The 66,633-nt window shown below is 44.5% G+C and overlaps 1 protein-coding gene across 1 annotated transcript; it reads right to left on the bottom strand.

The window, feature by feature from the left end:
* Window positions 1-37,911: 37,911 nt before the first annotated feature.
* On the bottom strand, window positions 37,912-51,837 carry NEK2 (NIMA related kinase 2). Its single transcript, XM_053607698.1, has 8 exons — window positions 51,463-51,837; window positions 50,222-50,439; window positions 49,706-49,946; window positions 47,620-47,702; window positions 46,433-46,559; window positions 45,001-45,220; window positions 41,891-42,016; window positions 37,912-38,797 (listed from the first exon to the last, which is right to left on the bottom strand). Exons 1-8 carry the CDS (start codon window positions 51,556-51,558, stop codon window positions 38,571-38,573), a joined length of 1,338 nt encoding a protein of 445 aa, XP_053463673.1. The 5' UTR covers window positions 51,559-51,837; the 3' UTR covers window positions 37,912-38,570.
* Window positions 51,838-66,633: the final 14,796 nt, after the last annotated feature.

Genomic DNA, 66,633 nt, shown 5'->3' with positions numbered 1-66,633 from the left:
CAAAGGCCTGGCTTATGGACCCACCTAGGCCCATGAAGACTCTGGTGTGCTTAAGTGATTAAGTGACTCTTGGTGTGCAGAGTCTTCTGGCTGGAAAACTGAAAAGATAGCTGGCTGTGGCTCTGTGGACCAGCCCTCCTCAATCCCAGAGCCCAAACATCCCCCATGAGGGGCTAAAAGAAGCAGAGGTCGGGCGGCGCTTCTAGCTCAAAGGGGTAGGGTGTTGGCCCCATATGCCAGAGGTGGCAGGTTCAAACCCAGCCCCGGCCAAAAACTGCAAAAAAGAAAAAAAAAAAAAAAAGAAGCAGAGGGCTCAGTGACCTGAGAGGACCACACTCTGCCCGTATGCCGATGTTTCTGCTGCCTGGAGGGTCGCAAGGTCCCAACAAAGGCTCAAAGGCGCTGCCCAGCATCCTCCTGGTGGATAAAAAGGTCTCCTCATCTGCAGAGGGAGAAACTTCTGTAACGGCCTATAACCGCCATGCCCACAACAGTGACACACAAACCATCCAGACTGAAAGTTTGGGGCCTGGGTCAGCTCCTCAGAATCCCGCAGAGTCTCACAGGCAGTGACCACACAGTGTGCTCGCGGGTACTTGCAGCCGCACATACACTCATAGGCTGGAGTCAGAAGGGGCGCGACAAAGGCTGGAAAGCATCTGTCCTTTTAGCCAAAAAGGATTCACTCTCTAGGAACTGGAGAAATCTCCAGAAACATAATCTCCACATCCCACCAGCCGTTGCTCTAGGAGAGCACCAGGATCAACTGGAAGGGTATTTTATGGGAAATACAGAGCACAGTAGGCTAGAGAGCCTCCTTACACACTCATGCCCACGTATACCACCCATTCACACCCACGGCACACACAAACAGGCTGACCTCCCACTCCCTCACACACTGTCATGCACGCACTACAGACACTGACACACGTGTACACACACACATCATGCCGACACATGTACATTCATTGACACACTCAGTTACACACTCACATACTTGCATCCACATGCCCATACACATTCACACACACTCACGCTCTCTCTCACATGACACTCACATATACAACACAAACACCACTCACGGCCACAGCGCACGACCTTGTCTGTTTGCTGAGTCCAGGAGCAGGCAGGACGTAGGGTTCTGCCCTCTCCTGACCTTGGAGATAATAGTCAGAGACAAAGGGAGGCAGAGAAACGTCCAGGAAGGTTTCCCCGCACTGGGCAGTGGGGCACCTGAGACCCTCAGAGGTCTCAGGAAGGACCCCTCCTTCCCCTTTGATGCTTGGACCCCTGCTGGACATCACCATGGTCCCATCTGGTCAGGGTGGGGTGGATTGCTAGAGAGGGCAAGAAGGCATGAGGGCGCTAGGGAAGGGGAAGAGCTGATTTCTCAGGGGATTCTGAAGAGCACACGGATGAGAAGACCTCCTCGACCTGCTGCTCTTTTCCTGGAGACAATTCTCAATTCACCACAGATCTCTGGGGGAGCAATATCCCTGTGCCCCCAGTATGGTCACACTGCCCCACCCCAAACATGAGTCAGCATCAGGTTTTCCAGCCTGATCAGCCTGAGCCCCCCGTAGATACAGCTTTGTAAGCTTCAGATGAGGTTGGGGTCTCCAGCACCTGGAGCAGCAGGTGCTCCTGGGCTGTGTGTGAGGCACCTGGACCTCCAGGTCCCGTCATTTACCCTCTAGACCCCTTTCCTCAAACCCCTTCCTTTGCATGCCACTCATCCACGGAGGATCTGCATGCTCTGAGGCATGGGGGCACAGGCCCGGCTGCCATCTCCCCACAAGCAGGACCCTTGTATCCTAAAGGGCCGAGCTTGGCCCGGGGATGCTCGTACAGCCTGAGTCCTAGCCAGACTCCGCCACATTTGGGCCTGCACATTCTCCCATCCTTCCGTGTTCCTGGCTGACTTTGTGCTTGCCATAACCACCCTGGCGAGTGGAAAGGAAGGACTCTGTTCAGCAGGCTCACCGGCCCTCAGAATCTGCCCTCCACTCCTACAGCCCCACCGAAGTTCAGTTTCCTGCAGCTTCTTTATAAATCCTAGTTGAAGAAGGTCCCTCTTCTGGGTTCCTGACCATTTGGCAGACAGAATCTCCAGCCCAACTCTACTGCATACGAGCTTGCGTAGGAGAGGACCAATGACTTCTCAGAGCAAAGGCAGCTCCGGCTCCTTGGAAGCAGTAGGAAGAACCCGCACTCTGACAGGGGAGGGCAGGCCACTTGCTTCTGACAGGAGAAATGGGGAATTCCAAGGTCACCTATCATTGGCCAGTGACTCCACAGCTCAGTCGGCTCTGTGACCACACCCGGCAGAATGCCCTGAGGACAGTCTGGACCTCCTCCCCCAGGCTTTTCACAGCCCCAGCATCAGAACAGGTGTCGCAGAGCCCAGGTCCTAGCCCGAACATTAATGTGTGTTTTTCTTTCTCTAACCCTGAAACATACTAGCAGCAATTCCTTCACCCACACACCATCCCCTCATTCCCTTGGCCTGGATGGCTAGGCCCTTTGTTAAGGAGACTCTGCATTTCTCCTGCTCTCTTTAATCCAGATTTTAATGAGCTCACTCCTCCATAGCAGGGTGTCTGGGTCAGGAACCAGCTCCTCCCCTTACTGCTGCTAAGGAAGTAGGAGGGTTGCAGAGAATTTTTGTCCCTCCTTGCATATCATGAGTCTCAAACTGTGATAGGGATCCCATAATGGTTTGGGAGTTGGCAATGTATCCCCTTTATGAAGAAGGTGTGAGGGAACTGAGCACAGTAGGGACTCCAGGAGTGGAGAACAGATTCTGAGGGCTTGGGAGCCTCCTTCCCTTCCTTTCCCCAGGATGGTTACTGGCACTCACACAGTCAGCCAGGAACATGGGGTGCAGAAGCTGGGAATTCCCCACCACATTAGACAATGCTACTCATTCATTCAACCAACACGTATCTATAAAGTATCTACTTAAGGAGGCAGTAGTCCAGTGTGGAGACAAGTCCATAAAGACAGATCAAATTCAATGGAAACACAGGGTTGAGGCAGGCAAGGAAGATGAAGTCATACTTCTCACTCCTGGAAAAATGTCAAATACTTTATTGATAACCTCCTAGACTATGAGCTCTCAGGAGGTAGGGACCAATTTAATTTTTTAAAAAGATTCCAGAGCCTGCCACTAAATCTAACACACAAGGTTTCCTTAGAAAGGGATTGATTAGCTGGGCATGTGTGAGTAGTCCTAGCTCCTGGGTAGGCTAAGGTAGGAGGATCCCTGGAGGCCAGGAATTTGAGGCTGTAGTGTGCTGTGGTTACATCTGTGAACAACCACTGCACTCCAGTCTGGGCAATATTGCAAGACCCTGTCTCTAAAAAAATTTTTAAAGGAAAAAAAATGATAGCTGAATGAATGAAGACATGAACAAATGAATGAATTACAGTTCTGGATGTGTGGCCCATGCTTTCTGGAAGGAGGCCTCCAACTCTGAGAGAACAGGGAGAGGAAGGGAGGCACCAGGAAGTATTCCTGCCTATCTCCCTTTTAAAAAATTATTGTGATTATGGAATTGTGGGTTTTTAGGCTTTCTGCGACAGAGGGTTGAATGCAAAGGAAGTATAGGCAAAGCAAGAGAGAAGAGGTAATGGTGGCCTTGATGTTTACTTAGAAACTGAGTGGATGGTGAGCAGGAATGGCAGCGGGCTTGGGGTTACTCTCATTCTCACACTTTACAAAACCTTCCAGAAGAATGTCATTTGGTTCTAGTCTCTGCCATCCTTCCAGCAGCTCCTAATACACATCTGTAACTCTTGTGAGTATGTTTATAAATAAATCAACAATTGCAAAGCTCAGTTCAGTTCCATTCAACCAAGAGTTATCAAACGTTTACCAAGGGCCTCCTTGGGATTCAATATATAAGGAAGACGCAATCACTATTCTCAAGCCTCTCTCACAGTCCAGTGGGTCTGGCAGACAAGAAGTCAAAATGTTACGTACAGTGTAGAAAATTTAAAGACAGGTGGTCCAATGCCTAGAAAGTCTGATCCATCAGACAGAGTCAATTGTAAAACAGAAAGCTCCATGAGGACAAGGACTTTTCATGATCACATTCCCACCCGATGCACAGCGCCTCACAGAGACATAGAGTACAGGCTCAATGAAAGTAATTTGAACAAATGAATGCTGAATGCCAGCTGACTTCAAAGAACCAAAAAATCAGGAAGTAGGCAAATCAAGATAACAAGCCAGAACAACTGTCCCCAAAGGAAATGGAGCCAATTCAGGGAACAATAAGATAATTTTAATATGTAACTTCAGAGTGATCCAAGATGATAAGGACTGTGTCTGTAAACCAAAAACAGGTTGTTGTGGAAAAAGAATGATCAAAGAGGAAGAAAAGTTCTTTTTTTTTTTTTTGAGACAGTCTTATTATGTCACCCTTGGTAGAGTGCCGTGGCATCACAGCTCACAGCAACCTCAAACTCTTGGGCTTAAGCGATTTTCTTGTCTCAGCCTCCCAAGTAGCTGGGACTGCTGGTGCCTGCCACAACACCTGGCTATTTTTTATTGTTGTTATCATTGCTGTTTAGCATGCCCCAGGCTAGGTTTGAACCCACCAACCCTGGTGCATGTGGCTGGCACCCTAACCACTGAGCTACGAGCCAGAAGAAAAGTTCTTGGAAATTAAAACTATGATTGCTTAAATAAAATATTTAATACAGGGGCTGGAAGAAAAAGCTGAATCAATTTCCCAGAATACAAGCAAAAAACCAGAAATGGAGATAGAGAATCAATCTAAGGAGCCTGACATGCAATAAAGAAAATAAAGGGGAAGAAGTGACTAAAAAATACTGACACAAAGCTTCTCAAATCTGAGAAGACTCAAAACTTCCAGTTTGAAAGGGCCCACCTAGTACTTTGCAGGATGAATGGGTGGGAACAAAAACCTACAACATAGATATATCTTCATTAAGTTACCCGGGGCCTTCATTTACGAAAACAAATGATATTTTGACACAGATGATTAGCAACTCCCACCTGATGTATTTAAATGAATGGTGGATGGAGCCCTGAACCATTCTAGCCCAAAGATAAGTTTTGTGGGCATCTCTGTTTACCTGATAGAGCAGAAACGGGCTTGTATGGACATTATCCTTCTCTTGACTTGGTTTTTCTAATGGCAATAAAACCAAATAGGCTATAGCTGGCTGATTTATTTCTATTCCTAGTGACATTCTCCCTGCAACTGTGCCCTCATACTAAGTAAGTAATTTTCTAGAACCTTTCTCGAGAGATTGAAAACTCTGAAGACACACTATCTGGGTTTGAATCCTGTCTCTGCCTTTTACTGGCTTAGACACGTTGCTGAACTTCTCTGTGCCTCAGTTTTTTCATCTATAAACTGGGGATAAAAATCGTACCTACCTCAGAGGGCTGCTGTGAAGATTCAATCATTCATGCATCTCAAGTGCTTACAACAGCCCCAGTTCTAAGATGAGTGACTAGATGAGTGACTGCTATTATTTCTTAAAGACCTAAAAGTAACCAATAGAAGAATTGCGCCAAGTATCATCAAAATAACCAGATGGGTGGAAGAGTTTGGGGGTGAGTGGGTGGTGCTAGTCTAGAGTTTGGGGGTGAGTGGGTGGTGCTAGTCTAGTGTGCTATTTCATCAGCACACTACTAGAGAAGCCGGTTATCCCTGTGGTAACTTTTTACCCTTTTGACATTTCCTCCTTTAAACTCCAAAAAGATCAGAAGGATGGTGAGCCCCTCTTGTGATCTGTATTCATTGTATTGAGTGGCAATCAAATTTCATCTGTATTGAGTGGCAATCAAATTTCATCTGTATTGAGTGGCAATAAAATTTCACCCTTCTGATCTTCAGGTGGCTCCCTATTGGCCCGAATCCTTGAGGATTCTGGTATTGCAGCTGAACCAAGGTACAAATACTAGCAATGCTCCTCTCTTGACATAGTAAGAGATTCTGGACCTTGGGTGCCATTTATTGGTTTATCCAAAGTACACATATTAAGTATCTGTCACTTGCCAAGCACTAGACTGAGTAAGTTCTAGTCCCAGCCACAAACCCGTTAGGGCTGCCTCCTGCCTAATTTGGAGAGTAAAGACCCTAGGAACTGGAAAGTTCATAGTAGCTGGAAAATGATGCTGCCTCTACAACATCAGAATGACTTGATCTTGGTAATACAGATGGCTGAGACCTACCCTGCCCCACCTCAAGTTTCTGATTCAGTAGAAATCACAAGGGGGCCAGAAATGGTCCATTTCTAACAAGTTTCCAAGGTGATATTGATGCTGCTGGTCTGGGGACCACACTTTAAGAATTACTACTCTGGAAATATCATGCCAGAGCATGATTCTCCAGGGAAGGAGGAAATATGAGGGGAGGTTACATTTCCACTCTTTAGTAATTACTGCCCTTAGTCAGTGAATGGGTTGGCTGCAACCAGTTCCCTTGTGGAGACTACAAAGGCACGTGTGAAAATGCACACATGCTTGTATTTACTCAGACTTTGGTGGCACAGATAATCAGTCTCCCTAGGTCTTTAGCATTGTGGTTAAGTGTATGTGATCTGCAGTTTCAAAGCCCCAACTTCATCCTGGCTCTGCCACTTGCCTGCTGTCAGACTTGGGGCAAATGACCTACTCTCTCGGAGCTGCCATTTCTCCCACTGTCAAGTGGGGTTAATAATAGTATCAAACACACAGGTTTGTCCAGGGGCACGTGCTGAATGAGTCTACGCGTGTAGAGGTGTGTTGGGGGCCATCGTTAACTTCGTACTTCTAGCCGAGTGTCTATATTAGAGGTGGTTTTAGGTGGTGGGGAGGGGTGTGTGTTTGTAGTGTGTGTTCTGTGTCCCTCATCAGATAGCATTCGGGGTCTGGAGCTGGCACTTCCCCTGTGTCCTCCAACAGTGTTCTCTTCCCAGGGTGCTCTCAATCCAGTGCTTGAGACAGAATGATAGCAAGAACTTCAAGAACTCGATTGTTCCAGCTCCATGCTGGAAATGCAGCAGGAATTAAGAATTTCAGAGGAGGTCTCTGGCTCAGAAATGTCCTTTTTCTGAAATAGATATTTATATATATTTTAAAGAAGAGGATAAGAGAATTTAGTTTGTATTTGTGTTTGTGTGTGCATTTTTTTTTTTTACTCTCCATGCCCACCTATCACATCAACTGTCAAGAGAGGTTTTAAAAGGTATATGTTCTCAACTGTCTACATACAATAACTAAGAAAATGCCATGAAGGCTACGTTGAACAGTTTGATGAGAATATTTCAGATTGTATACGAAACCAGCATATTGTACCCCTTGATTGCACTAATGTACACAGCTCTGATTTAACAATTAAAAATAAATAAATAAACAATGATAATTGTTTGATAATTTGGTTGATAACTGCAACCAAAAAATAGCTGGGCATTGTGGTGGGTGCCATAGTCCCAGCTACTTGAGAGGCTGAGACTAGAGAATCACTTAAGCCCAAGAGTTAGAGGTTGCTGTGAGCTATGAAGCCACGGTACTCTACCAAGGGTGACATAGTGAGACTCTGTCTCAAAAAAAAAAAAAAAGCAGAGCGTTGTGGCAGGTACCTGTAGTCCCAGCTACTTGGGAGGCTGAGGCAAGAGAATCCCTGAAGCCCAGGAGTTTGGGGTTGCTGTGGGCTGTGATGTCACAACACTCTATCCAAGGAGACTGCTTGAGACTCTGTCTCAAAAAAAAAAAAAAAAGAAATATAATGTGCTCATAAAAAAATTATAAAGCCAAAAAAATAAAAAATAAAAAAAAAGGTATATGTTGTAAATTCCATGTGGTTAAGGGCTATCTCTGAACACATGCCACTGTATCCCCAGGCCAAGCATAGTGCCTGGCACATGGCTGGCTTTCAACAAACCAGTCAAGGGGTTGGACACAGAGGCTTGAGAAAGAAAAGAAGATATTGTGAACTGGGTTTCTGCAGCTGGTGGCAACATGGTCCTGGAAGAAAGAGCTGGAGTGGTAGTGAAGAGCAACGGCCTGGGTGTGGGCATTTGTGGGCAGGTGGTCTGCGACACTGAGCTAAGTCAGGACCAGCCAGTGACACCAATCACAACTGCTGACAGCTCGAGACTCTGTGGCTGTTCACCAGCCTCATCACTCCTCCTTCCCACAAATGCCCCATTTCTGTCTTGGCTCCTGCGGTTTCCTGGACTTAGGATTGCCAGATTTAGCAAATCAAAATGTCCGGTTAAATTTACATTTCAGATAAATAATGAACACCTTTTTAGGATAAGCATGTCTCATGCAACATTTGGGACATGTACTAAAATTGTTTTACTGTGTATCTGAAGTAAATTTAGCTTGGCAGTCTGTATTTTTTTCTGTCAAGTCTTTCTGGGCCCAGCGTGCCCACATCAGTTTGTCCACTGGGAGAACTTCTCATTCTTCAAGGCCAACTCCAAATGTCACTTCTAGGAGCTTCCGTTAGTACTCCACTTCACCCCAGGCAGAATTCACTGCTCTAGCCTGTGGGCCTTCCCATACTCAACCTCACATACCCTCACCTTCCTGTCCCCTCCATGTCCCTTGCCCATCGGTTAACCCAACATTTAACACCCCTAGCATCTGGGAGTGCCCAGAGCATTGAACTCTGAGTATTGAGAAGAGATACAAGAAAAAGTTACAAGTATAGAGGATAAAGAAAATAGAACATGTTTTAGATTTTGTAGACATATACTGCCCCTGTCTACTACATTAGAACTTTTCTCACCTAATCCTTTGTAGATCCTCTGAATGGTGAAAAAGAGAAGATGGCTTCTTAAACACCAACAGCAACTCGGGCCATCATTCAAGGTTGTGTCACCCTATACCTATAAGCAGTGAATCCCTACAGGTGATCTGAATCCCCCCAGAGATGTGATTAAACAGAAATACACTCAATGGAAAGAAAAAGGAGATTCAAGGATGTAGATATCAAATGCTCTTACCATTAACAGAATTTTGGAAATAGTGGAGCAGCTGACAGGGGACAGCAGGCTGGCCTCACCCTATACCATCGAATCCTGGTGGGAGTCATGTGGCCTCTGGACTGCGGGTGTCCAACCTTCCCACTAGGTCCCGCAGCCCTTTCCTAGGCTGCAGGCATTCCTGGGATGTGTTTGTGCAGGGAGATGGGCAGCAGGCACCCTCCCCACCCTGCTTCTCTCATGAGTCACCACCTCCGGAAGGATAAGAAGGTTACGGTATCTGCACTGTGGGGCCTGCCGGGGGGAGGCCACCACCTTATCTCCACATCTGCTCACAACATGCACAACAAATGGCCAACAGGCCAGTGAGTAACCAAGCCACCTTCCCTCCCCACTGGGCAGCTCCCAGAGGAGCCTACAGCTGGGTTTCCTAGTCAGAGGGTGGCCTGAGGCCCTCATTGTGCCTGGTCAGCAATGCTGAGATTGCCCTCTTTGTGTTCAGAGAACTGCAGAGCTGGAGGGAGTTTCTGGACGTGGGGCCGGCAGAGAATTGACTCCAAAGCCCTCTGCACTCCCAGGTTTTTGTACCTCCTCAGGCCTGCCCAGCCATGGACTCTGGTCCCTTGGCTGCTAGGGATCTAGGTACCCCCCAGCTGACAATCCAGAGCAAAGCCCTTCAAGACCAGTGAGTTCTACCATCAGGGCTCCAACCGGACGGGTGGCTGGTTTGGGCCTGGTGAAGGATGCAGCTAAAACAGGGAGCCCCCAGAGGTGGTGGGGGGTGAGGAGGGATTCAAAATGATCTTCCTGGCTGGGAGCCAGTACAGTCCCATAAATATCTGTTGGTGTGGAGCATGGCTGGGCTGAGCTGAGCTAAGGGGAGAGAACAGAGAATGCAGAGAGTGGGATGGGATGGCTCCATGATGTAATTACATACTGAACTTGCCCAGTAGAGCTGAGAGTGTGAGGGTTTGCTCTTGGAGCTGCTATAATTAGCTCAAATGGAAATAATAATTCCCTGATACATGTTGCCACTAGAGCCGGGATTTTGAAAGGGTGGAAAGAGAGAAAGACAAGCCTTTCTTCTTTCCAGACCTGCCTGTCATGCTCCCAGTTAGCTATTCCAGGGCCCAGTCAGGGCGGCAAACCTCACACTGCTTCCCTCAGTCTGACTAAGGGGTCTTTGCCGGGTCAGCAGTAAGAGAGGAAGTTATTGACTGTGAGTCTGTCTTCACTGTGGCCTAAGCTCTCACAGTGGGATCCAGAGGTGGGAAAGTAAATTCTCTGGCCCCGTTAGGAGAGGAAACTATAAGAGCCCACCACATGTTCTCCTGGTCTGCCTTGGGAGCCGAGGCTGGCTGGGCTCACAGCTACTGCCTGCAGCTCCAAATCTGAGGAGTGGTAATCCTGCTCTTGAGCCAGGACCTGGCCTCACCCTGGACAGCCTTGTGCCCCCCAACATCTGACAGAGGGCAGATGCCAAGAGAAGAGGAGGAAGGGGCAGGTACACCCTTGTCTCAACATCATAATGACTTTCCCTTCTCCTGGGCTGGGAGGCCATGGCAGAGGACTGGAGAGCTCAGCCACAAAGCCCTGAGGAGGAGACAGGAGTCTGCCTTGGTGCCACCTTTGAGGCAGGAGACGCACTTATAAAGTCAAATTTGGTGTCAAAGCCTGAACTTCTAATCCATCGCACATAGCTGGTCTCCTTGTAACTGAAAAGACACTACTGGGAGAGGCAGGATGCCTTGCCTCGGGTCTTGGGATGGCAACGCTAACAGTGACAGCTCCTATGCTGAGGCACATAAAACCTACACCCAACACGGAGCCTTTTCCTACACAGCCTCATTAATCTTTACAACACTACACCATATGTTCAATTATTAGACCCATTTTAATGATGAAGAGAGTGAGGCTCAGGTAGGAAAATAATTCACTTAGCCAGGCCGTGAACTCAAAGCTAACTAGTCCCACTCTACCCTCTTAGTATTTTTCTGCTAGCAGTGCTCAGCTGAAGGTATCTATTATCAGGGTTCAGGTTCATTTTCAAAGCATTTGGGTGACGGCCCAAGGGGAAGAGAGCAGGAAAGGGAGCAGGGTGTCACTCACCAGAGGTGGAACCACTTTTGCCCCCTTCACCCTGTGTAACTCTAGAGAATCACTTGCCCGTCTGAGCTTTTGTTTCCTCAATTACAAAACTAGCACATCCACAAGGAGACACGGGACTTAGAGATGTGTGTAAGAATCACAGGAGCTAGCATATGTGATCCCGCACTTGGTACAAGGCTTTGGCAAATCATCCTACTAGCTAGCCTCAGTTTCCCCATTTGGAAATGAGAATAAGGATTTCTCTTCCTTGTTTTTTCCTCATCCTTCCCCCAGGCTGGGCAGATGGGGAAGCGACAAAGTGCAGCCTGCTGAGGGCTCCCTGCTGAACTGCTGGGCTCCTCGGTAAGTTTTGACCATGGCCTTGGGAGGTGTGCCCACTGGGAGCAGCTGGCCTTCAGACACAGGAGGACAGGAGCCACAGCTTATAGCTTTGATTTATGGGAGGAAGCAGCATTGGGCCCAATTCCTGGAGACTGTCCAGTGAGCTAATGGCTGAGGAATGGACTCCAGGCACATTGTTGGCTCGAGGGGAAATGCATAATGAGGGTTTCCTTGAGGGCCTACCAGCAGGGACTACCGCAAAAACCAGCAGCCATGGTGCCCAAAATACAGCTCCGAGGCCACACTCTCTCCCAAGTCCCACACAGTCCCTGGGGCCTTGCTCAGGAGGACGGCTGACAAGCAATGCAGCCAAGCCTTGAATGCTTAGAAGTGGGGGAATTCTTAGGGGCAGGTCTATCATCTCCAGCCAGCCCTGGGGCTGTGGAGGCCTGGAAAGGCAGGGCCCCAGGCCATTGTGGGAAGCCTGCCAAGGCTGGTGAGCTGGATGCTGAGGTCAGAGGAGCTGCTCCAGGGCCCCAGGATCAAAGCTGCCACAGCCTGCCCTCCCTGGCCTGGCCAGGGGTTATCAGAGGCTAGAGCAGGTACCAGAAAATGGCTTCCTGTTCCTCTTCCTGTGAAATTCCCCTTGGCAAGGGCCACCAATAGCACAGCCACCTGTACGGGTGTTCTTACCTGACAAAAGAGCTACTGGCTGCAAGCAGAAGATGTTGCCAGTGGAGTCTTGTGCCAATATAGGTATCCTTGCACTGGCCATACCCGAAGCCGTGGGGATTGTGGGTTTTGCCATCTCTAGCTGTGAGTTTTCTGTGGTTTTCCCCCAAGAAACCACAGTCTCTGTTGAGCTGGGTTTTTTCCCTCTTGCTGCAAAGTCTTCGATCCAAGGGAGTCCCCTGAAAGCCTCCTCTCCCACCCACACCCATGTGGCCTGGTCCCTAAGGAAGACAATGAGGGGGCAGCCCCATGGGCTGGGCAGGTGGGAACTTCGCTGCTAGCAGCTCACTCAGCCCTGCAGTTCATCTCTTCCCACACGGGAATACAGCCAAGGCCACGGGTCTGTGGCTGGCTGGAGAGCACTCAGCACTGGCAGCACGCTTGCTGTTCTCCGGCTGTTTCCCTCACCTCCGTCTTGGGAAGCTTCCAGGAAAAGCTGTATCTGGGGTAAGGCCTTCCAGACTGTGTGGCTGGGCTCAGGAGGCACGGAGCTCAGCCCTTTGGAGATCCTATCTCAGCTCTACACTTCCTATGTGTGACCTTGGGCGGGCCACGCGGCCTTACCAGGTCTCAGCTTCATCATCTGTGAATTGGGGAATATCAGCTTGCAAGGAATTACTAAAAGATTGCTTATAAAGCAGCTTTTAGTGCCTCATATACAGCAGGCACTCACTAAATGTCATTCGATTATTGTCGTTGCTATCCTCTCCTCCTGCGTTTCTGGAAGCTTCTGTTGGGCTCGTTACAACATAGCCCAGGACATGTTTAAGACTTGCTTTATCAGAGGGGCAAAGCCTGGGGCCCAGAACCCCCGTCTCAGGGCCTCCAAGAGGGAGTGCTGTCAGCTGGCACAGGCTTTGCAGAAGGCCCTCCTGCTCCAGCCTCACAGTGCTCCCTGGAGGAACCACCATGTTCCAAGATCTACTCAGATGCAGGAGAGAGCTGGCCTGTACCCACCTTGCTTCTTCCAGTAAGAGCACCCCAGTTTTCTCGAGACCCAGAGATGCAAGCTGAGAACTCAAACTTCTGCCTTGGAATGATGAAGAGCTGGGTCTGCTCTTGTTTTTTTATTTTTTTCCAAGACAAGGATTCACAATGACATATTTCCTTTGATACAGTAACAGACTCAGTGGCTTGCAGCAATGCTGTGGAATAGAACTTTCTGTGGTAATGAGAATATTCTATATGCAAGCTGCCCTGAATGGGAACCACTAGCCACACCAGATTGTCGGGCCCTTGAGATGTGGAATCGAATGTTTCATTTTATTTAATTTTAATGAATTTAAATGTAAGTGGCCACATGGGGTCAGTGGCTATTGGACAGCCCGGTAGAACAAAGCTCTGAGCTGAGCGGATCTGCGTCAGGCAGGGCATGAGATTTCTCTTTCTTGAGCGTCTTTCTTCCCATCTGTGTAATGGAGATCACAATGGTACCTGCCTCATAAAATTGATGGGAGGATTAAATAAGTAAAGAAATATGAGGCACTTAGCACAGTAAGAACTCAATAAAGACCAGTTGTTGTCATTGCTGTTTACTGTCTCTAAGCTGCAGGGACCTTAGCCATTAGGTCACCAAAAATCTGAACACTTAGGTGGTGCCAGCATGATGATTCTAGGCACTGGGGATACAAAAATGAGTCTTCAAGATCTTTCCCTCTCTGGGAATCTCAGTGTGACTGAGAGAAACTGGTAAATGATGAAGGATTGCCACGCAGTAATGATGGCAGCTCTGGTATCATAGGATCCCAGAGAAGACCCCCTGGCGGAGGCAATGTTGTTTTCCCTGAGTTTACTGCCTGGCTCCAAAACCTATTACCACCTGACCTTGTCTCTGTTACTCTTTGCACTTGTTTCCTTTGCTTCTGTAACAAATTGCCACATATTCAGCATCTTACAGCTCTAGAGGTCAGATGTCTGAAATGGCTCTCAGTGGGCTAAAACCAAGGTGTCAGAGGGGCCGAGTTCCCCCTGGGTGCTCCTGTCAGAGGAGAGTTTGTCTCCTTGTCTTTTCCAGCTTCTGGAAACTGCCTGCAATTCCTGGCTCAAGGCCACTTCTTTCATCTTCAGAGCTGATTTGTGTCCTGAAAATCTCTCTCCCCACCCGCTTCTTCCCACGTTTGCCTTTACATCTTCTCTGTCTCTGAGCCTCCTGCCTCCCTCTTATAAGAACCCTCAGGATTACATTGGCCCTACCCCTAAAATCTTCTCATCTCCAAATCCTTAATTTAATCCCATCTTCAAAATTTCTTTTGTCATGTAAAATAACCTAGTCACAGGTTCCAGAAATTAGGACCTGGACATATTTTTTATTTTTTTCAATAGTTTTATTGAAAACATATTTTTTATTTTTTCAACAGTTTTATTGAAATACGGTTTACAATCTACACAATTCGCCCACATAAGGTGTACAATTCAATGGTTTTTAGTATATTAACAGATACGTGCAACCATCACCACAATTTTAGAACATTTCATCACTTCAAGAAAAAACTTAAACCCTTTAGCTCTCACCCACCCCTCATTCCCTGCCCTAAGCAACTGCTCAGCTATTTCTGTCTCTACAGATTTCCCTATTTTAGACTTTCATATGAACAGAATCATATGTACCTGATTTCCACTTAGAATGTGTTTAAGGTTTGTCCAAATTGTAGCATTTATCAGTCCTGTACTTATCTCCATCTTTTGGCTATTATGAACAATGCTGCACTAAATATTTATATAGACGTTTTGGGGCAGACATCTGTTTTCATTTCTGTTTCAATTTCTACTTAGAAGTAGAAGTGCTATGTAGGACATGGACATCTTTGGAGGGGTCATTATTCTGTCTACCACACTCTTATTTCAGAGTCTTGAAATAATCCTACAACTGAGGCCAGCCCATAAATTCATTCACTTGATTTAGGAATGCAGCTACCACTACAAGCGAAGGCAAATTCATAGGCACACATAAAGCACAAAGTGGGATGTGGCAGTGCTGATGGTAACCACCACAGAGATGCATCTGTGACCTTGCTTTATTCTTTCCTTGGAGTGTCTGTGATGAATCCTTTCTATAAACCTCTCCTCCTACCAGGGCTAGTCTGAGTGGGTTCCTGTTTCTCACTTAAGACACTAGTAACAGCCACTTTGCCAAGTGATTTTTGAGGATCTGGGGAATGCTCACTGAGAAAACTCGTATAAAATGGTGAAGACAGAGTAGATGCTCAGCAAACATAGCTCAATTTACATCTACTACTTTTTTTGAACTATTTCAAAAATGAAGGTGGGAGGGAGACGCAGGTTGAACTATGTTTGAGCTAAATCCAAGCTTGGGAGCCCACAAGTCTTCCATCAGTGTCAAGCCCAGTAGAAGTGGATGTGGGAGGTGGTGGGAGCCCCTCAGGAGGTGACGGGAGTAGCTCAGGGAGGAGGCCTAGGGGACAGCAGTGGGAGGAGGGCAGGTGACTGACTGAGCAGATGGGAATAGTTTGAGATGCATATGAGTATGAGCCATCCCTGGGACTTTCAGAAATAGTCACGGTAACTTTGCAGAAAGCCAGAGGATCTGGCTGGATGGGAGGGCAGGAGCCAGCGAGGCAGGAACAGTTACAGTGCAGTGCTCTGCAGCCCATGGGGCTCTTCTTCACCCTGTCATTGAGATTCCCCACCTAAGAGAACAAAGTGCTAGACAGGCTGTCTCCTGGAGACTGATAGAGGGAAGACACATGACACTTTCTTGTCTGGACAAGGCTCAGGGATCACTGCAGGGACAGAATCATTCATTCTTACTCCCTCTGAAATGCTTATCACCAAAGTCTTCCTCCAGACCCACCTTGAATTCAGGACTTGAATTCAAGGGGGTTTGTTTTATTTGCAAGGAGGACAAAGGTTGAGTCAAATTGGCCAACCTAGTAAAGTCACAGGATAGGGAACTCAGCAGGAGCAGGGGCCAGAAAGGAGCATTATCTGAGCCCTGGCAGCTAAACAACTCTTATCACAAGGCAGGCCACGGAGGGTGGAGGAAAGGCGTGCACAGGGCAGGGCAGGAGGAGAGAGATGAGTTCACACGGGTCAAGAGGCCAGTGGGTGGAGGACTGTAAGAGACACTAAGCAGGAGAAAGTGAGACCTAGATTGCAGAGAGCAGGGAAGCAAGGCAGGTGAGGTGATCACTCACAGCAGTCATCACTGACACATTTAATAAGCATGTACTGAGCGCCAGCTGTGTACCAGGCCATCTGGCAGGCTCTGACACTGAGGTTAATGGGGTAGCATCCCTGCCTCTGAAGCCAAGGGGTCTTGACCTACTGGGTCCCTAGGACATGGGCAACTCACACTTCTGGGTCCCTTTCCCACCGACACACATGTCCTTACCTCTGCGGGAGATTTCTTCCTTTGGGACTAATAAATGGAAAATTATTTCACTAAAAAACTCTCATGTCGCCAACCTCTTCTGTGTCAACATTAATTCCACGCACAGCTCCAAAGGCAGACCACGAGTGCGGCGCAAGAGCACAGAGCGCAGAGTGGTGGCCCCTGGGGCTGCCAACCCGTGTCCCTGGAGGGCCTGTCTCTACTCCTAAGGGTCTCTCCCTCTCCTAGATACCTCACTCCCTCCCCAAAATGCACAGGGCCACAGACTAGAGACCTGGGGCGGGGGGAGGGGGGGGAAACTCAGAGATCTAGGAATGTGGAAGGAGGACAAGTCCAAGCTTAGGGAACAAAGGTAGCATGAAAGAATGGGGGAATTCCAGAGACCAAGACAGGGGTTCTTGGAGCCTGGGCTCTGTCACTGACAAGCTGTGTGGTCCTGAGTATTGCATAATTCTCAGAGCCTTAGTACTTCACTCCCACCCCAGTTGTAGGAACTGAAATGTATGAGTGTGCAAATCCCAGTGTCAGAATTCATTCACCTCTTTAGGAGGGGAACCCCGGGAAGGGAATCCATCTTCTTCTCCCCGGAGACAGGATCAGATCAGCTGCTGCCCCATGCGTTCAGAGGGCTCAGCCTCTGGCCTGGTGCCTGGGCTACCACACTAGAGTCTAAGGGGCTGGCCTGGCTCTTAGTAAGAGGAATCACTCCCTCTCCCCACCCCAGGCCCTGCTGCTAAACTTTGCACAGAAGATGGATTAATATTTTCTCCCTGAGAAAGCTTAAATCTGCCCAGTTCTCAGCTTCAAAGCCTTTCGTCATTCACTTACCAACCCTGTGGAATGGACAGAGTAAGTCTTAGGAAACCCATTTTATAGATGAGGAAACAGAGGCCCAAAGAAGTTATAATAGATTGCCCTAGAGACAGTCAGCTGAGAAAGATCCTAGGGCTGCCATTCCATCCAAGGCATCTGCCACCAAATGGCGCCACAGCTCAGAGAGGGACTTCCATGCCCCAGCCCTCCAGCTCATCCATTGGTTGAGGCAGACAGGGACATGTGAGAGCCCTGGGCAGGCTCATAATTTGGTTCTACCTCTGTAAATATCCACACAGCATTTATTCAACAATAGTGTAAGAAAACTACTTTTCCTTTCAAAAATGTCCTTCTTGAAAGGTTAAAATAAGAGATTTATAACATACATAGGATATAACAAAACATTTTAACCTAATCAAATTTGTCTTTCCTTTCAGTTTTTCCATCACTCACAGCATGAGTCACTCGCATGCATCAGGAGAGAAGTGACTTGCACAGACAAAAATCTTGTACAAAACAGGCTTTACAATTTTTTTCCAGCATTCACATCAGCAAAAACATTTCCCACTTTTCTGTGGTTCTGCTCATTTTCATTTTCTTCTGACGTTTTGAAATTAAGCAATCTTTCAAGACAGGCATCAGTTAGGCGGCTGGTATGTATAAGAAACCTAAAACTAAATCCAACAATGAGGAAATTCACTGTTTCTCCAATCTGCTAACCCAGAGGACCCCGAAGGTCAAACTTCAGGATCAGCTGTCGGCAGGGGCTCAGCCCCATTCCCAGCAGCCCCCCCAGCAGTGCGCTCCTCCATGCCTTGCTTCATGCACATACTGGCTCATCACATGGGAGCAAAATGGCTCAATTATTAGTCAAGAGGTGGAAGCAATCCCTGTGTCCATCAATGGATGGATTTTAAAATGTGGTATGCACAGTCGGGTGCAGTGCAGCACACACCTGCAAACCCAACTACTTGGGAGGCTGAGGTGTGAGGATCACTTGAGGCCAGGAGTTCAAAACTATAGTGAGCTGTGATCATATCTGTGAATAGGCACTGCCCTCCAGCCTGGACAACATAGCAAGACCTTATCTCTAAAAAACAGTGTATACATACAGTGGAACAGTACTCAGCCTTTAAAAGGCAGGAAATTCTGACACATGCTGCAACATGGGTGAGTCTTTTTTTTTTTTTGTAGAGACAGAGTCTCACTTTATGGCCCTCGGTAGAGTGCCGTGGCCTCACACAGCTCACAGCAACCTCCAACTCCTGGGCTTAAGCGATTCTCTTGCCTCAGCCTCCCGAGTAGCTGGGACTACAGGCGCCCGCCACAACGCCCGGCTAACGGGTGAGTCTTGAAGACATCGTGCTAAGTGAAATAACTCAATCACAAAAGGACAAAGACCACATGATTCCACTCAGGTGAGGTACCAAGAGTAGTCAAATTCACAAAGACAAAAAGTAGAATGGTGGTTCTACTTTCTGCTTTTCAATCATTCTACTTTCACTTTGGGAGGAGTTGGCAATGACTGTTTAGTGGGGTCAGAATGTCAGTTTGGGAAGATGGTAAGAATTCTGGAGATGGGTGGTGGCGAGGGCTGCACAGCATTATGAGTGTGCTTAAGTACCACTCAACTTTACACTTTAAAAGAATTAGAATGGTAAATTTTATGTTATATACATGTTACCACAATTTAAAGAAATGGCTATCATAGCCCCAGTGTTCCCACCACATCCCACTGAAAGGGACTTTCTTCAAGGGAAAAGATGTTTCGTTTCCAGATGGTCCTAACAAATCAACCCTCTCATTAGGGTCACATTCTCTCATTCCTGTGGCCAAGAATCACGCTGTACACCAACAGGCTTGGGCGTAGGTTCCTGACCCAATTACTGCAACAAAAGTGTTGGGATCACCCGTAGACTAGTCAGGCCAACACCATAAGAGGGGTAGAGCCAACTTCCCCTGCACCATGGGGGAGAGGGGAGAAGCTTGGGGCATTAGGAGCAGGTGGACTTCTGAACAATAAAATGGAGGTAAAGAATGGGGAGAGACATTGGAAGCCAGTGGTAGTAGCAGAGAACGTGGGCCCTCTGCCAACACCCATTCTTCCCTCTTCCAGAACACACAACCAAACTACATTTCCCAGCCTCCTTGCAGTGTGTGTGGCCATAGGACTAGGAACTGGCCCGTGGAATGTGAGTGGAAGGCATGTGCTTCGCCTTGAGACCTGAGCCCCAAGTCAGTGGGCCTGCCACCCTCTGGTTCTTTTTCCTTTTCCCTACAACTTCTACCACAATGAAGTCACATGGCCTTTGAGGGATGGTAGAGCAACTCAGTGGAAGAAACCTGGGTCCCCAAACATCTGCCCCCACAAACCAGGGTCACTTTCTCTTGTGTTTCACCTTTGTTAAACACAAGAGAAATAAATCATCTTTAAGCCACAGAAGGGGTGAGCAAACACAGCCCACCGTCTATTGTTATAAACAGTGTTTCATTGGAACACATCCACCATCATTCATCTACGGATTGTCTGTTCTCATATTGTCTATTCTTGAAAGGCAGGACTCTACGTTCTCCTTGGGGGACAATTCTGATGTGTCAGTAAGATGTGAGCTTTCAGCTCTGTGTATCTGCAAGTTAGTTGCCTCTTGAGAGAATTATGAAGACTTGAGTGTTTGCGGGTTGGATGTAAACTCAGAGGCGAAGGAGGGAAATTCCTCAGGCCAACTTTAGTGGATTGAACCACTAAAGTTCAGTGGTCTGTTGAGAGGTGAGCAGCTCAGTAGTTAAACCCGAGCAAGAAGTCAGGAATCAAATATATGAATTTGAATCTCAGCCACACAGCTTGTCGACCATGTCATGTTATAAGCAAGTGGCTTAACTTTTCTGTTCTTCAAATCAGGCAGATAGTGGGAATGCCTCTCTCATAGGGTTATTACAAACATGGCATGAAATCTTGCTCAACAAATGTTAGCTCCTAGCTCCACAGTTTAATACCTCTGATCACTACAAGCTTTGAAGGCAAGATAAAATAATTTGAACATATGAATGCCAGGAGGGCTTGGTGGAAAACAAACCCACCAGGAGGTAATACCTATCTGTATCAAGGTTTGCCAGTGGGCGCTTCTGAGCACAGCCTCAATGAGGGGTAGGGGGGAAGGTCTGGAGGGGTGGTGGAGAGACTATCCTTCCTTCCAGTAGAAGTTACTGGCAAAAGAATAGAAATTATCTAATCTTGGAAAATAATTTCTGGGCCCCATCTGTATTTGTAAAGAAATAGAGTCAATCTTTCTTTTTGTTTGTTTGTTTGTTTGTTTGTTTGTTTTGGTAGAGACAGAGTCTCACTTTATCACCCTCGGTAGAGGGCCGTGGCGTCACACAGCTCACAGCAACCTCCAAATCCTTGGGCTTAGGCAATTCTCTTGACTCAGCCTCCCAAGTAGCTGGGACTACAGGCGCCCACCACAACGCCCGGCTATTTTTTTGTTGCAGTTTGGCCGGGGCCGGGTTTGAATCTGCCACCCTCGGCATATGGGGCCTGCGCCCTGCCTGCTGAGCCACAGGCGCCGCCAAGTCAATCTTTCTTTATAATTAAAATTTAAAAATGATTTTATTGGGGTATAAATGACAAATAACTATTGTGTGTGTGTGTGTATATATATATAATTTTTTTTTTTTTTGAGACAGAGCCTCAGCTGTCATGCTGGGTAGAGTGCCACGGCATCACAGCTCACAGCAACCTCCAACTCCTGGGCTCAAGTGATTCTCCTGCCTCCGCTTCCCAAGTAGCTGGGAGTATAGGCACACGCCACAATGCCTGGCTATTTTTTTTTTTTTGTTTGTTTGCAGCCATCGTTGTTGTTTGGCAGGGCCTCTGGGCTGGATTTGAACCTGCCAGTTCAGATGTATGCAGCTGGCGCCTTAGCCACTTGAGCCACAGGCGCTGAGCCAACTGTTGTAAATTTTTAAGGTACACAAATATGTTTTGATATATGTATAAATAGCCAGGCGTTGTGGCCGGCTCCTGTAGTCCCAGCTGCTCGGGAGGCTGAGGCAAGAGAATCGCCTAAGCCCAGGAGTTGGAGGTTGCTGTGAGCCGTGTGACGCCACGGTACTCTATCTACCCGAGGGCGGTACAGTGAGACTCTGTCTCTACAAAAAAAAAAAAAAAAAGTATACATTGTGAAATAGTCACCACAGTCAAGCTAATTAACACAGCCGTCACTTAACGTAGTTATCTTTGTGTGTGTGTTTGTGCAACGAGAACACTTAAAGATCTATCCTCTTCACTACTTTTAAGTATATAATACGGAATTGTTAACTATAATCATCATACTGGACATTAGAACTTAACTCATCTTCTATAACTGAAACTTTGTACCCTTTGACCAACACTTTTCCTCCCTCCCCACCCCGGGTAATCACAATTCTGCTCTCTGCTTCCATGAGTTTGACTTTTCAGATCCTAAACATAAGTGAGGTCCTACAGTATTTGTCTTTCTGTGTCTGGCTTGTTTCACTTGGCACAGCATCTTCCAGGTTCATCCATGTCTCAAGTGGCAGGATTTCCTTCTTTTTAAAGCCTGAATAGTATTCCATTGTATGTATATACCAAGACTTTTTTCTCCATTGCTCCAGCCACAGATATTTTAATGATTTACCCTCATAACCACCAAGACTAACCCTGGAATCTGACGAAGCTCTTGGAAAATGCCCATGGAAAGTTGCTGAGAAGGACCTGGCCAAATCCTTCTCATCCTGAGACTCTGGCTCTGCAGCATCCCCTCCCAGGGAGGCCCAGGCTGGGTTAGATCCTGAGTCCACCCACACAACACTTTGCATAGTTTCATCAAAAACTCGTCATGTATCTATTTTTGCAATTTACAGACTGCAATCAACCTTTATTGGGTGCGTGCCACACGCAGTTCCTTGTTTGTTGTTTGTCTTCCCACTGGACTTCCGAGTCCAGACAAGGTCTTCCACCACTGCCCGCCTGCTGTCCTGTACCCTGCCTCCAGTCTGTGGATATGGCTATATTGTTTGACACATGGCCAGGGACCCAGGGTATCATGATTACACAGTACCATCGTGGCTAACATTCATTCAGTGCTATTTGCATTTACTCTGTAAAATGGAGATCCCCTTCCCACTCTCGCAGCTCTGAGCCACCTTCAGGACCTCACACAGATGTGGGTGACATTTGTGTGGCTTATCTGTGAGCTAATTGCCACACATACAGTCCCTTACTATGTAGAGGAAAATATATTGTTTATAATCTTTGGTTTAGTATAGAAAACAAACAGAGTAGATTCCAGTCTTCTGTGCTTTTAAAGTATGGTCCTGCCGGTGGAGCCTGGGCCAGCTTCCGTCTCTGGGTCACATAGGATCAGGGCATTGTTCTTGCTAAGATAAAAGATGATGAAAGAGGGAAAATCGAATGACCCAATTTTGGCCTCCTTAGGAAGCAGGAGGGGATGGGAAACCCCAGAGAAGCAAACACGGCCCACCTGGAAAGGGTACCCCTTCCTGCCTTGGCCACCTCTGGCCACCCGAGGAGGCCAGAGAAAGGGACAGGGGGAAAGGACAGATTCGGGGGGGGGGCTTAATGAGCTTAACTCTCAGAAATAAAAGCAGTATTCAAAATCCGCATGGGTTTCCAATATCCTTTCCAGAGGGACTCAGGGACACCTCCCAGGGAGGGATAAGAGAGCTGTTTGGTTCTTGAAGTTTTGTAAGCCCATGCTTGCTATGCTGATGACTGCTGGCCTGATTTCCCAGAGGAGAACCAGCCCAGGGAATGGGGAGCAGGTTCCATGAGCCTGTGTTGAAGGCAGAGAGAGGGAAAGTCAGTATTCTGCCCCCAGCCATGTCCCTAGCAAGCAGAGGAGTGCCAGCTTTCCCAGAGAGGGGAAACTCAGCAGAGTCTCTGGGGACTGGACCAAGGAAGCAAAGCAGGGGACCATGAGGGGGCTTTGGCCTGAGAGGGGCCTGGAGGGTGGCAGTGGCCGGGGTCTATGGAGGGTTCCATACAGATGCAAGTCCTTGGTTCAGTAGTCTCATAGATGCGGGTGTGAATCCTTCTACCTCCAGCGAGAATTCACTAGCTATGTGACCTTCCTCTGCCTCCACCGATCATTTCTGAGTCTCAGTTCCTCATCTGAAATGGAGATAATCTGGCAATTATGATTCAAAATATGAAAAAATGGATGTCTACAGCTGATACAGTGTCTGACCCCCCCAGTATCTGAGCTCAATGAATGCTGGCTGTCCTGTGGCCTCCCCAATCCACCTTCTCCCCCGGCTGGAAGGCTGTCCTCACCATGTCCCTCATAAACGAAGCTGAGGTCAAGAGTGCAGTCCCTGGTGACAGTAGGACCATGCTTGTGGGAAGTTCACTGACCCACATGCTTTTTTCCTTGGTGTGGGCTAACATCTGTGGACTCAGTTAACATCTGTGGACCCAGTGGTCCCAGAAGGCATGGGCTATGCGAAGGCTTGGCACTCAGGGGTCCATTCCCTGGCATCCATCAGCAGCCTGAGTCACAGGTTGCCCCCATGAGACACACTCCCAGTCATCTTCCTGGACCTTAGCATTGTGCAGGCAGCTGGTGTGAGCCCAGCCTCACCCCTGCACAGAACGTGCCAGTTTCACAGCTTCAGTTTCCTTCCAAGTCCTGCCTGCTCCGGTCCCAGCCAAGTTTCACCCTGGCCGGCTGCATTTCCATTTTCTGCACCTCATCCTTCCCAGAAGGGACAGCTGCGGAGAGGCACCCAGTTTCCCCTGGAGGGAGCTGCCCCAGCAGGTCGGCGTGGCAGGAGCCCTGTGGAGGAGCTGCCCCCAACAGGTCCGTGTGGCAGGAGCCCTTGGTCTCTTCCACGCTCCTGCCATGCAGAGCACTGCATCCAGCCCCCAGCCGGCCACCTGCCCGCTTCTTGTGGCTCATTTACTTATCTTTGCTTCTTTTGGAAGCTTCTAGGAAGCAAGACTCCACTCGAGGGACTCTGGCTCCAGGAGCTGGACACAGGGCTAAGAACTTCACGTGCTTTATCTCACTTCACCCCTACATTTATGGCGAGGAAGGAGAATGTTTAACCCCTCTTATATAGGAAGAAACTAAGATTTGAATTTAACTTGGTACACAGGGAGAGGGAGGGATCTAGCTTTATTTTTCCATATTGCTACAACTTTCCCCACTGATTGGACACCCCATTGACCCGACAGTGGCAACTTCTTTCTAGATGGGATCTGTTCCTGGGCTTTCTCTTCTTTTCCACTGAGCTGCCTGCCCTGTTTTCATTTCACAATGTTTTCATTTTTGAAAATTTATAATGCATTTTGATGTCTGGGAGCAGCCCTGTTCTTTTTTACCCAGAAATTTTATGATTCGACTCGTACATAAACTTATTTCCAGGTGTATTGTTCCAAGTGAATTCATTTTGTCAGATGAAAAATAATCCTTAAATATTTTTATTAGAGTTGAATAAAATGTATGCATTTGGGCAAATGGCATTTTGTGGTGCTAAGAGCTCTCCACGTGGTGTGATTTGCTTTTTATTTTATGTCCTTCTATGTAGTTTGGCAGATTTTTATTATGAGTAGTGCACATTTCCTGTAAATGTTATTTCTTGGTGTTACCATTATAAACGGGATCTTTTTGCATTACATGTTCTGACTGGTTAGCACTAGTGTATAGAAAAGCTATGAAAGAAATATGAGCATTTCTCACTTACGGATGAAGAAGAAGAAATTAAGGGAATGGCTCCGTATGAGATTCTTAGTTGAACTTAGAGATATCCAGGATGTGGCTGTGTTAGAACCAAATTCCTCCATCAGAAGGAAGATGCCTGTGCTCCCCAAAGGCCATGTCTATTCAGACTGAGGCCTGCTGGCTTTATGTCTGCTGCCTGGACAAATCTAGTTGCAAGGGCAGCTAAATAGCTGAGGGCACCAAGGTCTCTGGCCTGCCCGAGCTCCAGGCCATGACTGTGCCTCGCACCCCAGAACCCAACAAGAGGAGTCCCCATCAGGTGGGCACAGCAGTAGGTCATGGGCCAGTAGGACTTTGGACCACTGATTTGAAAGCAATAGTTCTTACTCTTTGGAGTCAGGGAGAATCTGATGAACCCTATGGTCTCTCTCTCAGAAAAATGCCCAAAATGCTGCCCATATTTCCAGAAGATTTATGAACAGCTCCAAAACACAGCCTAAGGACCCTTGCATTAAATTAACACCCCTGACTTAAGACGACGGTTCAGCCAAGGATTCTGCCAGGTGGGTGGCACTGAGAGATGGGGGCAAGTTCAGAGGACAGAGGTCCTCAATCTGTGTGACCCTGGGTGGATCACTTCCCTCTCTGAATGCAGAGGTTGTGGGACTGTTGTGCTGACCCAGCTAAAACCACGATGAAGTAGCTGGATGTTGGAAAAAGAAGTGTTGGGGCTCGTGATACACAGATATGTTTCTTGGTTGTCATAAAAATTAATAATTAATCTTCCCTGCATGCTAGAGGAGTATAACCAGGTGCCTCAGCGTGATGACAGCAGGGACTGGCTGCCAGGTAGGTGCCTGACAGGAGAGCCCTCCTCTCTGCTGTCCACCCACTGGTTCCCCACTAAAATGAGGGGCTACATTCAATGTGAATTTGCAACTGAAAACTTCTGCAAAATGTAGTAATAAAGCCATACCCCTTATGAGAGATCTTAAAGGCCTGCCAAGTTGCCATCTCCTGCTCCCAGTAGGAGCTGGCACCTGTCCTCATGCCCCAATGTGAACTGCGTGTGCTGGGGGAAGGGGGCAAAAAAGCATGGCACTGGGAACCTCTTTCTAAATACGAACAGCTGCTCCCTTCTCCCTAGGACAGATCTGCATGGGGATATGCTGCTTTGGTCTTCTGTGCTCCCGGGCCAAGGGCAGAGTGGTGGTGGGATGTGCAGGAGTATTTTGAACACCTGGCTCTTGGAGCCACCTGCCTACAGTGCTCCCATTTGGAGGGCAGGTGGGGTGCACTGTCCTCCTTTCAGCCTCTCCTTAGGGAGTGAGCCCAATGGGACATTAAATGTCTAACTTCCCAGTTCCTGGATCAGTGGCAGGTACACAATAGGAGATTAATAAAAGACTCAGACAAATAAATGAGCCCTTCTCCCGTGCTCTGCCTAGGCCTTCTCACATCCCTCCTCCATTCCCTCTCCATCAATCTGAGTATCTCCTCTCCTTCCAAGTTTTGCTCCAATGTCTTTCAGGGTTGCCCCCACTGAACCCCCTGCCCCCCCAGAATTGTAGCACCATGTCCCTGCATCTTTGATGATCCCACCAAGGGGCTTCAGGGTGTGCCCTGTCTTAGTTGTCAGTGAAGACAATTTACTAAGCAGCTTTACAGATTACCTTTGTCAGCCAGATGTAGTGGCGTATGCCTATAATCTCAGCACTTTAGAAGGCCAAGGTGGGGGGATCATTTGAGCCCAAGAGTTTAAGTCCAGCCTTAGCAACATAGTAAGACCCCCATCTCTATAAAAAAATAGAAAAATTAGCCAGGCCTGGTGGCTCGTGCCTATAATCCCAGTTACTCAGGAGGCTAAGATAGGAGGATCACTTGGGCCCAGGCATTTGAGGTTGCTGTGAGCTATGATCATGCCACTATACTCTAACCCGGTCAATAGAGTGGGACTCTACTTCAAAAAAATAAATAAATAAAAACTTGGCTCAGCACCTGTAGCTCAGAGGCTAGGGTGCCGGCCACATACACCAGAGCTGGTGGGTTTGAACCCATCCCGGGCCTGCCAAACAACAATGACAACTACAACCAAAAAATAGCTGGTCATTGTGGCAGGTGCATATAGTCCCAGCTACTTGGGAGGCTGAGACAAGAAAATCACTTAAGCCCAAGTGTTTGAGGTTGCTGTGAGTTGTGACGCCACAGCACTCTACCAAGGGGGAACATAATAAGACTCTGTCAAAAAAAAAGATTACTTTGTTATGTCTCAAAAAAATGCACACACACTACCCAGATAAGCAAAGATGTGGTTTCTGTTTTCTGTAACGAATCTAATATTGCCACAATCTCTACCTGATTAGTGAAACATTAATAGGCTAATTAATAGACTGGTCTGGGATAAATATTCAGTGGATCCAAAGTTCAACTCTAATGAGCTAGTTCACCCCTCCTGGGCCCTCTTGGTAAATTTCCAAGTCGTCATGTCACTGCTCAGGGGAGTGGTAGGGACAGGTCCCCACAGCTCTCTGCTCGACATGACTGACTGATACATGAGCTGGACTGACCCAGTCTGTCCCTGGCCATCAGCCACTGTCATCCATGATAGGTATAACCTCTAGCTTCTTCCAAACAACCCACTGGACACTTCCTGTGTTCCCAAAACCTCTGATGATCTATAAAGCATGGTTGTGACTCTCAGTCAGCCCAAGACTGATGTGTCGTCCTGTGTCCCCAGCCGATTCTCCTGGAAACCCCCCAGGGGGACATGTGGGAAGCTGAGTCTCTTCAAGTCCCTTCCACATTATGTGGCACCAAGGGCTTGGGCATGTCAAGCCAAGTACTCCCCCTGCCCCAGCACGGTGCCCTCTCCTATCCCGCCCCTCCCACATACCAGAGTTCTAAATAGGGGTCAGGGCACAAAAGACCTCTGTTTTTGCCTTTTTCCTCAACTTGGTCAACTTTTCCCAGTTCCTCACTCTCCCTAGTCCCAATTCTAGGACTTCAGCCTGGAGAAGGAAGTCAGCACATATGAGTGCGACCACCCAGGGCCCCAACTCAACCCCTCTCCTTCCTGAAATCCCCTGGGACTCATCCCCAGAGAGGGCTCTCATCCCTTTCACTTTAGTCCCAATACCCCTAACACACTTGCCGCCAGAAAGAGGTCCACAGACAAGCAGCATCAGTGTCGCCTGGGAGCTTATTAGATGCTCAAGCCCTAGGCTGGACATGCTGAACTGGAATTCGCTTGTTAACAAGGTGCCAGGTGATTCATGAGTACATTAGCATCAGGGGAGATTCACGCCCCATCCTGGGGGCTTTCTTTCCTTGTCTCACGTCACACTCCATGCTCTGGTCTTCTAGGCCTACTTCTTTCTTGATATCTTAACGTGAGCTCAGGGAATTTCAGAAAGCCTTTCTGTCTTGTCAAAGCCCAGCTTCTGCACACCACAGACGCACATATCTTGCCTCAGTGCTGTGGATGTCACCAGCTGAGTAGCGACGTTTTCTTTCTCTCCACATTCTTGCTGTAACAATCCTAATCTCCTCAAGGCATACTTCTTGAACATGGGGGTGGAGAAAGAGGGAAAGACACAGAACTCTGAAAGAGAAAAACAAACATATTTTTAAAAATATTTTCCAAGTTACAATAGCTTTTGCTGACTTGAGCTTGGGGCGGTGCTGGCAGGCCGTGTGGAGGGTGGCAGTCAGCAGGAGAGTCCTAGGTGATGGGCACTCCTTCCACCATGCAATGTCCTCTTCATAAGGGTGCAAGGGAGAAACCCTCTTGCCTTGGTATCCAGTGTCATTCAAGTACACTGCCTTAATGCTGTGGGCCTCTAGTAGTGGTTTTCAACTTTTTTTATCTCACGGCACACTTGAACCTATAGTTAAACTTCCACCGCACACTTAAATTATGTTAATAAAAAAAAAGAGTTAAAAAAATAATATATTTACTGTGCTTTGAAGATCCACTCACAGCACACTAGTTGAAAAACACTGCTCTAGGGAATGACTACCCATTTGCCCCTTTTGCTTTGGCCACTAGGAAACTTAGAACCAAATTTGTAGCTCAACAAGTATGTAATTATGCATACAAGTCCTTGTGTTCAACTTATCCCTGGCTTCATGCTAAATTGTCTTATTTCCCCTTACTTTTAGTACAATAGAACCTCCATAGTTAACCACCTCCCTACACTGACCACCTCCTTAAGTTGACCTAATTTTCATAGACCAGACGTACACCACATGTATGTATCAGTATAGTATCCCCAGTTCCTTATGTTGACCACCTTTGTATGTTTACAACTTTGTTACAGTCCCTTATGGTTATAATAATAACCATATATATTATATATATTATAACCACATTCTTATAAGCCACTTTAAATCTTCCCTAAAGTCAAGTAGAATAAATTTATAGGCAGGTACTGTTCTAGGCTCTTCACTACAGTTTATCCTGCTTAACCTTTATTACTGTATTACTGTCTCCTTTTTGCAGATGAGTAAGCCAAAGTTCAGAGAGGTTGAACAAACAAGCCCAGAGCAGGGCAGCTATGGGATGTCAAAGTCAGGGCAACTCCATTCTGTGTTCAGGGTTTGGACCCCAGCAGTTACCACTGTCCTCACAGCAAGCAGGCCAGCTCTGTGTGGAGAGGGAGCAGAGGGCAGAGTTGGGTCAGATATGAACCAAGCCCTAAGGCTCTATGTCAAACACACGCCTTTCAGACAGCCAAACCCTGGTTGGGAGCCTTCTTTATGTGTATCCATATCCCCAGTTAACTGACCACGAGGTTCTGAAGAATAGAGCTGGGGCCAGTGATTCTGTGACTGGAGCAGGTGAACTGCTTTGTGGGGTTGTGCAATGTGTATGCCCCACCTTGCTGGCTGATCGAGGTAAGGTGGCTCCTACAAAGGCTGGAGGTAAGTCTGCCTCCGGCAATGGACAGGGGAGGAAGGCAAGGGATGACACCAACAACTGCTTGAAAAAGAATGAAGGGAATTTACATGTACTAACAGGAAAGGATTTTTAGTTGAAAAAAGCAAATTAAGAACAGTATGTGTACTAAGATCCCATTTGTGAGTGTGTTTTCAATACACAGACACATGTATGCAAGGACCCACACAGAGCCTGTACACGGTGACACCCCTCCTGACTCCTAACCCCTCCACATACAAGGTCTGAAAAGAAACACCAAATTATTAATAGCTACTAAGGAGAGAGAGAGGAGTTATGGTGAGGGAGAATTTACTTTTCAATTTTCACTATACATTTCCATATTGTTAGAATTTTTCACAATCATGTTATCACTTCATAATTTTTTTTTTTTTTTTTTTGAGACAGAACTCCGTTGCCCGGGCTAGAGTACTGTGGCATCAATCAAGCTCCCAGCAACCTTAAATTCCTGGGTTCAAGTAATCCTCCTGCCTCAGCCTCCCAAGTAGCTGGAACTACAGGCACCTGTCACCACGCCCAGCTAATTTTGCTACTTTTTAAATAAAGACAGGATCTCCCTCTTGCTCAGGCTGGTCTCGAACTCTTGAGCTAAAGGGATCCTCCCACTTCAGCCTCCCAAAGTGCTAGCATTACAGGCGTGAGCCAGTGCACCTGGCCTATTGCTTCATAATTTAAAGAAAGACTGATTTTTTTTTAATGTAGTAAATAAAATCAGTGCTGTAAACATTTCCTGTGAATCCTCAGTTGATAAAGACAGCCAGTGTGTTATCTCAGAGAAAGTTACAGCAGGGATTTGAGTGGTCATAGGGAGTCACATGATCATCAGCCCCCACACACACCCCCTTCCTGTTGTCCAGGATTTATCGGCAGCTTGAGTAGAGCTGTGGAGCCCCAGAGCCCCTGCTGTGGTTGTGGTGTCAGAAACATAAGTGATGAATCTGTGGGCCCTGAGCAGCTGACCTCTGCTCTTCCAGGATAGCAGGGAGGGGGTCTGTGGTGGGTGGATGAGGCAGGGAAAAGATGAGCCTTACATTTCAGCAGCTGGCAACCAGCAAGCCTACCCCTCTGAAGGGCTGGCTTCATCCTCTGTTTGCTGTGAAATCCATCAATCCAGGATGGATCCCTATTTTCCCAGCCATCAACTCATAATGAACAATAGTCCTTTCTTGCTGGTATATATAAATTCAATTTGCTGTTTTTTAAACAGCTGCCTCCTATCACCTTCTGCATTCATTCCCAAGTCCAGTCTAGGAAGGTTACTGTTATGGGGCCAGATAAGGACCACCGACTCAAATTAGAATTTCAAAAAGGAGTCTTTTATTAACCACAGGGCTGTCTCAGCAGAGAGAGCATTGAGGGGTCTGAAGTTGGGGGTTTTTTAGTCTAAAAGTTGCCAACAGGTCAAACAGGTGGTCTGAAAGTTAGCAATTAGAAGTAAAAAGAAAGTTGACAAAAGAAGCAAAAACCTAGCAGGGGGCCATGATGACCTCTTTTACAGAAGTGAACCTTGCAATTTAGTGGTTTAGCCAATAGGTAACATAAAGGGGAAGTTAGATTATAATAAAGTAACATAATGCAGATCTAGCAACTAATGGATAAGTAAAACAATTTGTCACAGCACTTAGCTAGTTAACTCTTATTACAACAGTACCTGGCCCATTCATTCTTATCTTGTCCTGTTCCGGCCTGATCTAAGAGTGCCTCTCATCATTTCAGAGTTAGGGTATTCTCATCTTTTTTGTCTTTTCATCTTTCATCCTACACGTCCCCTGGTGCACGTGGGTCGCAGGTGGTATCCATCCTATGGGGGTGATGAGGTTGCTGGCACCCATCTCATAACCTTAAGTGTTTGTGGGAACTAGCTTCCTAAGGGAAAGGGCTTTGTCCTGGAAGGAGGAAGGGCCTCCAGAAACATAAAATACTTCGGGGGAAGGCAGGTCTAAGTGAGGTGGCCCTGGGGGGACCCGGCATCCTGCCTGGGCTTTGGGGGACTAGGAAGCCATGCTGCAGACAATGCTGAGCAAAGGTGGGAGACACTCTAGAGCCATCGTTATGGGGTCCTACTGGAGTCCCTTGGCAACTCCTCCCTTCCCCCACCTAGCCCGTCTCTCTCCTACGTGGAGATCTGGCAGTGCACTGGCGCCTGACACCCCGCATCGCCTTCCTCAGTCACTCAATGTCTTAAGTCAGGGATTATCACCCTTAACCTAAGACGTGGAAAACGACATGGTTTGGGGAGCAAAACCAGCCTTTTAATGTCTCGTGGAGACAGGCCGCGAAGGGTTATTGTCAAGAGCATAAGCTTTGGAGCTGTGATCTCCGAGTCGGTGTCCCGGTGTAAGATGGGGCACGAACGATGCCTGCTTCACAGGGGTGAAGAGTGCAGGCGGCGCCGCTCGGGAGCCAGATCGCCCCGGCCGGGCGCCGAGCTGGGTAACGCGGCCTCAGCGCCACCTGGTGGTCTTGTCGGTCAGGATAGCTCGTTAGTCTAATTCAAGCCCGGTGATCCTTGTCCAATTGCCTGTGTGGGTGGTTAAAGTCATCATTGCTTAAAGAGGTGATGGGAAGGGTGGCGCTGGTGGCCGGCCGAACGTCTTAGAAAGATATTAAGGGATGCAGAAGACACACTATCAGGGAGGAACCCGCTGCTCCTGGGCCCATCTGAGGGATGCCCTTCTAATCTGCCATCGCCACCCAAACACGCCTCATGTTCCAGCTTTCCTGAACAGGAAACAAGGTTTTGTTGGCTTCAGAGAGAATGCACAATCAGATTAAAAATGTGTCTGCTCGGTTTCCAAGCCTTTGCTCCCAAATCCTGCCTATTGCTTTCCCCAGTCTGCTCTCACTTCTCTTTTCTTCTGCACCCCATCCCCACACCCCAACCTCCCACTGTTAGCTCCTCCTCTTCCTGCAGCACCCCTAATCACCACCTCTTCCGAGATGGCCAGCCAGCCTTCTCTGCCCCTCCCACTTACTTTCCTCCTGGACACTCATCACTGACACGCCCTGCCTGGTCCTTAGCTGCTTACTGTCTTGCCCATTTGAATGGGCAATACAGGCAGGGCTTTCAGTGTTTCCTCATTGCTGTCTCTTCATACCTAAAACAGTGCCTGGCTCATAGTAGATGCTCAATAACTGTTGATTGAATCAAAGAACAAATGAAAATAAAGGTGGAGTCTGGGATGGGGAAAATTGGACTAGCACCACTCAGCACGCCAGACATTTCAAAATGAAAACTTTTCTAAGGTAGGGAAGGAGTTATCTAAGGAAAGGGTAGTTTCACAGGCGAGTGATCAGTGCAGCCACACAGGACCCTGCATGAAGAAAGACCGGGCATTCAGAAGGGCCCAGCAGCTGAGGTCTAATGATCTGTGGCTGCAATCTTGAAACTCTTAATAGTGTTAATAGTGTTAACTCTTAATACAACAGTGATTGTATCTTTGAATCTGTGTTTTGTAAATGAAGTCAATGGACAATGGTGTGTATGTATGTAGGGGGATGCTCAGAGCATCTGCTCACTCATGGTCCCACCTCCTGTCATCCCTAACACCCCAGCATGGTTCTCTAAGCTGCTGTGCCCCTAGTGTACAGAAGCCCCCCAAGCCTCCCCTTCCCAGGACTACTACGCCACACTCTCCCTGGGCACAAGCAAGGGCCTGGGCACAAGAAAGGAAAGGGTCAGTGTTAGGTGTCTAGGCCCCAGAACACCTCAGGACATGACATGGTAGCAGCTGGCCCCAACCCATTTCCCTCCTCCCCCAACTAGCAGCCCCATGGCAGGCCTGGTGGGCAGCCAGCAGGAGCCATGTCTTGGCAAGGGCCATTCAGATACCCTGATCCAGGTAGAAAGATCCAGCCTGAAGATTTTTTTTTTTTTTTTTGTGGTTTTTGGCCGGGGCTGGGTTTGAACCCGCCACCTCCGGCATATGGGACCAGCGCCCTACCCCTTTGAGCCACAGGCGCTGCCCCAGCCTGAAGATTAAAGATCGTTGGGGGCTGCCTGGCTGCCGAGGGTTGGGGCAGTGGGTGGGCCTGCAGAAAGGAAGAGGCCTGGCCTGATTGCTCCAGACCGGCAAATTTAGTAGGCCTGGTGACCTAAGGGAGGAAGAACCAAGCAAGTGCCAGAACCACAGGTTCCCAAATGCCTGAGGGTCTGATGTGTCAGTCTGTTCTGGCCAGCTTGAGGAACTCACTGGGGAGGAGTGATAAATTATGAATGGTATCATTTCAGAAACTCCATATATGAGCTAAATGCTCTGCTATTTGCATTTTAAATTGGCATTATACAGTATAAAAATGAATGGTATAATTATGCTAGCAATTTAAAATTTTAATTTCTCTTTACTTAGAACATTAAATAGCAAACAACCCCACAACAGGCAGACAAACAATGGAAGAAAAGAAAAAGTTTTATAGGTACCTCATGGTGATTGTTTTCTATTTGTTAAATGAGAGCCTCCCATTCTCATTTTGTACTGGGCATTGCAAATTATATAGCTCAGAATTGTGCTCAACATTTATGTCAAGGCAGTCCCACTAGGATTCATCTCTGGATATACCACACAGGCATGGTAAACAGTTTCTGATTGTGTTTGGTTAATATTATGTGTCTTTGATGAAACTACATTACCAAACTACAAACCCACAGATGTGAAGGAGCTATTTCTTCTTATTTCTTATTAACCATTCATAACTGGGTCTTATTTCATGAAGCTAAAGGATTAGCATTGTCAGGAAAACATCACATGGGCATAGCAGAGGCTAATTCATATTAAAAGTTAAACATACTGGGAGAAAAAATCCATCAAAATCCAAACAGTTTTCCTTCAAGAGTGAGGTATATCCCAGTAAATCCGAGTTTAGATTAGGTTTCCCAAGAGTGGCACTATTTAAAAAAAAAAAAAAAGAATGGCACTATTGACATTGCAAAGCAATTATACTCCCCAAAGACGCAATCCTGAATGCTATCCAAATGTTGAAATCCTGAAAGATCAAAATCCTTAATATCTAAAACCCCAAAGTCACTATTCTGGAAGATCAAATCCCCAAAAATGTAATTCTGGAAAAAATAATTTTAAAAGTCTTTAAAGGATGTTTATTTACAACTTTAAAAGGGGACTTATTTGAGAAAAAAACACTTCATAAGCCACTTTACATTTAAAAATAGGCAATAATGACATATTTTTGTAAACATAAACACTCGGGTAAACTAATGACAGTTTGACAGGCATATCGGCATATCAGTCATGAGCAAACTGTATTCATAGAGAACTAGGTCAAAAGGGGCAATGTAGAAACACAGATCACCATAGTTGATAAAGTGCTCACCTAGCTTTATAACTGCAGTCATCTGAAATACTGTGACTAACAACCGAAGTCTTTTGACCAAATCTATCAAAAACTGAGACTGGTTACCAACACATGTGCAATCATCCAAAGAGCTAGGATGTAGAGAAATTGTATCTTTCATAAATGCAGATGTACAAAAAGGGCCTATCTTCATTTATTGAGGAAATTTCAAGGTTTTTATGTACATGCACGATGCTTATATACAAAGGCAACATCGTGACAATGCTCTTTCATGAAGTCCAGTTTGCCAAAAATGTATCAAATGAATTAGAACTCTGGAATGACTCTACATAATTTATACCTCCAGTCTTGAAAATGATGCAAAGATGAAATACATAGCATAATGAGTTGAAAGAAAAAAAGTAGTGCTGACAATTTAAAAGAAAAAAGAAAAAGCTAAAAAAAAAATAACTAAAAAGAAAATTCAACATGAGAAGTATTACAGGAGTGAATTATGGGCAATTGCAGGAGGCAGTCCTTAAGGGTTGGCCAACGTTCATGATCATCAACTATATTTTATAGACTTGCATCACTATAAATAGCTGCTTTTTCTCTTTTAGGGCATGGCTCTCCTCAGAGAATACATTCACATTCATTTTCTTATGTGGCAATGCTCTTTTGAAATTCTTCAATGATTTGATATGCGCTGAGATGAGCATTCCCTATTAAATTTACCATCTCCTGTGCCATGCTTGTATGTCATTTTGGGTACATGGAAATCCATTCGCCATGCATTCATACACAGACCACGAATTTGGTAGAAAAAATACTGATGACTGAATAGGAACATCATTGCGTAAGTGTCTTCTTATCTTACCACACACATACTTATTTTCAAAGCAGTTAGTAACTTTGCTGGCTTCTTTGGGAAAATGCGATTTTAATCCATTAAAAGCTCCTGGAATGTCATCTGCTGGAGGGATGTCAATGCAGGCAAATGATGCATCCTAAGCTGAAGTTTTTATTGTGCCCTATCTTATGGTCAATCCACTCATCTGAATTTTCTGCCAAGTGCATTGGGCCAAATGAAAAAAAACAAACTTCACTGGTAACACTTTGAAATTCCCTTTTAAAAGCCTTGATCACACCTAATTCCAAATCTGCCATTATAGTTTGGGGATTCAGTTAACAACCATTTTATAAAGTGCTTTGCTTTTTCCAGCCATTAATACATAAACTGAGTGGATAAGTTCTAAATTTCTGGATCCAATAGGGGCATGAATTGTATATTTGTATATATCTGATGAAAACCAATGCGGACAGTTTTGAAAGTGCCATATTTGGGAGGCCAAGGCAGGTGGCCCCCTTGAGCTCAGGAGTTTGAGACCAGTGTGAGCAAAAGCGAGACTCTGTCTCTAAAAAAAAACAGCCAGGCTTTGTGGTGGATGCGTGTAGTCCCAGTTACTTGGGAGGCTGAGACTTGTGCCCAAGAGTTTGAGGTTGCTGTGAGCTATGACCCTACAGCACTCTAGAGGGGGCAACAAAGTGAGACTCTGTCTCAAAAAAAAGAAAAAAGAGGCCATCCATCAGCCAAAGTGAAGCATGTGCTAGCTTTTCTGTTAGATTTAGTGGTAAACATAAGAAGTCTGTCTTCTTTGACAAATTCCTAATCAAGAGTAATCATTCGATGTGTTTTATAACATTGGGGGAACCTTCATATCAGCAAGTGTCGTTAGTTCAGAAGGTCTCTGAGTGTGTGGAATTATTTTTATTCTCTGAAGGGCATCTTTTTTGAAGGCAAGAATGGAGCTAGATGAAGAAACAGAAATTGTACACGATTCAATAGGTTTAGCAGAAAGATTTCCTGTATTTTTCTCCTCCATTTTCCCTTCTTTGATCTTCAAAGCCCTTTAAACAAAGAAGGCAGATCTTCCCCACCTAGTCTATTCAGGTTCCCACATTAATCTCTAGAAACACTCTCACCGACACACCCAACATAATGCTTTACCAAGGTTTCTAGGTATCAGTCAAGCTGATACCTAAAATTAAATGCACACATCCACTCTTGTCAACTTGGCACCAACATACATCTCCTTACACCATACTTAATTTCCAAATAAAGTTAATAACAAGGTAATAGTTCCACCTAACATGATGCAACCATCTATCCTGTGTACAAGTGAAATGTACTAATTCCCTCCCCAGAATTCAGTTTTCAGGATTTCAGCATTTGGGATTTTAATCTTTCAGGATTATGATTTTGAGGATTTTAAATGTTCAGAATTTTAATCTTTCAGGATTTCAACATTTGGGATTGTGTCTTTTGGGATGATAAAAACCCACTGACATTTTGTTGTTGGGGGCTGCCCTGTACATTTAGAATGTTTGGTCCCTGGCCTATACCCACGAACAGCCAGTAGCATCCTGCCCCCATCAAGATAACAAAAAATTTCTACAGACTTTGCCAATGTCCCCTGAGGAGGAAAATCACTCAGTTAAAGACCACTGGCTTGCGTGGATTAATGAGCGGGGTGGTAAAGTACCACACAGGTTAAAGGCAGAAGGCTGCTCTCCTGAGCATCAGATCCATGTTTTCGTCCCTAGCCTACAATGAACGCCTACAAATCATTAGCACAACTCCCTCCAACTCAGAGACAAACAAATGCAGGAGACATAAATACAAGAAAACTAAAGATTATTTTATTTAGTGGACAAGAGGTGGGAAAATGACAGCCAGCTCATATACTGTTAAGTAGAATAAAAAGGAAAAAAGAATATAGACATCACAGTGATGAAGTTTAACAAAGCTAAGAGATTTGTACTACAGAACAATGAAATACTTACAAGCAGGATGTCACTGTATCAGTGACCAATTTGTATCCAATTAGGTTTCTTAAGGGCAAAAACATTAAAAACCTCAGACTTAAATTTTAAATTTAGATATGGCAATTGTAAGCACACCACTCAGGCATTTAAATCTTTTCAGTAAGTGCTACCCCTAGGTAAATATTCTTTCCTAACATTATTTTTTCTCCTAAGATTTGGAATGTTACATCTCATGTTCCTAGCAGTAATTACATACAGGATTAAAAGCCCAATCAACCAAGAAAATATCATTCTTTCTACAAAGTGTTCTTAAAAGAAAGAAAAATTAAGGTGTGACCATTTTGTACAATTCTGCTGAGGAACAGCAAAAGCAGCTCCAAAATATCATGCTTACTCTATAAAAAGGCACGGCTCGTGGAACCAAGTGGATGAAGCTACAGCAGTTTAATATCAATCTTTAAAGGTTGGTGGTATTAAATACCATAAACAGGTCTGTGCCTCTCTGCTAGGGCTAGCGCATGCCCAGGATCTGTCTGCTTTTTAGTTGATAATTTTTTTCAATATCTGATAGAGCTTGAGCCCGCAGCTGAGCAGCATGAAGCCTTTTCTTCAGGTCCTTACACTTGGTCTTGGAGGTGAGCTGCCTCTCAGAATTCTCACTCCTCATGATGTTCTCCTTACTTTCCCCACTGAAATGAACTTTCTTCTTAATTACCGAGCATGGAAGATCAAGAAGTTCTTTGGAAAGAAAAAGAAAAAGGGTTTTGAGTTACTTTAACAGAGTACATCTTTTAGTTCACATGTGAAATCTAGCTACTTGTCTTACTATCTTTGGGGTAGGTGGTTATGGTCAAAAGTCTGGCAGAAATCTATCAGCCCTTTAATCACAGCACTGAAAAAAATAATCTGAAATGTGCCAAAAATCAAGGAACATATATGTTTTATTCCCTTAATAATTAAATTTTCCATTAAGGTTAAATGCATTAGGGATTATGATCTACAATATAAAACTTCCGGAAATCAATGCTAATTGTCTTTACCCTTGAAAATAAGTGCCATTCTATGTAGAACACATTACTTCCAGGAAGTATGGAGGTAGAGGTTCTTCCTTACAGAGAACCCACACAGTGTTGGGTAAGTGTTTAAAGAAGCTGGATTGACTCAAAACTTGTTTTCAAAAGAACCTAAACAATTCAGTGTAAAAAAGGTTAAGTCAACTATGAGTAGCTAAAAATGTGTACTGCTTTTTACATGGAAAAAATAATTTTAAAAATAATAAAATTTTTTTCTTAAAGTAGCAACACTATTAACCACTGACAGAACTGTTCGGGACTTGGATGCTTGCAGGTTTAAATTCCAGAATCTTTTTCTTCTTCCTTTGTTCAACTAAATATTTACTGAGCTCATAATATGAGCCATTGTTAACCAAACAAAGGCCCTATTCTAGTAGAAAGAGATAGACCATAAACAAATAAACAAGTACAGATGGGGAATAATTGATAGTGATACGTGCTATGGAAAAAACACTGAGAAAGGGATTGAGACATGCTGGGTGGTGGTTAGTGATGAGAGAAAGCCTCGGAAGGTAAATTTTGAGCAAAGGCCTCATGAACACGAGGACATAAGAAGCTATGGGGCTGTCTGTATGAAGAGTACTCTGGGTTAAAGTAATGGAAAAGACCGAAAGGAGGAGCAGGCTGGTACACAGATGTACCACCTTCCAAAGGTCCTGTGATTTCCTACTTCATCCATTGTTTCTGTTTCAAAGCAAACTGGATTGCTTGTAGACTTTAACTCCACTGTTTAAATATATCCAACTTTTGGCTTGGTGCCCATAGCTCAGTGGTTAGGGCATCAGCCACATGCACTGGGGATGGTAAGTTCAAACCTGGCCCAGTCCTGCTAAACAACAATGACAACAACAATAAAGAAAAAAAAAAATAGCCAGGCATTGTGGCAGGTGCCTGTAGTCCCAGCTACTTTGGAGGCTGAGGCAAAAGAATCGCTTAAGCCCAAGAGTTTGAAGTTGCTATAAGCTGTGATGACATGGCACTCTACCAAAGGGTGACATAGTGAGACTCTGTCTCAATAAATAAATGAATAAATAAATCCAACTTTTATTATCGCAAATACCTATACATTTGTAAACCAACACTGTTTTACTAAGAGGGTAGGTTTGTTATTTGCTTTTGTCTTTTTTTGGAAGGGAGGGTCTTGCTTTTTGTCCAGGCTGGAGTGCAGTGGCCATTCCCAGACATGATCCTGGTACACTACAGCCTCAAACTTCTGGGCTCAAGCAATTCTCCTACTTTAGTCTCCTCAGTAGTTGGGACATGTGCCACCATGCCAGACACTTAATAGGATAATTTTATAAGAAAGAAAAGTGTTTAGAAAAGGAATTAGAATTTCATTAAATAGAACAAAAAGAATGAGTATTTTACTAAAGAGACAAAGACCAACTTTAAAAAGGATGCTGCTGCTTACTGTGATGCTCTTGATATACTTGTGATGTCTTCCTCATGTCTGAATGTAGCCCAAGGATGAGGAGAAGGTATTTCCAACTGTTTTGAGTTCAGAATGGCACCTACTCCCCATTACTATGCTGCTTATCTCATGGCTCTGGCAGGCTCACTACCGCCAGTACTCAGTACTATAACATGTTCCCTAGCTCCAGTGGATGCTTGAATCCTCTGCATCATTTAAAATATTTGCCATTGGGTGTAGGCACAACTATAACAGGGACTCTACTGAGCAAATGCAAACATTATAACCGAATTGTTTGTATCCTCACATTAATCTGAAATTAAAAAATAAAATAAAATATATGGCAATTTAAAAAAATAAGTAAAATATTTGCCATGATTCACATACAGGTAGATTCCCATACTTATCTATGTATTCTATAAAGTAAAGCACATTATCCTTATCCAGCTATTTTCATCCTTTGTTCTTTAGCTGGAAGAACCTCCATTTAAAAAACAAGGGATGAAAATGGCTGGATAAGGATGATATGTTTTACTTTTGAACTTTGAATAAATTTCATTGAAAATTCAGCTGCTCAATTTTCAAAACCAACAAAAAAATTTTTAACAAATAATTTGTTATAAAGAAATCAAAAGTAAATATGCTTAATAGTTTGCATTTTCTATAATCCTAAAGAGTAGATTAAATTAGATTTAGGGTTTCTACAACATGGAGAAAGCATATGAGACAATGGTTCGTACAGTAACCACGACTCACTACAGCACAGTGAAAGGACAACACCACGTACATGCGTGGCCCTAGGAAAGCTGACTGCCTACATTCCAGACTCTGAATAAAGAAACACAGAAAGCATATATAGATATTAAACAATCAATTTTAACAAACACATGTCTCAACTTGAAAGGGTCTTAGAGAAAATCCAAAAGTGATAGCCTACTCTGCAGTTGGCTTAGCATGCCTTGTAAGTCCTGCTTTCTATGAAAGATGAGGTGTATCAGTATTAAAATGCAGATGTTTTTGCTCGAAAATGTAGAGTGGTAGTTTTGATTATTTCCATGGAAAAATATGAAATAAATATCAAATACTAAACATGTATTTGATAATATAAAAAATTAATCATCGATGAAATCATGATTTGTTGCATCAGGTCTATGAACTCAGCAAATAAATCACTACTATAATAGAATTTTATTTTCACTGAACGCGTATAGTCAATGAAATCTATGTGTATCTTAAAATATGAGATTTTGAAAATTAAAAGGGCTACACAAGCCACCCTGGGGGCAACATTGGTGCATTATTTCTTCATTTGTGGGATCAGCCTATTCACAGAGTTGATTCTCATACCTGGACTACTCCCCAGAGTCAGAAACTTCGGTTCCTTTAGCAAGCTGTAATTCTTCAACAGATTTTCTGCTCTAACCAGTTTGTCCTCTGCTAGTCTCTCACGAACACAAAGCTCACGTTCCTTCTCTTTAAAAAGGTAATAGAAAAAAAAAAAATTGACAAATGACTTTGGCTATAAAACAATCTATATTGGCAATTTTGTCATTTTTTCTTATCACAAAGATTGGCATGCCCGACCACCGATTAGCATGTTTTGTGAAAGGATTCTTACTTTATACCTCAGTCACCCTGATTGTGCTAGTTTTGATTCAGTGTTTTAGTAGGTTGTACGCTTAGGTTTTCTTATAAAGGCTTATTTAAACAAAAGTACAAAGTTAACTTCAACCTTTGGTCATGTTGTGTGGGAGTAACTCATTTGGGAAAAAAAAAAAAAGCTAAAGCCATCTCTGTTCTGCATTAAAGATGGGCAACAGTTAATTTTCAGGCCATGACCTAGACTCCCAGTACAAAATCTCTTTCTTTTGGTTGAATGACAGATCCCAAATAGAAAGGGGGGAAAACTCACAAGTTAGTTAAGAAGTAGTTCTTTAGATTAGCAACAATGGCTACTGTTTATTCGTGACCTGGAATTCAGAAAGTATTCATGTTTCATTTGCTGTATGAAATCACAAAACACTGGGCAAAGTTTTTTTTCTCAACTTTGTTTTTTTGTCTTTCTCTGAGGAGCCAAAAAAGCTTTTCAGGTAAGCACAGGTTATACCTACACAGTAAACATTATCTCACAGGACTAAACAGTATTTCATTATCAGTAGGAAATAAAACATGAACGAATGCATTGCATGATTTATAAACATATTTAAATTTAAAAAATGTAAAGGCTGAGCAGTGGCTCTCGCCTGTAATCCTAGCACTCTGGGAGGCCAAGGTGGGTGGATTTCTTAAGCTCAGAAATTTGAGACCAGCCTGAGCAAAAGCGTGAGACCCAGTCTCTTAAAATAGCTGGGTGTTATGGGGGGTGCCTGTAGTGCCAGCTACTTGGGAGAGTAGAGGGAAGAGAATCACTTGAGCCCAGGAGTTTGAGGAAGCTATAATGCCACAGCACTCTACCAAGGGTGACAAAATGAGACTCTGTCTCAAATAAAAAAAAGATGTGAAGTCTACATTGAGTGTAAAACTGCAAAGTGAAACCAAATGAGTCATGAGGGTGGTAGGAAACAGACATGGCCCTGTCTCACCTCCTAAAGTTTAAATAAAGCCTCACTGCTATTGCTACCTTGCATGATCCTAAATCCTTAGTAATCGGTTTAGGACTTTCAACATCAAAAACTAATTAGCATTTAATCAGTTAATATTCATTAAGTCAATGTAAATACCCATCAAAATATTGTTATTATTTTGGGTTTTTTGTGTGTGTGTGGTTTTTTTTTTTTGGCCGGGGCTAGGTTTGAACCCGCCACCTCCGGCATATGGGACCGGCGCCCTACTCCTTGAGCCACAGGTGCTGCCCTATTATTTTGTTTTTAAAGATGAGGTCTCACTCTGTCACCCAGGTTAGAATATAGTAGCGTAATCACAGCTCACTACAACCTTGAACTCCCAGGCTCAAGCAGTCCTCCTGCTTTAGCCTCCCAAGTAGCTGGGACTACAGACTTGAGTCACTATGTCCAGCTAAATTTTTTAATTTTTCATACAGACAGGGTCTCACCTTATTGTCTACCTGGTCTCAAACTCCTGGCCTCAAGAATTCATCCTACCTCGAACTCTGAAAGTGCTAAGATTATAGAAATAAGCCACCATGCCCTGCCAGAGTAATACAGTAGATCCTCCATAGTTGACCACTTCCCTACATTGACTACCTCCTTAAGTTGACCTAATTTTCATAGACTCCGCACCTGTAGCACAGTGGTTACGGTGCCAGCCACATACACAGTGACATAATGAGATTCTGTCTCAAAAAAAAAAATTTTTTTTTCATAGATCAGACATGCACCACAAATACATATCCATTCAGTAGGCCTAGTTCCTTATGTTGACCACTTCCGTTTATTGACCAGTTTGTTACAGTCCCTTGGGTGGTCAATTTACAGAGGGTCCACTCTATTTACAAACCTAAAATATCTTGTTCCTATATTATCTATTGAATTGCCTAAATATATCTAGTCCAGATACCATAGGGTTTTTAACCTGGTGTTGTGTTGGCACAGACGTTTCAGAAGATAAATTCAGGGCTTTCATTATGGAAGGCAGCAATTTTTCTTTTTCTTTTGAGACAGAGTCTCATTCTGTAAACTGGGCTAGAGTGCTATAGCCTCAGCCTAGCTCACAGCAACCTCAAATTCCTGGGTTGAAGCAATCCTCCTGCCTCAGCCTCCTGAGTAGCTAGGACTACAGGTGCCCACCCCAACACTTGGCTAATTTTTCTATTTTTAGTAGGGAAGGGGTTTCACTATTGTTCGAGGCTGGTCTCAAGCTCCTGAGCCTGAAAGATCCTCCCACCTTGGTCTCCCAGGCAATTTTTTTTTTTAAGATACAAGGCCTTGCTCTGTCACCCAAGCTAGAGTGCAATGGTATAATCACACTCACTGAAGCCTCAATCTCTTAGATTCAAGTAATCCTTGTGCCTCAACATCCTGAGAAGCTAGGATTAAAAGTGCCTGCCACCATGCCTGGCTAATTTTTACAAACTTTTGCAGAGACAGAATCTCCCTATATTGCCCGTGGGGGGTTTCAAACTCCTGGGCTCAAGTGATCCTCCCCACCTTAGTCTCCTGAAGTACTAGACTATAAGCCACAGTACCCAGCCTAGACAGCTAATTTTAAGATCTTCTTTTATAGTGGAAAAATAGGGTATTTATATTAAAGATGAGAAAGCAAAAATGTAACTCTATAGTAAAATATAATGGCTACTCTGTTAGGCCCAATAATATGTAATGACTAGCATCTGATCTCAGAGAAGTCCAATATGCCAGCAAGTTGATTATTTAGTCTACAGAATATATTCTGGTTCATCAAGTGTTTATAAGAAGAAGAACATATAAAATATTCTGTTCAAATAGATATTTATACACATCAAAATAACCCATTGTAACTCTCCTTTGCTTCAGACTTACGCTCCAATCTTTCTTCTCTTGCTTTGAGTGCTCGTTCTCTCTCCTGTAACTGAATTTCCTTTAGCTTCAGCTCACTCAATACAGGGCTGGAATCCTGCAACTTTTCTGGCTCTCCTAATCGTCGCCCCCTTCTCTCAAAATTTCTTTTTTGCTCTTCTGCAACCATGTCTGCTATCAAAGGGTTCTCAAGAATTTCTTCAACAGAAGGTCGATGGTAATCCTGGGGAAAAATACTTAGTGTTTTAATCAGATTGCATAACAGATTAGTTGTCCTAAGAGAGCAATTATAATAAAGTGTGTGTGTATGTATGTGTGTGTGTGTGTGTATATTTCCAAGGCAAAAGAAAGGACTCCTTTATGATAGGTCTTGAACGCCTGGAAGAATAAGTTCACTAGTCATTTTAACTCATGAGGTTCTGGGTCTAAAAGGTAACACAGATTTTAACTTACCTCTTTTCTCCTTTTACTTTTCTACCTTTCTAAGAAGGCTCAACTCCTGAACTATTTTGGTACATTCTGTGGGGGTGCTTGGTAGCATTACCAGGGTCCATTTCAGGGGAAAGACCTTCCTTGCATCTCTAAACTACATTAAGCAGGATATTCTCTTACCAACCCTCGATTCTATTACTTTACCTATATCCTTTTTTTTTTTTTGTAGAGACAGAATCTCACTTTATGGCCCTCGGTAGAGTGCCGTGGCCTCACACAGCTCACAGCAACCTCCAACTCCTGGGCTTAAGCGATTCTCCTGTCTCAGCCTCCCGAGCAGCTGGGACTACAGGCGCCCACCACAACGCCCAGCTATTTTTTGGTTGCAGTTTGGCTGGGGCCGGGTTTGAACCCGCCACCCTCGGCATATGGGGCCGGCGCCTTACCGACTGAGCCACAGGCGCCGCCCACCTATATCCTTCTTTGTGATCCTACATCATTTTCCTTCTGCTCTTAATCAACCTGATCCCCAGAACATCTCCCTCCTCATGCCACGGCCAGAGTTAAACCACATAATCTTTCTATTCAAATTATTTTCTCTCTGTTCTTTCTGACTATCCCTTCAGGTCTCTGATCTCTCAATTAGAGCTAGAGGCAGAGTAAGAAAGTCTTACTTCTGGCCCCTTCCTCTACTACCTGCCATTCTGAGGTAATCAAGGACAAGGGGGAGCTGAGAATTTGGATTCTTTTTACAATCTTTCCTTGCTACAAACCATCTGCTAGAGTGGCAGAGAGTGGGAAGAGAAATAAAGCACAGAAGGTAGGCCAGCAAGGATGTGCAATTTGCCAAATTTACATATGTTTTCACTTGTGTTAACAGAGTATATTTAGCTAAGAAAGCATATTTAATGTTTCTTCAGCCTCCATTGCTCTACAAGAGAGAATATATACTCTAGAACTTAACTGAACACTAGAAACAGACAATATATAACCCCGTGTTTACCTTCAAATTTAACATTCTCGTAATAATTTCATTCAATTCATCAGAATAACGGTATGGAATTCGCCTAAATTTGCCTTCTCTGATCTTCCCAGCTAGTTCTTTCTGGTTAAAAGCTGTAAACGGAGGCCTAGAATTTAAAAAAAAGAAAAAGAAATTTTCAAATTAAAAAAATGAAAATATATAGTAGAAACCAATTCAAAAGCATAGTTTAAGCTCTGGTTTGTATTTATGTTTTTAGTTCTGGGATTTTGCTCTATAGCTAAGTTTCCCAACTTTGGCATTGCTGCCATAGCTCTTATAATTCTTTGTTGTGAGGGGGAAGCCATCCTGTGCATTGTAGGATATTTTGGAGCCTTCCTGCCCTCTACCCACTAGATGCTAGGAGCACTCCCCAGTTAAGACAACTAAAAATATCTCCAGACATTGTCAAATGTCCCATAAGGGGCAAAATCGCTTCTCCCTGTCCTTGGTTGAAAAATACTGCTCTACAGAATAGTTTGGAAGGAGAAAAAAAAAAGAGAACCAGTTGGAGCTCTTTCCTGTTCTCCAGACGCCCCAGACCTCTTCCCTTGGTCTGTGTTTCATTTTCTTTTTTTTTTTTTTTAGAGATAGAGTCTCACTTATTGCCCTCGGTAGAGTGCTGTGGTGTCACACAGCTCACAGTAACCTCTAACTCCTGGGCTTAGGTGATTCTCTTACCTCAGCCTCCCGAGTAGCTGGGACTACAGGTGCCCACCACAACGCCCGGCTATATTTTTGTTGCAGTTTGGCTGGAGGGGGTTTAACCCACCACCCTCGGTATATGGGGCCGGCACCCTACCCACAGAGCCACAGGCGCCGCCCGGTCTTTGTTTTATTTCTTCTACATCTTTACAGTAGGTTTACCTTACCTGTCTGACTTAATGCGCTTTCCACTTGAGCTAAGTCTCAGTTTAACAGGAAAACACCCAAGATTTGGGTGATTATCAGTCAAGATAATCAAGCAGTCAAAACCCAGCCTCATGGATTATATTTTTAATTTGTAAATAGTTTTTTTTTAACCTGTCCATCTACCTTAATTTTAACCCAAGTTACAGTTCTGTCAGACTTGAATATGCATCCATTAGCTTGGATACTCAGAAAGCTGAATCTAGTGAAATGTAACAGTGCAAACCTTAAGACTAGGAATCCATGTTTATCATACTTACATTAATGCACACAATTCATACAGCAAACAACCCAGTGACCAGATGTCTGATTTCTCATTGTAGGACATGCGACTGATTTGTTCCTAAAAGGGGGAAAAGGTAAGAAAGTGAAAGGAGTTAAGAGTTTATATTGTTTTAAAGCTTACAAAACTTAGAAAATTATTCCTGAAACAAAAATTAAAAACCTCCAAGAAAGGTTTAAAAACTAAAAACCTCCAAGTTTTTAGCCTGTATTTTATCTTCAAATTTATAATGCAAAAAAGACATTATATTTTCCCAATATCTTTGTCATATATAATTTATTCACTTATTTTTCACTCACAAATGAAAGTGCTTACTATGGACTATGCACTAACAATTCATAGGTGACTATGAGAGACCTCTGCCCTCAAAGTGTTCATAATCAAGAAAACAATTTTAAAGGAACCAGAGACAGCCGGGACCAGTGGCTTACGCCTGTAATCCTAGCACTCTGGGAGGCTCAGGTGGATTGCCTGAGCAAGAGTGATATCCCATCTCTAAAAACAGTCGGGCAATGGGGCAGGTGCCTATAATCCCAGCTACTTGGGAGTCTGAGGCAAGAGGATCACTTGAGCCCAAGAGTTTGAGGTTGCTGTGAGCTATGACACAACAGCACTCTACCAAGGGTGACAGAGTGAGACTCTGTCTCAAAAAAAAGAACCAAAAAAAATTTCAGAAAACTATATTTAAATGGACACAGAAATAGCTAACGGAATTATCCATTTGCATATTTTTTTAGTCCACTGCAATAACTAATATTATCATTATTTATTCTAATTATTTGCCTTTCTTCCACACCTACAATAACAAGTCTACCAAAGCTCTTATTCCCAAGAGAGGGAAAAGAGGCAAGTGCCACCAAAATCTCCAGAAAGCTGCTTATTGTTTTACAGTCCAACAGGTGAGTCTGATACCACTTTCTGACAATTAATGGCTTAGGGAAGCTGAACTGATCTAATTACAAGGGCAGCAGGGAAAAGGATAAAAGGAATCGCACAGGTTTCAAATTTTCCAAGCACCACTATTGGATAATTTTCCTTTATTTAAGAGCTTTCTATTTGGAATTTGATACAGTGAGAAAACGGCACTGTTCTGGCCATGTCTAATTTTAGTCAAAAACAAAATCACTAATTTACAAAGATTTATTCTACAGTCAGATCTGTTAACATAATTTATAAAGCTTTGGAAAATCCTAGAAATGTAAACTACTAAAAAAAATATAAATATTTCTCCATCTTTGTTCAGATTTCATTCACTAACACATTGGTGCTATCACTAATGATTCAAGTTTTTAAAAGCCAACAGGCAATACCTAACAACATTCATAAAATGTTCATGCCTTTTACCTTGGCCATTTCATCTTATGAGCTATACTCTAAGAAAATAACCAAAAGGGAAGAAAGAATAATTTATGCAAAGCAGTGTTACTTATAATGATGAAAAATTTTGGAAACAAAATATCCAGCAATACAGAAAACAGATAAGTAGGTGGACTCTGCAGAGGCATTCAGGAAAAAGCAACAAAAAAAAGAACATATACAAAAGTTAACATCATAAAAAATATGTTATCTGAAGTAAGCGAGCTTCCTGAGCCCAGGAATCTCCATGCATAAGAATTAGTTACAGAGTCAGGTAAATGCAAAGGCCAAGATAAAAGTGGGGTGTCAGAAATACACTTAGTTATTCTGATCTAGCAATCCCATTAGAGTCCAGGGACCTGCCCAAACTCTAGAATTGGGTTTGGGCTTCAGGACACTGCACTTGAAACAAACATTCCAATTGAGTCTGATGCAGGTGATGATGACCTACAGTTTGAGGGCAAAGACAAAACTCATTTCATTTTTGTAATCCCAGAGACTAGTACACAGTAGTTGTTCAATAAAAACTTGAAGGCGTTTAATGGTCTGGTGGCCCATGTGGAAAAAGCATATAAACATAAAATGAAGCAGTATTAATAATTCTTGGCTATAATATATTACGAAACAAACAAAATACTCAATTTCCCTGCATCTGAATGCTTAGTATTAAGATGTTAAAAAAGGTATCTAAATACTGAGATACTTACAGGAGACATGTAATAAGGTGTGCCAACAAATGTTTTTGCAAAACTGGTATCATGGTTCAATATTCTAGCTAGCCCAAAGTCTCCGAGCTTGACATTTTGCTTGCCATCCAGGAAAACATTGGCTGGTTTCAGATCCCGATGCAGCACAGTATGACCACCATCACTTCGCCTGTGACATTCCTTTAGGGCCAACGTCAATTGAGTCATCACTCGAAGAACAAACTCTTCATCTAAGTATTGTCTAAAACCAAAGCAATTATACAACACATAATTTCTAAATAAAATCATAACAAAGATAGGATGTTTATCTAGTATAAATTATTATCTAGAAAATAAATTATTTTGATATAAAATATGGGTGTTGATTCATCAGGGATTTTCTAAAGTACTGTGGACCTACTAAACAAGTATACTCTTCTACATGACTAAGTACTTTGTCTCTGATCCTAAAGCAAGATGCTTAATAGAAACAAAATGAGACTCATTTTAAGCTTATATTTAAAAGATTACATTTACCTTTCTTTGGTTCCCTTAGTAATTACACTAGCCAGATCCCCTCCTTCACAATATTCCATTACAATGTACAGTGTTGTGTTGGTTCGATCAATAATTCGATCATAGTAGCGAACAATGTTGGGATGTTTCAGTTCACGAAGCAAATTCACTTCAGAAACAAGCATCTGTTTCTCAGCTTCTGTCATGGAGCCATAGTCAAGTTCTTTCCAAACTAACATCTGAAATAAAATTTTTAAGGCATGAATGAACTCGTTATGCTCAAAAACAAAGAACAAAAATTTCAAAATTTAAAAAATTACCTCCCTTTTAAACATAGCTTACAATTAAGGTCATTCTAAGTTCAATAAACTTAAGGAGCCCTGAGTAACCATAATCCTCCTCAAATTTTTAAGCAGTAAATGATGCTATGGAGGGGGTGAGGCACATGAAGCCTTCCCTAACGCCTATCCTCAGTCGCTTGGTGGGAGGCTGGCAAAAAGGTACTTTGGTCAAAACTGGGGTAGAGGTGGTCAAAGTCCCTGACCATTCCCACCAGTGGTGCTTTCCCAGTCTGAGAGACCTCAGTAAAGATCTCTTCAGCAGCAGCCAGGCTATTTCCTCTCCAATGTTTCTTTCTGTAAAAGATCTACCTAGGCACATCCGGAAGCGGGAATCCAATAACTGGAATAATGGGTATTTAAAATCAGCTCTAACAGCAGATACAAAGCTTCAGGTTCTGGTGTTCCTGCCTCCTCCTCTTGTCTGAGATGGTCACTCGACTCTAAAACTAGCTCAGGAGTTTAACTACCTGTCACAAAGGGCAGGCACTTGAGTCAAATCAGGAAAAGGAGAGGAATTGGGAGAGAAACGGAAATAGATGGGGGAAATATATATATATAATCAAAAGAGGCAGTCTCCCATCCCTTGAATAAATGATGCAGAGTCTATGATAAATAAGTATGGTCAATTAATTATGCGTTCAGCAACCCGGATAACCTATTTGGCACTTTTTTCGAACTTTGAAAAAAATTATTTTTAATTATTATGGGTACGTAACAGTTGTACATCTTTATAAGGTATCTTCTGCGGCGATGCTTGAGGGACCAAGGGCAGGTGCCAGACGCGTACTCAGGGGAGACGGCGGAGTCTTCCGGGCACCCACTACCCCAGGCCTTTGGTTCCTCTCGGCGGCGCAGGACGCTCGCTCCCGGGGCTGATGAAACCCAAGCAGGGGCAGGGACAGGCACCCAGCCCACGCTAACCTTGCCGTCACTCTTCCTCCGGATCTTCTGACAGCGACCGTAAGAGCCTGAACCAATGGTGTGCAGCACTTCATAGTCCTCCACCCGGGACGGCATGGCTGGGTCCACCGCCGGACTCGCGCTACCTTCCCCAGGTCGCGCCGCAGAGCTCCAGATGCTGGTCCCCGGCAGCCTCCAAGCGGCACAGAGCCGCCGCAGCCGCCTCCGGCCCGGTTTAACCGTCGCGGGCCTAGTCGACTAGTCTATTGGCAGGAGGTGAGGTCGCTGCGCCTCTCTGATTGGCTAAGAAGAACACAGCTCCCTAGGCATCTTGGGAAAAGTGTGCCGCTAGGCAACCGCGTGGGCGTCGGCGTCTGTTGCTCGCCTCAACCAAAGGGAGGTCTCCCGCTACTCTATCCGTGTGCATGAGGTCATTAAGGTAACCGAGCTCCAGGGACCTCGCTTCAGCTTCCTCTGCGCGCAGTCTCAACCAACTGCCTTCTGACCTTTGCCCTCTGACCCCTCCCACTACCCACTCTCCTCTGCACGACCCTGCTCGTTCAGGTTCCCAGGCCCGGAACCTGGGCGGGGCCACCCTGAAAACTGGTTGAGCGCCCAGTACAGGAGAGGAACGCGGCGCGTCTCCCAAGGAGCGCTGGCTGTGGTGCCAGGACTGCGCTAAGCACTTTACGTGCATTGTCTTGTTTATTTTTCAATACACTTATAGAGTAGGAGTTCGTGTTATTACTGTTCCCCACGAAGAAACGGAAGCACAGAAAGGGTAAATCATTTGTTTTAGGTCCAAGAGACAAGAAAAGAAGCAATGCAAAGTTAATGGATACTCATAGTAATTGTTGGGGGTCGGGGTTCCCCGTTCCCGAACCCAGTTGACCTAGGTCGATTACTCGGCTGAGCTAGAAAGTTCAACCGAGGCTCGATGATAATTGAAAGCAAAAATGAATGGAAAAAGAAAATGAAGCAGCACAGGGTGTGTGAAAAAGAAAGTAAAAGAAACCTGCACAAGTTTCAGTATAACAGAGAGAAATTTTTAAGAGGAACAAAGAGACGGTTTAGAGCACTTCCAAAGAGAATTGGAAGCGGGTCCGTCTCACGGTGGAGAAAACGTGAGAGAGACGGAGCTGCAAAAGCTGTTCAGAGGTATAAATACCCCTTCTCTTTGTCCCTATGAAATTGGTTGCAAGTCTCTCATTGGCTTCTCTGCAACTCCAGATATTATTGCTCTCTTCTACTGGTCATTGGTTACCTAAGTCACTTCATACCCACGTTCTTATGGGCCCTCCAGACTTCCTGGTTCTGCAGGCTGGGCCTCCATCCCACTGGAAGACCTTTCCTTAGTGTCCCTTCTCGGTAATGGTTTAAAGTTTACACATTACTTTAGGGAGTAGCCTGCATAGACTATACTTATGTATAGTCAGTCAGAGACACTTTTGCTCTGTCACGTGGGCTAGAGTTCTGTGGCGTCAGCATAGCTCACAGCAACCTCAAACTCCTGGGTTTAAATAATCTTCCTGCCTCAGCCTCCAGAGAGGCTGGGACTATAGGCACATACCACTGCACCTGGCTAATTTTTTCTCACTCTTCCTTTGGCTGGTCTTGAAATCTGGGCCTCAAAGAGGATCCTTCTGGTTCAGCCTCCCAGAGTGCTAGGTTGCAGGCGTGAGCCACAACCTATACCTGGCCTCATAGACTATATTTCTTTCTTTCTTTTTTTTTTTCATAGCCTATATTTCTGAACACCAAATTTAAAGGCTTGTTCAATGTACAGAGGATGTGTACAGAACCATTAGACAGAATATGAAAGTTCCCAAGTTTGGGAACATTCAGGAGACTATGGTGGCTCTGAAGCAGGGACAGTCAAGTTTTACCTTTAAGACTCCTCATAACAATGACAACAATTATTAGAAAAGACTACCAAATCGAATAACAAAGTGATATAATCAACAAGTTAGGGTATACTTTAAGTAAACAAGGGAAAGTGGAGTGTTTTAACACAAAGAAATGTTAAATGCCTGAGGTGATGGATACCCCAATTACCCTGATCAGATTAATTCACATTATGTGCCAGTATCAAAACATGCACATGAACCTTATAAAGATGTATAACTATTATGTGCCCATAATAATTAAAAATAATTTTTAAAGTTTTTTCAAAAGTACCAAAATAGGTTATCTGGGTGGCGGAACACATAATTTACTTAATTGTCATAGACTCTTTGGGGCACCCACACAACGGAATATTTTCAACTTACCTACCTAAATGGAACAGTCCCATGTTTAGCTGGTAGAGGGGACCTAGAGTCCTCCTTACAGGGCTTATTGGAGGAATATGTGCATTACCAAAAAGCTAATAATTAGGCAATGCATAAATAGGTCAATTTTCTTTCTTTTTTCTTTTTTTTTTTTTTTTTTTGTAGAGACAGAGTCTCACTTTATGGCCCTCGGGAGAGTGCCGTGGCCTCACACAGCTCACAGCAACCTCCAACTCCTGGGCTTAAGCGATTCTCTTGCCTCAGCCTCCCGAGTAGCTGGGACTACAGGCGCCTGCCACAATGCCCGGCTATTTTTTTGGTTGCAGTTTGGCCGGGGCCGGGTTTGAACCTGTCACCCTTGGTATATGGGGCCGGTGCCCTACTGACTGAGCCACAGGCGCCGCCCAATTTTCTTTCTTTTTTCTTTTTCTTTTTTCTGTTGCCCAGGCTAGGGTGCAGTGGTGGAATCATAGCTCACTGCAACCTCAAATTCTTGAGCTCTAGTGATCCTCCTGCCTTAGCCTCCTGCATAGCTAGGACAATAGGCACATGCCACTATGCCTGACTAATTTTTCTAATTTTTTTTTTATAAATGGGTCTCCCTATGTTGCTCAGGCTGGTCTGGAACTCCTAGGCTCTAATTATCTTCCCTCCTACTGTGGCCTCCCAATGTGCTAAGAGTACAGGCTCACATAAACCACCACGACTGGCCCAATTTTCTTTAAATATCTATTCAGCATGAGTTGGAAAGGAACCTGATTTTCTATTAGTAAGCATTACAAACCTCAAGATCAGCCAGAACAAGAGCAAGATCCCATCTCTTCTAAAAATAGAAAAACTAGTGATGCCATGGCATTCTACTGAGGCGACATACTGAGACTTTGTCTAAATAAATAAATAAATATACAAATGGAAAAACTAGCTGGGTGTTTTATTGGGTGCCTATAGTCCCAGCTACTCAGGAGGCTGAGGCAAGAGGATCACTTGAGCTCAAGAGTTTGAGGTTGCTGTGAGATACGATGTCACAGCACTCTACTCAGCATGACAGAATGAACCTCAGTCTCCAAAAAAAAAAAAAAAGGAATTTATTATATGCACTGAATATAACATCAGATAATTTGAATTGTCAGCCAGCAGAATTTTTTAACATTCCAGGGCACCGTTTTACCTCCAGGGAATAGAACCAATTTAGGTTTCAAATTTATGTAATGCACTACAAGTGGCTGAGTTAATTGGCATCATATTTTTTATTGTAATGCCTATTACAGACTGGTATCCATGAGAGCTTTCTGTGATCTAAGTGTATCCGCCAAAGTTCATGCATTGAAAACTCAATCCATAATGCAACAGTGTCAAGAGATGGGACCTTTAAGAGGTGATTAAGTCATGAGGGCTCTACCCTTATGAAGGGATTAATATCCTTATCACAGGAGTATGTTTCTTATCACCAGAGATGGTTGGTTAAAAAGTGAGTTTGGCTTTTTCTTGCTGTTTCTCTCACCATATGATGCCTTTTACCATGTTATGACCTGCAGAAAGGCTTTTGCCAGATGTTATCCCTTGATCTTGAGCTTCTCAGCCTCCAAAACTGAGAGCAAAATAAACTTCTGTTGTTTATCATTTGCCCAGTCCATGGTATTCTGTTATAGAATAGACCAAAACAAAGCTCTTTAGCTATCCTTCCCGAAATCCAGTCTTGCCCCTTTTCTCTGGCCACTCCTCTGCTCTTACTCTTTGCCCCACACCCGGTGTACTTTCTCAGCTCCTCACCACCACTACCACTATCTTTGCCCTTGTTATTCCATTTATCAGGAATGCTATTCACCCCACTCCGTTATACCCTCCCTCACCCCAACATATCTGTCCCGAGGGCACAACTTATCCTTCAAGATTCAATTCTAACTTTCTCCCCTCTACTCTGAAGAGCCTCTCTAACACAGAGACAGTCCATTTTTCCATCCACAGTGTGCACTTTGTACATAAATCAAAACTTGTTATTTACCATCATGTTTTAACCGGGGTCTCACAATAGTTGAACTCCAAGTTCTTTGTAGCCGGCATAAGTCCTGTAATATAGGAGACATGCAATAAAGCTTTGTTAAGTAAAAATCTTAGAGAACCACTTATTAATAATTATTCAAGGATGAGGGACAGAGGGAGGGGGGTGGGGCCTTGGTGTAAAAAAAACAAATGTCCAACAAGGAAATAAGGACTTGGAAATATCATTCAGCCAATTTCTCATTCTCAAAACCAAAAGTATCTTCAGTAATAATGACAATAACATTTATTATGATACATCTGAATTAGATTGGATACAGGTGAAAAGTAAGCTACTAAACCAGAAGACAAAGCATAGGGGTTATCACAGAATATGACCACAAATACGTAAAGATTTGAAAAGCATCTACCTTTTAATAATTAAAATGTAAAAATGTAAGTGAATTATGTAATATTTTGGGGTTTTTTTTAGTAAGAATTACATAAGGGGAAATGTTTTAGTTACTAATTTGCCATAGTATGTGAAATAATCTTGGCCTTTTTATATTAAGCCATAGTTTGTAAGCAAAGATTGTATTTTAGAATTTTTTACTGGAAAAATAAATGGGTGAAAGTCATAAAAATAAAAAAATAATTATTATTCAAGGATTTGGAGTGCATGTTTAGTCTCTATGGCAGAGACTAAATATCTGGGAAAGAGTGATCCCAGAAGCATGGAGAATAGCTCCCAGGCACACGTGTTTTTTCAACAAATATTGAGTATGTACTCTGGGCTAGGTATAATGATAGGCATTGATATGCTGAGTGTTCATTTAAAAAGTGACAGTGGAGGCACGAGGACAATAAGAAAGAAAGTCATATAGGCAGGTGTGACAAATCCTATTAACTGGCCAGAGTTAGCCCACAGGATGAGGGGGAAGACAGGACAGCCCAGGGAAATAGGGAAAGACACTGGGGCTGGCAAGCATGCTGGAGTCAACCAGGGACAGGTTATAGGAAATACCCTTCCTTCCTTCCTTTCTTCCTTCCTTCCTTCCTTCCTTCCTTCCTTCCTTCCTTCCTTCCTTCCTTCCTTCCTTCCTTCCTTTATATTTCACTCATTCTTTAAAACTCAGCTCATGCTCAATTTCTTCCCTGAAATGTTCTCTGATTGGCTTCAACCCATTCTGATCTCTTAATTACTCCCAAGAGTAATCAACTGTGCCTTTTACTTATTTAAAATTATGTTAGGCTATCTTACTAGTTTCTCACATGTATCTATCTTATCTGCCTTATTAAGTCAAAAATTCATTCTTTAACAAACATAAATAGAGGCCCAGCCAGGTGCACATGTGGAGGATACCACAATGAGTAGGACAGACCTACAGTCCTGGACATGGTGGAGACAGAGGTGGCAGAAGCACACACAGAAATTCAGCCGTGTTGAAAAATTGCAGAGAGAATTAGGAAGAAAACAAAGAGCTGAGACAGTGACGTTTAAACAGAGAACTAAAAAAACTAAAAAGAAAAAAGAGAGAGAGAGAGATAACTAAGATGAGCAGCTCCTCAAGAGTGAGGCCAACCCTCCACCTTCTCTGTAACCCATCCCCACACCAACACCAATAGACTACTTTGCTGTCTTCACACTTTTCTTACTAAATGTGCCCATGTTGTCAGTTTTCATTTAAATTTGGTGAAATCTCAAGGGAAAGTCTATGTGTTTCCTGCCCACAGACGCTCTACAAATGTCCCCAGAGACACTGACTAATTTTTAAAAGAAGCTACTTGGAAAATTATTAATGGGCACCTCAATATCAAGCTCCTGATCTTTGTCCCACATTTGTTCTATTCTTTGTCTTACTGGTCCTAAGTGACTATTACATCTGATTTTGTTGTTGTTTTTTTCACTACAGTATCCCCAGGACTTAAAATGTGCCTGGCGCATAGCAGGCGCTCAGCATTTGTACATGGAATGGATGAATAAATAAAGCCATACCTCACTGCCCTTGGCTTCCCTTTTTATATTACATGAAAAGCCCACTAGAGGGCTGCACATCACTGCATAATAAATGAGGAGCCAGCTTATCTGCCCTAGTCTTGCAGAGGCCTGTCCTTATAGGAAATCCCAAGATTTGCATACTTGAAGATTTAAAATTAGACAATTTTTTTTTATATAAATCTTATCTCCATAATTACTTGGAGCAACTTGAAGTTAGGGATTATGGAAACTTGTTAAAGTGTTTAATGATTTCTAGAAAGAAAAGAAAAGGAAAGATTCTTTGTTTATAACAATCCAAAGCTAAAAGATGAATCTGGGGTTTTCTTTCCCAACATTTTTATTAGAGATACGGTCTTGCTCTGTCACTCAGACTAGAGTGCAATGGCGCAATTATAGCTTCCTGAAACCTCTAGCTCCCAGGCTCAAGAAATCATCCTGCCTCAGCCTCTCAAGTAGTTAGGACTACAGGCTTGAGCCGCCACACCTGGCTAATTTTTTTTTTTTTTTTTTTAATTTTCGGTAGGGACAGGGTCTTGCTATTTTGCTCACTGGTCTCAAACTCTCCTGGCTTCAAGCAATAGCCCCACCTTGGCCTCCCAAAGTGCTGAGATTACAGGCATGAGCCACTTTGCCTGGCCCTAAAAGTTGATTTTTAAATGGTACATGACATTATATGTGATCAATAAATAATCATGTTCTCAAAGAAAGAATGAGGTGTGATTTAGACTTTCCTTAGTAGCTACATATCACTTGATATAAACAGGACAAGATGCAGACTAAGGGACAGCCTTGGATTTAATAGCAGGCAGGTAATGGAAGAATATGATGAGAAGAAATTTATCTTTGAAACCAGGTAGTGCTCAGAGTTCCACCACATTTTAAAGAGGTATAGTTTCAAACGTGCGGCCCAGGGTACAAGGTAAGGGAAATAAAATTTCTGTTCATTATAAGAACAGACTTAAATTCAGGATATTTGTTATCTCTAAGAATATTAATTGAATATAATCATATAAATGAATAATAATGTTAAATCTGGTTGGGTGTGATGGCTCACACCTGTGATCCTAGCGCTCTAGGAGGCTGAGGTAGGTGGACTGCTTGGGCTTAGGCATTCAAGACCAGCCTAAACAAGGAACAAGAGTGAGAGCCCATCTCTACTGAAAAAAAAAAAAAAGAAAAAGAAAGAAAGAAAGAAAATAGAAAAACTAGCTGGGCATGGTGGCACATGCCTGTAGTCCTAGCTACTCAGGAGGTTGAGGCAAAAGGATCTTTTGAAAACCCCAGGAGTTTGAGGTTGCTGTGAGCTATAACACCAAGACATTCTACTCAGGGTGACAAAATGAGACTCTTCCCACCCCCCAAAAAGAATGTTAAAACTAATCACTGATTGGGCGGCAGCTGTGGCTCAGTGAGTAGGGCGCTGGCCCCATATACCGAGGGTGGCGGGTTCGAACATAGCCCCGGCCAAACTGCAACAACAACAAAAAAATAGCCAGGCTGTTTTTGTGGCAGGCACTTGTAGTCCCAACTACTCAGGAGTCTGAGGCAAGAGAATCGCCTAAGACCAAGGGCTGGAGGTTGCTGTGAGCTGTGATGCCACCACACTCTACCGAGGGCAACCAAGTGAGACTCTTTCTCTGATTTAAAAAATAATAATAATCACTGATTATGAAGCTTGCTAGGGTTCCACCCTCACAAATAGGATTAGTGGCTTTATAAAGAGGCCCGATGGAGCGTATTAGCCCCTTCCATCATATGAGGGACACCACGTCCTCTATGAGGAATGGGCCCTTGCTAGACAGGATCTGCTGGCACCTTGATCTTAGACTTTCCAGCCTCAAGGACCATGAGCAGTAAATTTCTGTGGCTTACAAATTACCCACCCTAAGGTATTTTGTTATAGCAACCTGAATAAGACAAGGGCATAATATATTTCTAAGAGACTTATGGAGCTTTTAGAGAACACGCCTACTTTTTCCATCAGGAGGCAACACAGTGAAATAGGAGGAGCAGTGGGCCCAAGGTCTAGCTACCCAGGCTCTTCTAATTCTGTCTTAATGAACTGTGTAACGTGGTAATCCATTTCTCCTCTCTATAAAATGAGGTGTTTAACTAGATGACCTGAAAGGGCTCCTCTCGCATTAAATGTTGTGATTCTTTCCCCACTCAAACCATGCAGTGGAACTGCTGTCAGAACCAGAACACTAGACTATGTTACTCTTGGTTTGACCCTGGATGACAGTTTTTATTAAGTAACTATGTCTACATTAGCTTCTTCAACATCCCTTCTATTCCTTCTCTACTTTTAGCAGCAACACTTGAGTGACAGACCAGCCCTGGACCTCAATGAGGTCCCACTGTAAAGGGGAGACAGGTATATATCAGCCTGTCTTTGTGTGGTATGATTATTTCTCTAAAAGAGCTTTGGAGCTTTTCCTAAAATGTTAAGAACAGCCAGACCCTGATGAAGATGGCAGGGCATGTAGGTCAGGGTGAATGTTCCTGAGGAGGTGACAGTTGAACCACATTTAAAGGAGGAGTTGGAATTAGGGGAAGGAGAACTGTGGCTAAACGCATGGAGTCCTGCAGGGGCCTACAGTTTGGGTGAGGACCAAAGAATGCATGTGGTTTGTTACCTGTGAGACAGGTGGTTGGACAGGTGAGCAGGAAGACAAGAGTCGAGGCAATCTTTTAAAGGGGTTAGAGTCCCAGCAGAAGCTTTGAGCCGATGGGCATCACCAGATGTGAACTCTAGAAAGACCTTTCTCTGGTGCAGAATGAATGTGAGGCCTAAGAATACAATGTAGGAGGCTAAGGCAGCCACCCCGGCAGTGATGATCTGACTAAAGTAAGGCAATGACCGTGGGAATGAAGGGGGAGAGAGTCCAGAAATGCGTAGGAGGTAGATTAGGTGAGATATGGTGATCAACTGTACATGGGGTAATTAGGGAGGGAAATTGCTTGCTTGAGTGACCAGATGGTTGGCAGTGTCCTTCACCACAGGAGGAAATGCTGGAGGAGAAGCATTTGGGGGCAGGTGTTACTGAGCTCATGCTCAACCCAAGAGCCTGTGGGGAGCTGGTCAATGGGCAGTTGGATACAAAATCTCAACAGAGGGGTCTAGGCTGGAGACAGATCTGGGAATAGGTGGTGACAGAAGCCAACTATGTCTGGGGATTTATATGTTCCAAGAGTGGCAGGGGCAGAAGGGAGATGGAAAGGGAGCCTGGAGGTTATTCTGTGCAGAAGGAGGAAGAAAAGTCAGTGAAGGAGACCAAGGAAAGTGGCCAGAGGAGTAAGAAAGAATATGGAAATAACTAGGAACCCAGGTTTCAATAGAGGAGGTGGTGTCAAAACTGCTGGAGTGGCTATATCCCAGATGTTGCAAAAAGAGCAAATAAGCTAAGTACAGAAATGCAAAGACTGAATTTGGTCATCTGAAGAGTATGGTGATTCCCATCAAGAGCATTTTCAAATCAAGTGGGGCGGAAGTCAGCCTGCAGGGGTTGCAGTGGGACCAGATGGTGAGGGAAGATTGATAGCGAGGGAAGAAGCCACGGGTGCTGCCTTTCCGCCTGTTCACACCTTATTCCTGTGCCCCAGAAGAACCAGTGTCCTGCTCCTGAGGACTTCCACCCTCATTGGCACCCTTCACATGGCACCAGCCTGCAGCTATTTCATGTCACATATTCATGACATGTCACCTCATAGGACCACATGGTTCTTCACAGCCCACACCCTCCCCAGTCAGACATCAGGGAGGTCCCCAGTGGGCTGCAGCCCAGTCAAGACAGTGACCACAGCCAACCTTAATGCAATCTAGCACAGACCTCAGGAAGGGCTAAGTGAGTGGGCAGTGGGCAACCAGGTGGGCAGCATGCTGTGTATTCACTTACCATGATGGGGGTTCTGAAGGAAGTGGGGGGAGGAACTTTTGTTTTGACTTTCAAGGGACAGCACTGAAAGGCTTAGGCACCAGTGTGGACCTGTTGTACAGTCAAAGCACATTATGGGCTCCCATGTGCCTCTCATCAGCAACAAGCTGACTGTGGACTCAGTGAAGAACGAAGAGCTCCACAGTGCTGTTGCCGTTCAGAGTTAATCCTTTCACAAAGCCTATCAGGAGAGCAATCCCTGTGCCCTTGCCTTTTGACAGGGAGAACATCCCAGGGCAGAAGAGGAGGCCTAAAGCTACAGCCTGTTCCCTCTAGTTCTCTGGACCATTGGATATGGAGCTCTCAGGCCAGGTGCTGGGTAAGCATCATCCCATCTGCTTGCACTCAGCCCACGGGGAATTCACCAATGAGAAATCTTGAGTCACAAAGACGTTTAATATTTGACTTAGGGTGGTGAGTTGCAACTAAAAACTGAAGGCTGGCTGGGATCTTCCTGGGATCCAAGATCTTGAAAGCTAGTTTAGTTTAGGGTGGAAGGGATTTAAAAAGGAACAATAGGGCCAGACACGGTGGCTCACACCTATAATCCTAGCACTCTGGGAGGCTGAGGTGAGTGGATTGTTTGAACTCAAGAGTTTGAGACCAGCCTGAGTAAGATCGAGACCCCATCTCTACCAAAAATAGAAAGAACTAGCCAGGCCTTGTGCCAGTGCCTGTGGCCCCAGCTACTCGGGAGGCTGAGGCAGGAGGATCACTAGAACCAAAGAATTTGAGGTTGCTGTGAGCTACAACACCGTGGCACTCTACCCAGGGTGATAGCATGAGACACTGTCTCAAAAATAAAATAAAATAGAAAGAAGCAACAACATCAATAACTTGTCCCATTAGCTCCAGACAAGGGAAGTGAGGCTGAGGCAGGAGTATTCTTGGCTGATTTCAAATCTACCTCCCCGTTGATAATCTGATGCAAACCACTCCCAAATGCTGACACCCTCCTGCTATTCCTCTTCCCTTATCTCCCTCTTTTCTTTCTCTTTCCTCCTCGGTACCCATCCAGGGCAGGAGGCAGCCGAGGAAAGAAGAAGCCTGGTCAGTGGCCCTCCAGACCGAGTTCTTTCCCCTGCAAGTCTCACTCAGATCTGAGAAACAATGCAGAGACCTCTCTCTTCCCCGCCTCTTTTTCAGGAAACATCTGGAAACCACTCAGGAGAGATCTGCCTCTTGGCCTCCAGTCACTTCAGACTCCTGCATGTTCTCTCCAAGTTCTGTTTGTTGGGTATTATGAAAATTGACATGTATGTCTTTCTACCAAATACATAGCTTAAACCCAAAGCACGACAAAATTAAAATTGATCACCCAGAGTAATTTGGGGAAGGGAATTATCTGTGACACAAGCAACTCATCACTTTTTATAAGTATTCAGTACTGATTATTTTAAATACCTGTCTTCCAGAGAACCCTTAAAACATGTTTTAAATTAAAAGATATTCTTACTTTTTTTTTTTTCTGGAGGAATTTTGTGGTAAGTAAAGAGAAGATCTAACCTCGGGAGTTCTTGGTGACTGTCATACCTACAATTATTCAGGCTCACAGACGCCTTCACACTGCCGCTCACACTGGGCGCTGCACAGGGCTGGAGAGTCTGGTGAGCTGAGGCCACAGCTACGCCTGGTATGGCTGGTATGGCCTATGGAGCTGGGAATGCTAAAGGCACCCTGTCATTCATGCCAGGCCCTGGGCCTCTCACTCTTCTCCCTCATTCTTCACTACACATCCAGGATTGCAGTTTTATTCTCCTTTTTTTGAAAAAGAAAACTGAGGTTCATAGTGGTTAAGCCTCAGGCCACCACTACTTCTCATCTGAAAAAGAGGAAGCCCAAATATGCCCACCTGCCCTATAGATTCTTGGAGGTCCAGCTCACTAATCTTCAAGAAAACCTACCTCTAGACCACCCAGAAGCCTCAGGACTCCTGCAAGGGTTCTGGTCAGACCGTGGGCCTGCAGGGAGACCAGTCACAGTCACCCAAGCTTGGCTCATGAGTGTTCTCTTCACACTGGATGGCTACACGCTATGCACGGGCCTGTGTGTGCACGTGTGTGTGCATGTGCAACAGAGGCAAGGGGTGCAGGTGGGGACCAGGGTCCTTTTTTACAAATAGAAAATCTTCAGCCTCCCCATAGTTTGCTTGTAGGTTAGACCCTCACCACAGAAAAAAGGAAGGAAGCCAGACAAGGACCAAACAAGTGGACCACAGCCAGCCCTGCCAGGCAGGGAGCACAGGACTCTGCGTGTGAGATGGGAACTCTCTGCACTATCTTTACAGCTTTTCTAGATATCTAAGTCTCTTCAAAAATAAAATGTTTATTAAAATTAACCCCCCTCCCAAAAGAAAAGAGTTGACTGCTCTTCCAGCTACATGTTTTGAGAATTTCCTTCTCTACCAAATGTGGATTTCAAACACATCTTTTCAGGCAGTTTGGCAGCAGCCTGGAGATTCCAATTACTAACGATGTGCGGATGACAACTGGTCCCATAAAGGAGGCCCAGCAGGGCTCATGCCAGGTGACCCTCCTCCAGCACTCTGTGACTGTAAAGATAATGTAGCCACTGATTTGGGGTCATGGACTGTGAGCCAGCCAAAGCACAGCAGCCCTGAAGAGGAGGCTGAGAAAAACCAAGGCTCTAGAGCAGTGATTTTCAACCAGGGTGCCGCAGCACACTGTTGTGCCATGAGAGGATCTTAGGTGTGCCACAAACATTTTAAAGACATTTCTTAAGTATTTTTAAAGAAATTCAAAGTATAGCAAGTATATTCTTTTTTTTAACTCTTTTTTTTAATCAACATAATCTAAATGTGCTGATGGAAGTTTAACCATAGGTTCGAGTGTGCCATGAGATAAAAAACAAAAGGTTGAAAAACACTGCTCTAGAGGGTAAGAGAACGCCAGAGCTGCACTTGTTCAACTTGATTCCAAAGTTAAAGTCTTAACCAGTGCTAAAGAAATAAAGTTGCACTATTTTGATACATTTTATGATCAAGAAGCTTTTCCATACCCCATTCCAAAAGGATACAATTCATTACCACATCTTAGGATTCTACATCCTCAGGAAACCCACAACTCTGAGTTCTTGGAATCAAACCCATAGGTCAGAGCATGGCTACACTCCAATAAATACTGTGTGCAGTCTTTGTTGTGAAATGTCCTCTCTGTCCAGACTCTGTTAAATATTGGCCAGGTCTGTTGTGTCTCCAGGGCTGTCAGAGCCTTCTTGCTTTAACCATCCCTGCGAGGGGAAGAGGACAAGCTCGGATGGGCAGACGCTGGCTCCCTTCCTACCCAAGTCACGTGGCACATGGCAGGACGCAGACAGGAACAAATCCACACCAGGGCTGCAGTCACCAGGTGAGGCCATCAGACCTCTGGATTGTGTGACATTGTGTAGACGCCAATCTGAGTAGGGAGCCCAGGGCAACTCATACAGGGCCAGGTCAGCTGTCACAGCGTGCATGGGAAAGAGAGTGGCCTACAATAAAAGATATGAGGATTTAATACAAATATACTGACACACACTCGAGCATAACTATAATGGTTTGGTAGATCTGACATGTGGGTCACTACAAAAGTTTTGAGACAGACTATGTTACAGGTCACTTCCAAGAAACACAGTCGACAGGGTCCTTTCTGATTCACCTGTGCAAGTTTCAGCTTGCTTGGCTTGTCAGTGTTGCTGGGAGGGTTTCATTTGTTTCTGTCCAAGAGTATTTTACATTTCTTGACTTTTCTGTGTCTCAAAACTTGCGCTATGACCTATAACTCAGATGAAATGTCTGCATGTGAAATCAATACTAACCAAAGCCAGCTTGTGTAGGAATGGGAACCCTTCCTCTCATCCCCATCCCGGGTCATTCTCAGGTTCCTTTTACTTCCCATCCCACTAAGAGCTCAGCTGTCAAGAAACCCACTTAGTAATTACCATGAGTTTAATCCACTCTCCCTTAGTGCTTTAAAGGTGAGCAGGGCACAGTGGCTCATACCTGTTGTCCTTGGCTGCTCAGAAGGCTGAGGGAGGAGGATTACTCAAGCTGAGTGCAAGGTTGCAGTGGGCTATGATTGCACCACCATACTCCAGCCTGGGAGACATACCAGACCTCCTCTCTACCAATAAACAAATCAAAATACTTTTTCTTACACTACATTGATTTATGACACCTTCTTTTCTTCCTTTTTAAACCTTTTGGAGCCTTTCTCAAACATCTATTTCAAGACTTCACCCAAACTAATTATATTGGGCCATGGCTGTACACAAGGTAACCAAGAATCCTCATTTGCCTGGGACTGTCCCAGGTCTCAACGCTGTATGTTTCTCATCCCAGGAAACCCTTCAGCTCTAGGCAAACCAGGACAAATGGTCATGTTCCCTTTGGAAGCCAGTCATAGCTAGAGCAGCACAGTTGGTAAGTGGTATAGGTTCTTGGAAGGCAAGAAGGCATCCCCAGGGGGGGGCTTGTTAGAAATTCAGATGCTAGGGCCCCACCCCAACCCTCCTGAATCTGAGTTGCTCCTTAGCACAGATCCAGGGGATCCTGCAATTGTTAAGTAGAGCTGCTCCAGAGGGGTGGCTTCCTGCTGAGAAACACATCTGTACAGTATCTGCTTTCTGCATTTGAACTTAGCCCAAAGCATGACCAATTTGAAACCATCCCAACTGTAAGCAAGGTTCAGTGACAGTCACAGGGAAGGCTCGGGAGGGCTGCAGGTTTGTAGGATGCCTGGCAGAGCTGCCACGCCAGCCTTTTCTCTCTGAGATCCTACAAAGGGAGAGTTAGAGGAACAGCCTTAAATCTGCTCTGGTTCATATATCAAGAAAGACAATTGTACTTGCGCCTGCCAGAAATTGGACAAACTAAATAAATAAAACAAATGATTTGCAAATGTTGGCACTTAAACTATTATTACCAAGAACTTACTTGTGACACCTCACCTCTGATCTCAATACAACGCAGTCTCAACTTGAGTGTTGATATGAAGCCAAATAGAGCTTGTTT

Source organism: Nycticebus coucang, chromosome 10, assembly GCF_027406575.1.
Source record: "Nycticebus coucang isolate mNycCou1 chromosome 10, mNycCou1.pri, whole genome shotgun sequence".
Classification (NCBI taxonomy): domain Eukaryota; kingdom Metazoa; phylum Chordata; class Mammalia; order Primates; family Lorisidae; genus Nycticebus; species Nycticebus coucang.
The sequence above is the reverse complement of the archived record's forward strand: the minus strand, read 5'-3'. Positions and strand labels throughout refer to the sequence as shown.

What these genes read in the sequence shown, in the direction of transcription:
- NEK2 (XM_053607698.1), bottom strand. Translation starts at nt 51,558, where the DNA reads ATGCCGTCCCGGGTGGAGGACTATGAAGTGCTGCACACCATTGGTTCA. An exon ending in GGAGGAAGAGTGACGGCAAG is followed by an intron (nt 50,440 to 51,462) that starts GTTAGCGTGGGC and finishes ATTTTATTTCAG; the next exon opens with ATGTTAGTTTGGAAAGAACT. An exon ending in CACCTTATTACATGTCTCCT is followed by an intron (nt 47,703 to 49,705) that starts GTAAGTATCTCA and finishes TCCCCCTTTTAG; the next exon opens with GAACAAATCAGTCGCATGTC.